Source organism: Photinus pyralis, unplaced genomic scaffold (genome assembly GCF_008802855.1).
Source record: "Photinus pyralis isolate 1611_PpyrPB1 unplaced genomic scaffold, Ppyr1.3 Ppyr1.4_LG1, whole genome shotgun sequence".
NCBI lineage: Eukaryota > Metazoa > Arthropoda > Insecta > Coleoptera > Lampyridae > Photinus > Photinus pyralis.
Window position 1 is genome coordinate 60,567,776 of NW_022170249.1, and position 66,216 is coordinate 60,633,991.

The 66,216-nt window shown below is 35.7% G+C and overlaps 4 protein-coding genes and 1 long non-coding RNA gene across 6 annotated transcripts; 4 read left to right on the forward strand and 1 right to left on the reverse strand.

The window, feature by feature from the left end:
- LOC116160274 lies at positions 1-586 on the forward strand (the record flags this gene model as incomplete). The annotated part of the gene is given in 1 exon segment (XM_031473448.1): positions 1-586. A coding segment is annotated over 1 exon segment (216 nt), but the record flags the coding sequence as incomplete, so codon positions are not given.
- Positions 587-5,475: 4,889 nt separating this feature from the next.
- On the reverse strand, positions 5,476-7,569 carry LOC116164686 (DNA polymerase-like). The gene has a single exon (XM_031478889.1). The coding sequence runs from the start codon at positions 7,567-7,569 to the stop codon at positions 5,476-5,478; it is 2,094 nt and encodes a 697-aa protein (XP_031334749.1).
- Positions 7,570-20,979: 13,410 nt separating this feature from the next.
- Positions 20,980-21,980, forward strand: LOC116164695. The gene is made up of 2 exons (XM_031478901.1): positions 20,980-21,079; positions 21,142-21,980. Exons 1-2 carry the CDS (start codon positions 20,980-20,982, stop codon positions 21,978-21,980), a joined length of 939 nt encoding a protein of 312 aa, XP_031334761.1.
- A 6,423-nt stretch (positions 21,981-28,403) lies between these two features.
- LOC116160196 lies at positions 28,404-31,836 on the forward strand. 2 transcript variants are annotated; one of them, XM_031473334.1, is made up of 3 exons: positions 28,405-28,753; positions 29,070-29,889; positions 31,704-31,836. In XM_031473334.1, the coding sequence occupies exons 1-2, from the start codon at positions 28,519-28,521 to the stop codon at positions 29,882-29,884; spliced, it is 1,050 nt and encodes a 349-aa protein (XP_031329194.1). In that variant the 5' UTR covers positions 28,405-28,518; the 3' UTR covers positions 29,885-29,889; positions 31,704-31,836. The 2 variants fall into 2 exon arrangements, with proteins under 2 accessions (XP_031329195.1, XP_031329194.1); XM_031473335.1 differs by lacking the exon at positions 31,704-31,836 and having other exon boundaries at positions 28,404-28,753; positions 29,070-30,582.
- Positions 31,837-50,419: 18,583 nt separating this feature from the next.
- LOC116159768 lies at positions 50,420-51,073 on the forward strand. The gene is made up of 3 exons (XR_004143049.1): positions 50,420-50,812; positions 50,870-50,943; positions 51,015-51,073. It is a non-coding gene; the product is annotated as an uncharacterized LOC116159768 (long non-coding RNA).
- Positions 51,074-66,216: the final 15,143 nt, after the last annotated feature.

Below are 66,216 nucleotides of genomic sequence, written 5' to 3' on the forward strand. Positions count from 1 at the left end.
ATAATTTACGAAGAGCCTCCACAAAAGATATTGTACAAGAATTTTGAAAGAACCGTAGATCATCAAGTGTTAACTGTTGAAAAAGAGAAGATATTTCGTCCTAATTTATTGAAAAGACGTTTCAGCAAGTACGATTCATATCCTTACGGGTTTAAAAAAGTTAAAAAAGGGCAGGGTGAAGAGGAAAAAACCTCAAAAATCGACATCGTCGAGTAACAACGAATCAGTCATCTCCAGGAATAATGAATGAAAACATCGTCGAATGATGATCAGATCTTGGATAATAGTTTGTACTTAGCATATACTACATTCCTAGTAAATCGATAGGTGTTAAGACTTATTATGTTACCTAAATACCGTTAATTGTATTATGTGTTATAAGAGATATAAAATAAAAGAGAATCAACACGTGAGCGTATATTTTCTTTACATCATGAACAGTTGGGAACCTCGGCGAATTGTTGGTAAGTAACAAGAGAGTTAGCATATTTCTTTTTTTTTTGCATAAAGCGGAGTTGATGTAACCTCCTACCATCACGAGAAGCTTAAAATCATCTTTAGGAAGTTACACACATGACCGCTATACGCGTGACAATAACTTAGTAGAAACAAGTCATTAAACAGTGTACAAACGCGAATGGCTAAAGCTATTTTTATACGTTTAATTCAAATGGATTCACATATGCGCAAACCCATTTTTAAGGTGTGCCCAAACGTAGCTTTTGAAATGATCTTAGGATTTACTTTTATTGTCCATATCTGTTATTAATTTTTCAAACGCGTTTATAATAAGAAATTTGAATTGCCTCTGTGCAGATACGGATGCCTTGCCATTTAAATTCTTTCTTTTTCGTCTAACCTTTACGTTAGTAACAATTAAACAAGCAAATATCAAGTGGAGTAGTTCGGGAGCCTTTGTGACTCAGACAGACATCAAGAGCACAAAAGTGCGCTTTTTATCTTTTGAAAGTGAAAAGCGCACTAAAAATCACTCTTCGTAGTGAACAAGAACTTATGTAAGCAGAATCGATACATTGAAGATCTTGATACTCGCTAGCGCAGGGTGCCCTCTACTCGGTAACATGCCACGCACCAGCATGCTGTACGATTCGTTAGCTCCTCTATATATTATAAGGAATGCAAGTTATTGATACTTTCCTCTAAAGGGGATTGTTCAGGTTCTACGCGTTCGGACATTACCACCTATTAGGCGGTAATGGTTCGGAGCTTATCGCACATTGTAACTCTACGAAGTAATACCTACACCATGTCGACACTTGGTTTGTATGCCTATATCTATTTTAACAGGTACCCGTATTCCATTGAGGATTAAAATTTCCGGTTCCGGGGGCCGTATTCTACGTTTAACACTACTACAATACATTGTCTTTTTTTTTTTTCAAGTTCAAATATAAACCTATAAACAAATGCAATTCTCTGTAATAAGTATCTCTGCTCGTCCCTGTCTCCCTTTACTGCTCTTGATGCACAGTACCCATTCAGCACAGCTTGTTAATAGAGCTCAAAAGTAGTTTCAAAAGTACTATCAGACAAAGTTTTTATAATTTTGAAGGGGACACAGGATCTCTTAAGACCGGCGAGAATACTCGCATTCGCACACTTTTTTCACGAATTAAAAGGAATCGTTAAAAACAATGCCCTCGTATCATCTCTATGCGGTGAGTTCGAATCTGACAACTTGGCAGTTTTTAGTGGTACAGAACTTACCAATGCTTCGGAGGACATGTAAAGGTGGCGGGACCCAGCAGTGTATCACGACTATCGTTAGGTCATACAGTCGAGGGAAGATCAGGAATTGTTTCATAATTTATTGAAATACTAGTCCTTAGAGTATATTTACTGTGGCTGTTGATTTTAAAGATCGTTTCCGAAGTCTCCCAGCGAATATAATCTACCCAATGCACATCAAATAACCCACTTAACGTACAGAAGGTCATTTATCTTGGACTTAAAGCCTTCTCATTCGATTGGTATGATGATAACTAACTGTAATCTACGAGTATATTGAAGGTCTCCAACGTGAAGGGGGTCGTTCGTTTACTTGACGAATGGTTCAATCACCCCTGTAATAACGTACCGCTTGTTTACCAAAAAAAAAAAAAGTTAAATCAGTCCATAACAATTCGGGTCCCATTCTCCATGCAAAACATTCACTGCCAAACCGGTCAAAATCTCCTCGCATTGACTCATTTTTACGGTTGATTGATTAACCTCTACAACGGTTGTTTGATATTCATGATTTTAAGGTGATACTAAAACTGCCGAATTTTACGACGAAGCCAGTTAAATCAGATTTGCCTAATAGGTCTACATTCGCTCGCTAGATCTACATACCCAAATAGTAAATACATTGGACATGTACCGCAACGGGAGATCCGTCTGATTTAAATAAGTGAGATGTTTCTGATTAAACTCAACTGTGCGAGGAAATAAGGTCAGTTGTCTTGGAACACTCCGAACGCGATGCCACTAACCTGAACACAAATCGTACACGAATGGACCCACAGCCCAAGCCTAATTGCGAACTCTACAAATGCGATTCGTACTCAAACTCGAACCGAATAACTTCCATACGATTTGAGATCCATCGCGTTCATGGATGCACGGATGAACGATGACGATGACCTGTGTTCTTGATTGATTATAGATTTCGAGGGACACAGAAGATCAAGCGTATACACTGGTAAACAGATAAACAGGTAAACATAAACAGATAAACAGGTAAACAGACAAACAGGTAAACAGATAAACAGGTAAACATAAACACATAAACAGAATCAGCTTTATTTTAAAAAAAAGCAGATCTTGTTTACCTGTTTATCTGTTTACCTGTTTTATCTGTTTATGTTTACCTGTTTATCTGTTTATGTTTACCTGTTCAGTTGTTTACTAGTTTACCTGTTTATCTGTTTACCTGTTTGTCTGTTTACCTGTTTATCTGTTTATGTTTACCTGTTTATCTGTTTACCAGTGTATACGCTTGATCTTCTGTGTCCCTCGAAATCTATAATCAATCAAGAACACAAGTCATCGTCATCGTTCATCCGTGCATCCATGAACGCGATGGATCTCAAATCGTATCGAAGTTATTCGGTTCGAGTTTGAGTACGAATCGCATTTGTGGAGTTCGCAATTAGGCTTGGGCTGTGGGTCCATTCGTGTACGATTTGTGTTCAGGTTAGTGGGATCGCGTTCGGAGTGTTCCAAGACAACTGACCTTATTTCCTCGCACAGTTGAGTTTAATCGGAAACATCTCACTTATTTAAATCAGACGGATCTCCCGTTGCGGTACATGCCCAATGTATTTACTATTTGGGTATGTAGATCTAGCGAGCGAATGTAGACCTATTAGGCAAATCTGATTTAACTGGCTTCGTCGTAAAATTCGGCAGTTTTAGTATCACCTTAAAATCATGAATATCAAACAACCGTTGTAGAGGTTAATCAATCAACCGTAAAAATGAGTCAATGCGAGGAGATTTTGACCGGTTTGGCAGTGAATGTTTTGCATGGAGAATGGGACCCGAATTGTTATGGACTGATTTAACTTTTTTTTTTTTTGGTAAACAAGCGGTACGTTATTACAGGGGTGATTGAACCATTCGTCAAGTAAACGAACGACCCCCTTCACGTTGGAGACCTTCAATATACTCGTAGATTACAGTTAGTTATCATCATACCAATCGAATGAGAAGGCTTTAAGTCCAAGATAAATGACCTTCTGTACGTTAAGTGGGTTATTTGATGTGCATTGGGTAGATTATATTCGCTGGGAGACTTCGGAAACGATCTTTAAAATCAACAGCCACAGTAAATATACTCTAAGGACTAGTATTTCAATAAATTATGAAACAATTCCTGATCTTCCCTCGACTGTATGACCTAACGATAGTCGTGATACACTGCTGGGTCCCGCCACCTTTACATGTCCTCCGAAGCATTGGTAAGTTCTGTACCACTAAAAACTGCCAAGTTGTCAGATTCGAACTCACCGCATAGAGATGATACGAGGGCATTGTTTTTAACGATTCCTTTTAATTCGTGAAAAAAGTGTGCGAATGCGAGTATTCTCGCCGGTCTTAAGAGATCCTGTGTCCCCTTCAAAATTATAAAAACTTTGTCTGATAGTACTTTTGAAACTACTTTTGAGCTCTATTAACAAGCTGTGCTGAATGGGTACTGTGCATCAAGAGCAGTAAAGGGAGACAGGGACGAGCAGAGATACTTATTACAGAGAATTGCATTTGTTTATAGGTTTATATTTGAACTTGAAAAAAAAAAGACAATGTATTGTAGTAGTGTTAAACGTAGAATACGGCCCCCGGAACCGGAAATTTTAATCCTCAATGGAATACGGGTACCTGTTAAAATAGATATAGGCATACAAACCAAGTGTCGACATGGTGTAGGTATTACTTCGTAGAGTTACAATGTGCGATAAGCTCCGAACCATTACCGCCTAATAGGTGGTAATGTCCGAACGCGTAGAACCTGAACAATCCCCTTTAGAGGAAAGTATCAATAACTTGCATTCCTTATAATATATAGAGGAGCTAACGAATCGTACAGCATGCTGGTGCGTGGCATGTTACCGAGTAGAGGGCACCCTGCGCTAGCGAGTATCAAGATCTTCAATGTATCGATTCTGCTTACATAAGTTCTTGTTCACTACGAAGAGTGATTTTTAGTGCGCTTTTCACTTTCAAAAGATAAAAAGCGCACTTTTGTGCTCTTGATGTCTGTCTGAGTCACAAAGGCTCCCGAACTACTCCACTTGATATTTGCTTGTTTAATTGTTACTAACGTAAAGGTTAGACGAAAAAGAAAGAATTTAAATGGCAAGGCATCCGTATCTGCACAGAGGCAATTCAAATTTCTTATTATAAACGCGTTTGAAAAATTAATAACAGATATGGACAATAAAAGTAAATCCTAAGATCATTTCAAAAGCTACGTTTGGGCACACCTTAAAAATGGGTTTGCGCATATGCGAATCCATTTGAATTAAACGTATAAAAATAGCTTTAGCCATTCGCGTTTGTACACTGTTTAATGACTTGTTTCTACTAAGTTATTGTCACGCGTATAGCGGTCATGTGTGTAACTTCCTAAAGATGATTTTAAGCTTCTCGTGATGGTAGGAGGTTACATCAACTCCGCTTTATGCAAAAAAAAAAGAAATATGCTAACTCTCTTGTTACTTACCAACAATTCGCCGAGGTTCCCAACTGTTCATGATGTAAAGAAAATATACGCTCACGTGTTGATTCTCTTTTATTTTATATCTCTTATAACACATAATACAATTAACGGTATTTAGGTAACATAATAAGTCTTAACACCTATCGATTTACTAGGAATGTAGTATATGCTAAGTACAAACTATTATCCAAGATCTGATCATCATTCGACGATGTTTTCATTCATTATTCCTGGAGATGACTGATTCGTTGTTACTCGACGATGTCGATTTTTGAGGTTTTTTCCTCTTCACCCTCCCCTTTTTTAACTTTTTTAAACCCGTAAGGATATGAATCGTACTTGCTGAAACGTCTTTTCAATAAATTAGGACGAAATATCTTCTCTTTTTCAACAGTTAACACTTGATGATCTACGGTTCTTTCAAAATTCTTGTACAATATCTTTTGTGGAGGCTCTTCGTAAATTATCATATTCTTCATTGTTTCGAAATTTACCGATTTTGATACTTCATGATTAATAGATATCCCTTTGACCTTACACGATTGAAAGTGTTTATCTTGCGTAGGAGAATAAACCGCAAAACCATAATTTTTTGGTCCGCCTGATGCAAATTCGGTGATATAACTTTCAGGACCGTAAACCTCCAGTTCGTTGGTCATATCGCCAAGATAGTTACCCGTTTCGGGTTCATATTCACCTTCTCGTGAGATGTAGATGATGCTATCCGTATCAAAATACAGTACCCGTTCCCCCAGCTTTTCCATGTATGAGTACAATTTTAAACGGGCTTGCGTAGTGACATATGCTGCAATTGAAACATTAACAGTACTTAAAGCGCTATATGACTCTTCTTTGTATTGATAATTTACTACTAAAGTTTCCTCGTTAATTGCCAAAATTCCAATAACTTCAACTGCCGGATCAAGCAATAGCGAATACAGATCAGCTGACTGTTTAATAATTTTTGTTTTTGGTTGATTTTCGCGTTGTCCAAATTTACCAAAAAATGAGTTTAAAATAAGTTTTGCCAGTGATCGTAAACCTGGGTTACTAACAATATTGTCAAAATCCAAACGTATCCCTTCTTTTTCCAAAAATTTATCGATATATGCGATTTTTTGTTCGTACGTTTTACAATTTGCGGGCCACCCACTTGCTTCTTGTTTAATTTTAATAAATGTGTTCATCATTTCTGTGAATAATCCCCCTGATTTCCCATTATATTGTTCGGTTCTATAATCCCAAACTTCGTAAATTTTTAAAATTTCATACCCCTTTTCTAAAGCTTTCACAAGTTCATCCGAAACCCAAGTGCCCACAATGGCCCTATCCTCTACATCGTGACAGCATTCCTCTTGATTGAAACTTTTGGCACACGTCAGACACAAAGGGAACATTAATTTTTTATTTAATTTTATCGGAAGTACGGGGTGAAATAGATTTTGTGGAGGTAGTACCTTACATTTAATGATAGCGTCTATTTTGGAAATATCGAGATTTAAGCAGTCGTCCCCTATGATCACTTTAGGATGTCCGATCGGGAATTTCCCATATTTACAAACCCAGGGGTACAACGAGCAGATATCAATATACTTTATTTTCTCCCCTTCTTTCACGTTGTAGTAGGACTTGATGTTTCCAGTTCGTCCACCATAAAAGCTATCTCTCACATTTAACGGGGTGAAATTGATGAGCGGGTGTTCAAATACATACTTAGCAATGTCCTGGGTTTTATCTTGCTTAAATTCACATTCCCACTTCATTATGACCTCGTACCCTAATTCATTTAAACGAGTTATCTTGGAGCGAGTATTTTCATATCTTAAATTCATTGTTTCTCCGCTGTTATTGTATACAGGTTTGTCGCGATCGTTTTTAAAACATTTCACGCAGCCATGGTAGAAACACCCCATCATTTCAAATACCTGATTTGTTTCAGCACAAAACCCATCGACCGGTAAACCATCTAATACGATTTCTTTCCCTTTGGCGGCGTGCAAGATGTTAATTTCTCTGACTTTTTCCTCCCATATTAACCACTCAATTGCTATTTTTGATTGATTATCCCGATAACGATAGCCATTTCTCGGAATTAGACCAATGGTATCAGCTTTCAAAAAATTTCGGCGAAACAATTTATTACATGAACTGGCAATCGTGCAGGCTTCCGAAAATGGACAGATATTACCGGCTTGAATTAATAAATCTCTGAATTTTAAACAAGCCGTTGTTAGAATATTCACGTCTGATACGCAGTACGATACAATTTCTTTTTGCATATCAAAGACTTTGTCTTTGTTTTCATTATACCAAAGAATGAATTTTTCTCTATCTTCCGGCATCATTGTGTCCGGCCCATAGTACTGAATATCGGGATAAGGTCCTGTATAATACTGATTTTCAAGGGTATTAAAGTGATAAGGGAAATAACCCTTTCGAAAATTATCATTCAAACCAAATGCTTTAGGTAATTTCGATAGAGCCATTGGAAAATAGTTCAAGGAATCCAAAAATGTTACATTATCGATATACATAGAAATAATTTTAGACCCACGCATAATCAATTCGGGTTTCAATTCAGTTTTTGTTAAAATATAATTTAAAATAAATTGATGATCATATGCTTGCCCATTATGAGCCAAAACAATTACATGTTTGAATCTTTTCCTAATCTCTAAAATATAATAAACGAGCCTCTCAATAACATCGGAAAATTTTAAGATCTGCTGTCTTACGGCACAGTTGGTACAAATAATTTTTTCAAGCGGTTCATTTAAGCAAATCTCACACCTTTGATTAAAAACACATAAATTTGGTTCGTGTAAAGTTTGAAAGTCGCTAAATCTTTTATTTTGAGTGCATTCAAGGTCGTAGAAAATAAATAAAAAATCTCTTAAATTTGGGGTGATACTGTCAACAGGCATATAACAAAGATGATCATCTGGTCGGTTTTTCTTGCAGGTTTTACAGTAATACGAGTTACAAGTGTGTTCCATTCCTTCTCGGATTGTTTTATAACAAGTTTTACACTTAAACAATTTTTCACATACCGTTTTAAGTTCTTTAGGGGCTAGTTCTTTGTGTTTATTGAAACAAGTTTTAGAAACAAAATATCTACTGCAGTTGGGGCATTTTATGTGTTGTTCGCGATCACAGGGTGGAGCATGTTTGCAAGAGGAACAAACACCAATGCAACTGTGACCGAATTTATTGTTATATCCCACGTGACACTTATCACAAAAATAGCGACACACAAAAGCAGATGTGAGTGAGGCTATTACATTGTAATGATTATTACAATACAGTAAATTAATTTTTAGGGATGCGTCAGAATCACCTTCAAAAAGTATATCGCGCCACTTCGTCCCGTAATTGTAAACTACAATTTTAAAATTACTCAGATGCGATTGAAATTTTTGTAATTCAAGTAAACCTGCCCCATTTGCTCCTATTTCAACTTCAGCTTCTTGCATTAACAGTTTTGCTTTTTGGTATTGAATTTGCGCTCTGTCCTTGCGTATATTATGGTAGTCAGGATCACCGGTTGCTTTAGCTATAGCAACAACAAGAGCTCTCGGTAAACATAAATTATCTACATTTTTAATACAAACAATCCCTTGTCTCGCAGCGCATTCCTCCTCGAAACTGCTATATTTATTATTAGCCATTCTTCCTCTACCTAATGGAGGACGAACAATGGTCACTTCCAAACAAAACGTATCTGTACTCAACCCCACGGAATTTGATTGGTAGATAGAGGAAATTAGTTCCCATATATCATCAAAATGCACTGAATCGGCACGTTGAAACTTCAAATATCCCTCTCCGCGCGAAAATTTTTTGGAACAAAAGGTAAACCCTATCATATCTTCAGCAGAAATCTTATCGCAGGCGTACCTAACTATCTCCCGAATCGCGCCCTTAATCCATAATAGACTGTTTTCGTTAGGAGGTATTTGTTTTAATCTAAATTGAATAGATCGCCCTCTTAAACCAAATCGTTTAACGTTCTTTACAAACTCCCTTTCAATTATAAACTTAGCCATAGTTGTATTTTCTGTATAGGTACCTATAGTAAAGGTATGTGCCTAATAAAGTGAGTTTGCTAAAAGGATGCAAAACGGATAAACCCGGTTAGGTATTACTCTTAGACAAAGGAAATAAGAAAATGGACCGATTGATTTCTTTTCTTCTCCCCACCTGATCTGTTATAACAAAATTATTCGTGCTTCAATCGCCCTTTTCCTATGGCCAAGACGCTAAGAAATAATAATGAAATGGAACACCTTAATATTCTTTTGGAACAAAATTTAACAACAATGCGGATTATTACGTCCTTCACACTCGGCGTTCAACGCGTTACTGACAGAAGTCGTTGAAAATTTTCTTTTTATGATGAGAGAAAACGGATGACCACCTGTGTTTTATTAACAGCGCTGAAATAGCATTGTTTCCGTAGATATAATTGAGAGGTAATACGACGTTATAGAAGAGTTCTTAATTTTTGAAAAATTCAACTTATATTATTTGCACCGGCCACATTTGAAGGTATAGTTGCTACTTTCCAAACAAACCAATCGCAATTTTAATTATACCCACAATGAGAACACTCTGGATGCATACTGATGAAATGGAATGTTGGGAATGCACTTTTATGTAATACTAGTGATCACGTGGTATAATAAAAGATGATGCAATACTTATCTCAATTGTGTCGATTTTCGTAATAAGGGTACTTGTACTAGGGTTTTAAAGATTTGAACAATTAGTAGCAATAAGAATCATCAAATGTGCCTAATATAAATCAGTAGGTAACTTCGATGCGATGCTTAGGTAAGTGTAAAATAAATGCAAATGCACTTGCATTACATACATCTGTCACTTACGGCGCACAAGATGCAACTAAAAGGAATTATTGCAAAAGTCTATTTTTACAGTTAATGGGAGAAAGAAGGTAGCGAGTTTGCGACGTACACCTGATTTTTCTAAACATCGTATCGCAAATGATTGTGAGATTCAAGTGCTTTTTTTTTTTCTTCCAGCCAAATTAATGGAGAATTCGGGTAAAGTAACGGCCGTATTCAACACATCAAAAACTAACGTAAGCTTCTTCCTACGCTGGATCCGACCTTCGAAAGCTGGATCCAGAAAAATAGGCCACCCAAATTTCGGTGTGCCTAAAAGCCATCAAAATTCCCTACAGCCAAATTGCGCGAGGTTAGATGTCCAAAATAGCGATACCAAATCTCACCAACTAAAAGCTAAAAATAGCTATTATACGTCTCGTACACGTGCGCGCAAACCTCACTTTCGCCTGGCGCGACATGTGACTGTCTGGCTCAGGTGGCCCTTTAACTACTATCAAAGTACATACATAAATAATTAATCGAATCTGTTTGACAGGTCCGAAGGTTTGAACCGTTTTAGTCTCCTAATTTCGTCGCGATTGTCTATAAGCTGAGTGGCTAGGACGTTAGGATGCTCTTTTTATATAGTATACCATCCACATTTATTGATTTTGTTTCGGATATATCATTAATAAAATTATTAGTTTGTAAGAGTAATTTAACTTGCTTAGTTAAAGAACAATCTTCAATTTTGTCAAGTGTGTTACTTTTTCCAATAGTAAACTTTGTTTCAAATCCTTTATCTAACAAAAACCTATTGCATACTCTTAATTGGTGTTTAATAGACAACAATAAAGATATATTAACGCGCGTTTTAGATTTAGATTTATTTATAATTCCTTTTGACAATTATCGATATTGTATAGGAAGCGTCAAGTATAGGTATATGACAAACAATTAATGAGACAATAAACTATGACAAACAATAGATACATAAAATAGACAATTCAACATACTACTTTTCGTTGATATAGTATTAGCAAATGATGAAGTTGTTTGTGCTTTGATTCGTAACGCATTGATCACAGGTGTACTGGTGGTCGCCGTTTGAAGTATTATGTGGGAATAGTGAAGCATTAAATGATGCTTAGGTTTAAGAGACATTTGTGGAAATAGTTGCAGAAATAACTTATTATTTTATTATTTGTCGTAAGCTTAACTACAATTGCCAATAATTGTTATTCATTGGTATTAAATCGCCTATCATACCTCCTAAGTATCGATAAAAGCATAGCATTTCTGATGCTGACATTTTAACTTTTTGTAAATTTAATTGTTCAAATTTAATTAAAGGAGGCTTATTCTTAAGACTGAAAACCAAAAGCAAAAAATTGAATTTTTGAATTTAACACATCCAAACTAAAAAATTTATCCACGATTATCAACTGGTATAAAATAAATGATATTTCGTATTTGCACTCCTTCCAATAAATCGTGCATTATATCTATTGAATAATTTCCCGTAACATGGTATGATGGAATTTTATTAAATATGCTGTCTTCTTTAATTCCACTTAGAGAAAAATTAGAATTTACAAGGTCTGTACGATAGCTTTCTCTAGTTCGTAACAAAGACGTGTCCAAATTTGTTTGCCTTAATGACGTTTTTTTATTTGTTTTGCAAAAACGACAAAAGTAGTTAGAACTAAAACTTTGTGAAAATCCAAGAATAGTATTTAGACCGAGATTGTCTCCTTGAATTAATAGTAACTTAAAAAATATATTGATTTCCACACCGTTTATGGGAATTGTTATTCCGTTATTCTCTAAAAAAATTATTTCTTCAACAAGCTTAGAAAATATTACTTTTGATCCAAATTTACTTAAATACATTAGTTAACTCTGATTGGTGTTTGAATGGAACTATTGGAATACTATAGTATACAGACAGCCCCTAATTTATGGATACCTGAATGAGAACCAAGTGCGTTTCCAACTTCAAATTCATCAAAATATACTAACAAAGGAAGAATAATTTTATTATTATTCAATGTTTTTGATTTTCTCCTTGCACCACGTTAGATAAAACGGCGTGAGAAGAACAAAAGCTGTTAAAATTATTTAAACACGAATTATAAACACCACTCAATTAAAAAAAAAATTTTAACATACTACGCATTGAGACAAACTGATATGTTAAGTTTTTTGATTGCATAATTTCTTGTGAATTTAGTTGCATATGTTGACCGACTACGACTTCTTGTAGTTTTATAAATTTTCCAGTTTCTTCTAAAAATTTAAAACGCATATGTTCTGAGTTTAAATTTTCAAACATTTTTTCTAAAGGAGTACACATGTTAATAACAGTGTCCTTTTGAAAGTTAGATTCAAGTTCATGTCGTATTATGGACACAGGAAGCAAGAAGAAATCGCGGAAATCATCTATCATATATTGTGTTTCGTTACGCGGTAAAGAACCTCGACTATATATTTCGGAAATAAATTTTCCAGCTTGAGTCTTAATTAGTTCGTTGAACTAATGAACTTATCAACGGTATCAATATGTTCTGTAGTTTTGGTATGGTGCTGAGATTCAAAAATACTATCCGATTGTGTAGGTTCTGCTATGTTGGCAGTATCAGTTGCAGTATCTTGGCAATATGTTACTGTTGGTGTGATAGAAGTGGTTAGGTAACTAGAACTTTTATGAATATTTACATGTTTTCTAAATGAATTAAGTGATGAAAACTTTCTAACATACTCATTTTCATAACAAACATAATGACTGGCATTAGTAAACTTATGTATTAATTTATAATGACTTATCAGCAATTTAAAATTATTTAAACAGAGGTAACAAGTTGGTATGATTTCAACAATTTGTGAAAATAAAAAAAAACACAAATCTGAAAATGGAAATGTTCTTATGTTTTCATACACGCTTGAATGTCTGCGTTCACAGCTTCTACGCTACTTATAATTGTATCGTCTGAGATATCATATATATAGTTTTGTATGTATAACCATACATGGGAGCTTTCTGCTGGATATTTTAGATTTAACGCATAAAAAGTTTTAAAAACACAATCTAAAGCTTTAATAGCCGACTCAAGTTGTATTAATAAATTATTAATCCTCACGTAAAACGCTGTGGGGTTATGAAACGGGCCAGAAAACACTAAAAAAGGCTGCAAAGTTTGGCCACGTGAAAGTAACCTGTTTCTTATTAATTCGAGTTTAGCTTCAATTTCTGCAGGTACCTGTAGCAATTCATCCACTTAATTTTTTTTTAAATATATTATAATCATACCGTTACTTGAAGAAGTATATATTTTGAGGTTCAAAATGAAATCGGTCCATCACAGAAGCCAGGTTATCAAAAAATTTACCTTGTTGAAATTCATAGCTCTGTTTAGGCTGGTAGCTTGTGGTGTACGCAGTGTGAGACTCGAATTTCTTCTCATAAATGCGATAAGCCAATCTTCACTAGCGAGCTCCGATTCTTTCCATTTTTCAGGAAACTTCAGATTATTCATAGTGGCAAACTGAAAAGCCAGCTTCCTTAAATCTTTGGTGGTTAAATCAAAATATAAGTCAACAGAAGTTTTGCAATATTATACAAGCTGCTTCTCCCGTTCTTCATCAAACACACGGTTATGAGGATTATAGCCAACCCGGCGTTTTTCATTTTGTCGCAAGGACCTTACATAACCAGTTAAAGGGACGTGGTTCTATTGAACAATTGATTGTTCAACCACATACCATAATTTTTTGCCACGCTCCTGATTGAGCGGTTCTCATCGATCAGCTCTTTTGCAGCCTCATCATATATAGTTTGCGGAATAATCCCTCTCTCCGTTTTCCTAGGTCTGGGTTTGACCATGATGTGAACGTTTGATTACTGAAAGACGTAACCAAAATAACTATACTGACGAAAATTTTAATCAAAGCAGGTAAGAAAGAGCATAAAAAATGTAGGTGTCAGTTGTAACATGTTACAATCAACACCGTTTGTTGTGTTACAATCGACACCAACACGAGTTGAAGAGGTTATAATTCACCCACGGCATGTGCGGTTCTTGTTTCACAAAACTAACCTATTGATCCTTTAACTGAATGAACATGTAATGATGGGATTTGGTAACATATTTTAAAAGTGCACATATATGCGTTTTTATCCCCCCCCCCTACTTGCTCACAAACCGATTGCCACAATCCATGCAATTTTTCAAAGATGGCGGTATAATCGGCGCTGTTACTTTTGCATCCTGTTACTATTGACACCAGTCTCCCCTACATTACATGTACATAATGTGAAACTTTTTACCTTTGCTTAGGTCTGATCTACGGAACAGTAAGGCATCATGAATTTATCCAGCTTCCCCTGCATAACAATCTGTGAATACCTCCCAACTAACAAAGTTGTTCTATAATTCTAAAATAAAATAACTATTTTGTTTTATTAACATTGTATTGTGGCTCCCGAAGAGCAATTTTGTTTTGTAATGGCGGATAAAGTTTCTATTTTGCTGTTCGGAGCAACATTGTTTTTTTACTTGTTATAAGAACGTTCTTAGAACAATATTATACAACGTTCTAGGGAGTTAGTATTTCGTGGTTCTGTAAACGTTTACGCAGCAATCTTATACATTTTGGTGTATAGAACAAATTGATTCTATAAAAGCTTTTTTATTATACCTGAATCACAATCCCCGTTTTAAACACTCAAATGCGTGCGAAAAAAGGCCTTTTTCTACAATCGATATCCAAAGTAGGCATTTGCGCTCGTATTTGACAACGCAAACGTCATAATTTTCGAGGAATGTCACTTTGTCGCTTATAAGCGACAAAATAGAAAAAACGCTCGCTCTCCCAATTATTAACTATAAATCAAATATGCATGGCTCAGAGTATCCAATGACAACGAGTAAATGACATCTTTCATTTGGGCATAAGATTAAAATGATTTGAGTGAAAAATTTAAATTTCTGGAAATATGTGAACTGCTCGATTGTAGAAAAAACCTTGTGTGTAATTCGAGCGCAAATTGATTGTCGATTTCAAGAGATTGCCGCGCTCCTTCGTCGCGCGTCAACTGTCTCTTTCAATCGACAATATATCATTTTGCGCTCTTAATACACAAATAGCTATTAAAACACACGTGCTTTAAAGTTGCTAAGTAACGATACTTCAAGTATGACTTTTGAAACTGTCATCTGGGTGAAATAAAAAATCTTCCTAAGTCGCTTTCTGTAAATGCAAACATTTCTTTGGCTTGTACCTATCCTTTGGTTGAAGCTTTTACAAACGCGCGTAATTTAGGGTATGCTTCCAAATCTGTTCCACTTTTTAGTCCCAGCAATAGGTGAAGTTTTGAATGAATGCACCAAAAGATAGAAGATTTAAATACCTTTGACATTTCCTTCATACAGGGTGATTCCTATAGTACCTGCCACCGTTTGGGAGCGTGTAGGTGGTGCGTAGGGGAGTATTTTGATATAGGACACTTGGGGTCGGAAATCTAAAATAAGGGTGCCAGAGCCAAATTTACCTTCTGGAATTTCGCGCCTGTAGGTAGGCAACCCAACGGCCGGCGGTGCACACGGAGCGATCTCAGGCGGCGATGTGTGGCTGACACTTGATCAGAATTTTGTTTAAACCCACGAAATCCCGTCTGCAACGACGCGTATCAAGTGAATAAACACTATGGCAATAGTATAATAATAGTTGGCTAGATGTAGGAAGTGCATTGAGAACAACGGTGGCCACGTTGAACACTTGTAAACGTTATTGCTTTTGACTGTCGTTTTCCCTCCTTCCCTCCCATGTCGCTTCCTCGCGCTAACTCGCTCTGCATCGCTCCGCGCGAAACGTCGGTCGGTTGGGTTGCCTACATACAGGCGTGAAATTCCAGAAGATAAATTTGGTTCTGGCGCCCTTATTTTAGATTTCCGTCCCCAAGTGTCCTATATCAAAATACTCCCCTAGGCACCCCCTATACGCTCCCAAACGGTGGCAGGTACTATAGGAATCACCCTGTATATGCCAGCATTATGGATGCATTTAAGACTTTATTCGTAAGTAACTTCCTATTCATCCATGGAAACAACTTTTCATATGCTTGATAATAGACTTTACTGGATTGAGATTTTACACCTACCAACGTTTGTTTAGATTTTACAACAAGCGATTTAATGGACGGTGTATTATCTTTTTCAACGGAAATCGTTTTATTCACAAAGACGACAATTTTTATAAGCAAACGTCAAGTGACATTTCCATGGCAATCGTGAAATTACGAACACCCAGCCCACTTAATTAGACATGTATTCGAGTATAACGTCAATATGACTTCATTGAATTTCCTATTTTTAAATTATACTGCAGGTATAATAAAAAATACTATAAGATACACGTGTATAATTGGTCTTTAAAACACTTGCAACGTTAAAGGCACTCCGCTTTGCGTCGTGCCCTTAAACTCGTTGCGCGTGCTTTAAAGACTTGATTATACACTTGTATCTTAATATACTATTTCGTAGCCACTTTTAAAACTTATTTGTCATAACTGATACACTTATAAAACATTTTTTTAGCTATTCGTGAGAGCAAGTATAAAACTGTTTTATTATTGTTTTCAATGAAATTAAATTGTTGCAGATATCTTATTTTGCTTGAGCGCAGCTGCTATAAAATTATTTTATACTTGAAAGGAAGATAGTAATAGGACATTTATAAAATAGTTATAGTGCTAATCTGTTCTATGACGCAAAATTGTGTTTTGTGACACTCTTATAAAACATTTTAGTTGGCGAGTATCGTGTATAGGGTACGGTGGGCTAAGAGTACGCGTCGGTTAAGAGTACGAATCAAAATTTAATAACCTATAATTAGTTTATATTACCGGCTAGTACAACCAATATTTGCTTTGTGATAACGTCTATCCCGGGTAAAAATATTAGTTTTATATTGTGAAAACGGTAGCTGCTGTGGTAAGTTTATTATTCCTTAGTGTTTTGATGTAATTTTTGTTACTTTTTATTTGAAAGAAATTGATATTTACAGTAAAATAACAGTTTCTTCCATTTCTTAGGTTATGTTGCTATTTCAATAGGTATACATGTTGTGGCCAATCATAGCGCGTTGATTAACGCGGGAGTTTCAAATAATTAAATTATTTTTGCATGCCATGTCGGCTAAGTGGGCGGCCATAACGAAGCACCGCACATCGCACCGCACTTAGCATTGTACCTTAGCATCCGTGTGCTAAGCAAATTTAACTATTGAATTCAATGCGTGCGGCCATACCGGCGCACCGCCCCTCGCTTCGCATCGCCCTTGTACATAGGTGCATCGCACAGTAAATTGAGCTTAGTATTTTTCGGAGCCTCGCACATGGTCGTTTGTTTTGTTTTAAAAATTATTAGCGGGATGGATAAGGATAAATTAATTACCAGTGTGTTTACCAGGGAGGCGATCTGGAGCAAAAATAGTAGAAATCATCATAATTCGATATTATTATCGAAGTTGTGGAAAGAGGTGGCTGAGGAATGCAATACAACAGGTAAATATAAGTTTATTTATTTATAAAAAGGATGGTACATATTAAGTTTTACGGATTATTACATAAATAAGCTTTAAAATTATCTCGTACTACTTTTGCTTCATTATTAAGTCTTCCTGCGGGTGCTTGTCTATTTTCGTTTTGAAAGACAAATTGAGTTTCTTTCAAATTATGTTCTATTCCTTCTTTATCAATAATTACATTATGTAAAATGCAAATTGCCTTAATAATGTTATCTGCATGTCCAGGATGGGTCAATATAGGTTTATCTAAAATTTGCCATTTTGATCTCAGAATTCCAAAGGCACATTCCACAGTTCGTCTCGCACGGGACAAACGTTTATTAAAATATTCCTTATCTGCATTTAATTCTTGTTTTCTATATGGTTTAAGTAAATGCTTCATTAGTGGGTATGCTTCGTCGGCTATTATTACATGTGGCATAATTAAATCGGAATTTGGAAAAGCTGTATCTCCAGGCAAATTAAGGGTTTGTGTGGTCAATTTTTTATATAAAGCAGAAGCTTGAAATGTACCACCATCGCTCTGTTTGCCATAACCGCCAACGTCAATATTGATAAACTTGTAGTTTGCATCAACAAGTGCTTGAAGTACAATGGAAAAGAAACCTTTATAATTAAAATACATTGATCCAGAATTATTTGGGCAATGCATACGGATGTGTTTACCGTCTAGCGCTCCAACACAGTTGGGAAAGTTCCAAATTTCGTAGAAGTCTATTGCTATTTTTCTAAAATCTTCTTGAGATGGAACAGGCATATGAATTTCATATAAAGAGATCCAAATGTGTTCTGAAATTTCCGAAACAATATTATTTGCTACTGTAGTTTTACCCATTCGAAATGAGAAAGCTAAGCTTCTAAATGAAATACCAGTGGAGAAATATCTGAAAGAAAAAAAAATATATATATGTACAGGGTGTTTTTATTTTATGTGATATAAAAGCTTGTCGTGAGAATATGTTTTTCTTTACAAGTAATTGTAAGTAGAAATGTATCTATTTTTACAAGATTTTTTATAAAAGAAATTTTAACAGAACAACTGAAGGTTAATACTAATAACATATTTTTTTTTCTCTTTTCAGTTACGCTTGCAAAATCACACTGGAAACGTCTCAGGGAAACTTTTAAAAAGAAACTGCTAGAAATGCCATCGAAGCGTTCAGGGGATGGAGTTGAAGACGATGACAGTGAACATTCGGATTGGCCATATTTTCAGTCACTCCTTTTTTTAAAAGATCAATGTTTACCTAGGCAATCTACAGGAAATTTTGATACAATTGAAACTGAGACTTTTGAAGAAACTGAGGTGGACCACGTAGCAAACAGCACAGACGAATTTACCAGCGAGGTAGAATCACAGCCTACCACACCCCATTCGGCACAAATTTCTCGCTCATCGACTCCACTTTCACCTTCGGCTACTGCATTACCCAAAAAGATGAAAACCCAAAAAGTAGGAAAAATAACTGATACAATCGGGGAAGGTTTATTAAAGGCAGAACAAGAAAAAATTGCTTACTTAAAAAAAAGGGAGGAAAATCGGTTCAAAAAGGAAATGGATGAAGACGAATCATTTTTTAACAGTTTACTTCCGTATGTAAGAGTATTCAACCCTAGGCAAAAAATAAAGTTTCGCATAGCAGTTATGAAATTACTGGAGGAAGAAATTCCTGGACCATCCAATAGGCCACATTCTTCGCAAAGTTTCACTCCTGTTCAGCATCATGTTTATGAAAATTCTCAACGGAGCATTCAGTTATTAAGCAATGAGGTTCCTCCTGGACCCTCATTTACGTCACATACTTTGCCACGATCTAATCCTGTTCGTCGTGTTCAGGAAAAGTCTCAACAGAAGATTCAGTTATTAAACATTGATGTTTCTTCTGTACCATCACCTACGACACCTACTTTATTGACACTGCAACCTCGGTATTTACATGAAAACTCTGAACAGAACATGCAGTTATCGAACAACGAAATTTCTGGACATACTTGGCATACCTCTACTTCTACTCAGTCCTATCATGATAGTTCCGAACGAAACATCATTCCCGATAATCATCACCAACGTGACATCTCGTCCCAGCAACCCTTTTCTACCAATAACGCAAATTGGGATCAATAGAAATACAAAGGTGGAAAGGAAAAATGTATAAATAATATGAAGTTAAATATAATGTTTAAAGTTTTTGCTAATAGCAATGTTATTACTAATAAAACATTTTATAAAACTTACCGCAGTGTTAGCATTAACCTTTCTTCAACTGCTATTGGTTGAGCGCATGACAGTTCTTCCAAGATAGGTTTACTTTATTCTCTATTTTACTTAATACATAATCAAATGTCTTAATATTCATTCGCATGTACTCGAAAAAACGTCGACCATCTTTTCTTAAATCCTTGTAAAGGTGATGGAATTCTCCAAAGTAACTTCGTTTTTTATTTAGAGGGTGTACTGACATCCTTGGTTTATTTTTAATTAAATACCACTTTGTTAAGTTAGAATCTAATAAAATATCATCCTCATCTGACGATGATGAGGCCATGTTTAAAAGTAAAAACAAATTACTACGGAAAACGTACTGTGCGCTGTGCGCCAACGTGGACACTTGTCGGCAATGCTCTGTGCGAGGCAGAGGCGATACTATGGTATAGGCTTAGTGCGGTGCGCTGTGCGGTGCGCCGTTGTGGCCGCACCCTTAGAGTCCGCACCAGTGCGCATCCAAAGAGTGCGCAGTTTGAGAATGCGTACTCTTGGACGACTAGTAATTTATACGTATTTCTTTCTAGTTTTAAATGGGTAAATACAAAAGGAAAAGTGAAAGAAAACTAGTTTTCACCGAAAATATTCTACAATCTATTAGAGAGAGGATTGCCAACGGAGAAAGTAAGCGGCATATCGCAGAGACCTTGGGAATACCGGAGTCAACTCTCCGAAAACGACTAAAATGTGGGACAGTTCCTAAATCCCTTGGCAGATTTACTGCAGTATTTAGCGCAGAACAGGAAAAAGAACTGGCTAACCACATCCGCAAATTAGATTCTATGTTTTATGGCATTTCACAAAAACAATTACAATTTGCTGCATATGTGTATGCTGAAAGAAAACAACTTCATCACCGTTTTAACAAAAGTAAAAAAATTGCAGGAAAAGACTGGATTATAGCCTTCAAGAAGCGTCACGGACTTACACTTAGGCAACCTGAAAAAACTAGTCTTGCCAGGGCGGCGGGTTTTAACAAAGTGCAAGTCGGGAGATTTTTTGACAATCTTAAAAGTTTAATTACAACCCATAAATTTGAACGAGCTCAAATTTATAACATGGATGAAACCGGGCTTCTCACGGTTCCGAATAAAATGCCCAAAGTACTAACTAGCAAAGGGAAGAAATCTGTTGGAAAAATTGTTTCCGCGGAAAGAGGTGGGTGAACTATTTCTTTTAAAGTCAATAATATTACCATTAAAAACTTTTTTTTATTGCAGGTACTTTAGTTACAGCTGTGTGCTGTGTCAGTGCAGCAGGTCATTATATACCTCCCGCATTAATCTTTCCAAGAAAAAGAGAGAAACAAGAACTGCTTGATGGCGCTCCTGCAGGATCGATATTGATGGTATCAGATTCCGGCTTTATTAATACCGATTTATTCCTAAAGTGGCTTAAGCACTTCAAATCATCTGCCAAAGCTTCACTAGAATCAAATCATGTTTTGCTAACTCTCGATAATCATAGTTCACATATAAGCTTGGAAGCAATTTTGTTCTGCAGAGAAAACGGGATACATCTACTGAGCCTTCCGCCGCATAGCAGCCATAAGCTGCAGCCTTTGGATGTTTGCTTTTTTCAGCCACTGAAAACTAGCTACAGTGTTGAAGTTGACAAATGGCATGTCAATCATCCAGGAAGACCCATTACGATTTACCAGGTGTCGTCATTATTTGGCGCTGCATATAATCGAATTGCCAACTTAGAAAAAGCACATAAAGCATTTTCATGTACTGGCATTTACCCCTTCAACCCTGAGGTATTTTCTGAAGAGGACTTCATGGGAGCAACAGTAACCGAACGTCCAATCAATGAGACCTTGAATGAAGTAGTGGATCCTAATGATGCAGTGTCACCTGCAGTTTCATCAGCAATATCACCAGATAAACAGATAAATATTATTGAAAATGTTTCCATATCATTTGAAGATTCAGAAATAAGAAATATGTTGCTTAGTGCAAAACCAAATTATCCTGTTGTTTTAGCATCTGCTAACAATCCGGATATTGCTATTTCCTGTCAAGAAAATACTGAACTTAATACAAATGGTGAAATATAACCTGACAGTGTAGTTCATGCAGAAGATGGAAACGAAAACAAAGGTGGTAATGATGAAAATAGTTGTAGAGCAATAGAGATTGAAAAAGCAGTTGAGGAAGATCAGATAGAAAAAATTATTCCAATCCCAAAATGCAATAGAGAAAAGAAAGCAAGTAAAGGAAAAAAATCAGAGATATTAACTAGCACACCATATAAAGAAGAGGTCGAAAACTGCAACGAAAAACGAGTTACCAGAAAGATTCCCAAAACAACAAAAAGGAAAATTTTGTGCGAAGAAACTGAAAATAAGAACAAGCCGAAAAACACAACGACTGCAAAGAATAATAAAGAAAACCCAAAAAGTAACTCATCAAAAAGCAAAAGTCAAAAAAAGAACAATGAGAATTCCACAAACAAAAACCAAGTTGAGGAAGATGCTGGAATTTGTCCAGGCTGTGGCGATACCTATTCTGACCCACCTGAATTAGATCTGATTCAGTGTACCCTTTGTTTAGAATGGTGGCACGAAGTTTGTACAGCGTATACAACTGGTGAATTTCAGTGCGATGTGTGTTTATAAGCATGCGTACTCTTAACAGGCTGGTGTGCGCACTCTTTGACCAACAAGTGGTCTAAGAGTGCGCATTTGCATCATTTTTTAAAATTATTTCTTGATAAGAATTTATAGATTTTAGTTGACTTTTCCTTTGTTTATTTGTAAGCCAAAACTGTAAATAATATTTTTACAAAATTTTTTTGACTTTTTATACCCTACTAATTAATTTATAATTATTTGAGCAAAAAATGCGCACTCTTACCCCCTGTTACCCTACGCCATTTTCATTTAGTTGCAAATGAAGTTTGTACACAAAGGAGTGGAGTGCAGTTATGTCACAGTTAAAAGGAATTAATAAATGGAAAAGTGTGAAAAGAAGTGGTGCTTTTCGAAGGAAAGTATATCAGTGTTATAAAAATATAATCAGTACCAAAGGTGAATACTCTAATTGTGTTTTACCTAATGACAGTGATATACGTGATTCAGATACTAGTGAAAGTGCAAACAATGCCATTGTAAATAATAGTACGCATCACTCAAATTATACGGGCAGTTAAAAGATGTCGACCTATTTGACAAACAAAATACATCAGCAGAGGAGATTGTTGATCATGACTGGCTAGGAGATTTAGAACCAGATGAAGAAATGTATTCTAACACGCTGGAATTGGAAAAAAATTCTCAATTTAGAAGCGCCATAAAATCTTGGGCAGTGTCTTTTAATGTGCCTCATATGACTCTCAGATCATTATTTAAAAACATCAACGATCGATTTCCAAACATGCTCCCTCAAGATCCAAGAACACTTTTGAAAACTCAACAAACGGTAGTTGTAGCAAAAGTTGGCGAAGGTAACTACTGGCATCACGGCTTTGAAATAAGTCTAAGTTCTAAGATGAAGTACGTGGTACGTCCCTAAATCAATTTCTTGTAATGTTAATATGGATGGCTTACCAATATTTAAAAGCAGTAGAAATGAGTGTTGGCCTATTCTTTTTAACATTCACGAATTTCCTGATTTAAAACCTATGGTAATTGGCATTTACTGTGGAAAAGGGAAACCATCGGATTTGGCGGCTTATCTTCAACCTTTTGTAGAAGAAGCAAAAGTTCTACTTGCTGAAGGAATCATTATTAATAATGTAACAATATCCCTGAAAGTGCGAAGCTTCATTTGTGACTCACCTGCAAGAGCTTTTATTAAAGGTATGTTTAGTATCGCGTTTTTTATTATATGGCATAGTATCATTTGTTTAGGTATTAACAACTTCAATGGTAAGCACGGGTGTCCTAAATGTACCACTGTAGGGGAATACTCCTATATATCTCACACGGTCTACTTCCCAAGAACAGGGTGTGAGAAACGTACAGACGCAGGCTTCCGAGCAAAAATATATGGAAGTCACCACAAGCAAGACACACCATTGACATCATTGCCCATAGATATGATAGAAACCTTCCCTGTTGGAGATTCTTTAAATTTGATCGACTTGGGCATTACGAAGAGATGTCTGTTGGGGTGGAGAATTGTAAAATGCCTTCAGAAATTCATAGATCTGTACGAGGTCTTGATGTTTTGTGCTACTGGAAAGGTACCGAATATCGCGCGTTTTTATATTATTTAGGAGTTGTTATATTAGTAGATATGCTACCCTCAGATGTATACGGTCATTTTCTAAAATTTTTTTGTGCAGTAACTATATGTTCATCAAATGTGTATTCCAAATTTTTTGATCTGGCTAACGTTCTACTGAGCTCATATGTGGAATATTTCCGTGATTTCTATGGTGAAGATTATATGAGTAGTAACGTTCATAATTTAACACATTTGGTGGATGAAGTTAAGAGATTTGGTGTTTTGTCAAGTTTCAATTCTTATCCTTATGAAAATCGACTATATCAAATCAAAAAACCTGCTAAGGAATGGTAACTTTCCTCTGGCTCAAGTAGCAAAAAGAATGAGTGAAATTATACAATGTGAAACGAGTTCGTTAGATTACAACGGCATAACGAACTTTCCAACTTTAAAGTGCAGAAATGGTGACGACTTTTTCCATAAAATAGAATTTACTCATTTCGTTTTAGTTGCGGATAAATGCAATAAATGGTTTTTAACTAAAGATAATCAGGTGGTTGCTATGAAATATGTAGTTTTAAATGAGGGAACACCATACATTGCTGGAAATGCGATTAAATCTTTGCGTAACGTTTTCGACATACCTATACTTCATATTTAAATATTTTTAAGAGCAACGAACATATGAATACTGAATTGGTAAGCTTATATTCAATAGCAAATATTAAATGTAAGTTAGTTGCTGTCGAATACAATAATGATATACAGGGTGACAATTTGAAAACTTACCACCCCCCATATCTTAGTAAATAAACGAGATATTTAAAAAAATCAAAATCCGTTTCGGTAATTCGGAGGGGGAATCACAATGACATAGTTGGCGACGCACCCCCTCACACCCCCTGCGCCCTAGCCACCCCAACTTTTAAATCTTAAATAGTGACTCCCCATGTGTGATACGTCATTGGAAAGCTCTGAAAAAATGCTTTCCAACCATACCAAATAGCATTACATTTAGGTTAGTAATTATCGTGCAAATCAAAAAATAAACATGGAAAATCGTATTTAACTTGAACTTCCAAAGCCGACTCGACAGCAACTCATTTTTGATCGCCAGTTATAATCTATTCTCAAACTCTTGTCGAACCTTTTCAAATGTTGGTTTTGCAATATTTCGACATTCTTGAATTATTCTCTGTCTTAGTTCGTCTATGTTCGCCGGTTGCGTTTTAAATACGACAGATTTCAAATGTATCATATTAGTTTATTTTTTGATTTGCACGATAATTACTAACCTAAATGTAATGCTATTTGGTATGGTTGGAAAGCATTTTTTCAGAGCTTTCCAACGACGTATCACAAATGGGGGGTCACTATTTAAGATTTAAAAGTTGGGGTGGCTGGGGCGCCGGGGGTTGGAGGGGGTGCGTCGCCAACTATGTCATTGTGATTCCCCCTCGGAATTACCGAAACGGATTTTGATTTTTTTAAATATCTCGTTTATTTACTAAGATATGGGGGGTGGTAAGTTTTCAAATTGTCACCCTGTATATTTTTTCCCTTTACTTCACACGCTATGTTAGTTAAATAAAATAACTAAAACTACATACGTACTTATAGAAAGCTACATTTTAATACTCTGTTATTATAACATTAACCTGCGCATTAAAACCATATGTTTATGTAACAACTTGATATCTTTTTGGTGATTATCCTTTGTTAACTTTTGTACCTATAGGTTTGCTTAGGCGTGGTCAAATTATATTTAACCCAAAAATTACATTTAAACCTACCAATGTAGGAGTATCTTAATATGCGTAATGTAGAGTACCAGTTTAAAAAATAAATACGATTCTAATTGAAGTTTATAATATTTGTCAATATCAAACACCGCAACACATTAAAGCTGTATGTTTCCAACAAAGAAACATATTTCAAGAGACATATGACTATGACTAACTCATAACAACTTAACAAAAAAATTAAAGTTTCATGTACACAAACCGCATTCTTAAAACTTATTCTTAAATCATAACAAAACAAACTATGTAATAGAACTTATAAAGAAGAAACGTTACAACTACCACTTTATACATCGTCACATTCATTATCCGCTTCATTATCACTCTCGTGTTGGTTGCTTTTACGAGGGTCGTTTGATATCTACCCTGTTTCGTAATGTTCAAATGATCAGAGCGCCATCTAGTGGCGCCAGTTTAAAGGTACATCTTTGTGAAGTACTTATGTAAAATATCAAGCATGTGGAATCATTTGTTTTGTTTTGGCAGTCGTTTGAATGACAGCGTTTCGACCTTTATTTAAAAATGAATAAAATTGGAATTCGGAGTGTGATATATTTCTTCTATTTGGAGACGATGTCGGCGAAGGAGATTCACGAAAGGACATCAGTTACGTTGGGTGATTCTACCCCTTCGTACGAAACAGTTCGCAAGTGGGTGAGCGAGTTCAAAATGGGCAGAACGAGCTTAGCCGACGCGCCGCGGCCTGGAGCTCCAATTTCCGCTGTTACTCCAGAAATCATCGTCAAACTCCACGATTTGGTAATGAGAGACCGGCGTATAAAGGTGCGTGAGTTAGCTGATAGTGTGGGCATTTCGACGGAGAGGGTGCATCATGTATTGCATCACGAATTTCACATGAAAAAGCTTTGTGCGCGATGGGTGCCGCGCTTGCTGACGCCGGATCAAAAACGTGTTCGGGCGCTCAAGTCCGAGGACGGTTTGAGCCTGTTGCGGAAGAATCGAGTGGACTTTATGCGTCGTTTTGTTACTATGGACGAAACCTGGATTCACCACTACACTCCCGAAACAAAGCAACAGTCAAAGCAGTGGCCTAAGAGAGGCGAACCGGCTCCGAAGAAGGCGAAGACGGTTGCGTCGGTCGGGAAGGTGATGGCGTCAGTTTTCTGGGATGCAAAGGGCATTCTGCTAGTCGATTACCTACGTAAAAAGACCTTTACGCGACAGTTAAAGAAAACATTGGTTTAGTTGGGGATTGTTATGCTCTATCCGACACGTTATAGAACATACATCTTCGTTAAAAGCTTTATAGGCGCTCTACCGTATTACCAAAAAAATAAATTTGTTATGTAGATGCCTTCGAAATACCATTTATATGACAACTACATTCTACTAACACTCAGCATATGCGATTGATATAATCCAGGACTGCAATCAGCCATCATTGAAAAATTTGTTTAGTAAATGACGACGGTATTGTTTTATCGCATTGGAAACTTCGAATGCACTCTTAAACGGATGTACCTTTTTGACAATTTAATCGTTTAATGTATATCTAAGACGTACGAAAACTATTAACTAATACGTCCCTGTTTATGTTGCATGTTTTAACATTTACAGAACAGCAGTTACAAAATAGTTTTATAAACGTTTATACGTATGCGCCTGTACGCATCGTACGTACAACAGTCGTTTAAAATGCACAATTGTTGTATAACTGTTGCAATAATGACAAAAAAGTCCTATAACAAGGAGGCCATTCTTCTAGACATGTTTCTCCGTTCTTTTGGAATCCATCTTGGATCTAAAATGTATTTTTATAAATAAACGCGGAAATATGTTTAAACTGGCATATTTAGGGATGTATTATAATTCAAAATATCTTATTGTGAAATATAGAACAAAATTAATAAAGAAAAACTCACTTTTTTGTTTATCGATTATTTTTCAAAAACTTCAAATATTCATTATTCATACGGCCCTTAAAAATTTCTTCGTATATAGTGCACAGTTTGCACAGAAAATTTTTTTTCGCAGTTAAAATTTGTTTGGTTTTTGGTTACAAACTGAGTTATAAATTTATTTTCATATCACAGGACAAAACTGCAATTATTAAATCTTATAAATTGCCACGAGCCATCAACATTTAGTTTCTATGTCTACCTTTATATAATTCCTAAAAAACTCTTTTGTGGGTAAAATATTTCCAAGAACAACAACAAACGAACAAATAACTCGTATTATTGTTGCTACACACAACAAAATAGTCACTTGACTGACTAATACAATCATTATAAAAGTGTTTTGTAGACGCTTCTTATGGTGGCACCATGTTAACGGTGTTTTATTGTTGTGTAAGTGCTTCTTATAAAACTAATTTATAAGTGTTGCATATTAGTTTTCTAAGAGTTCTATAAACGTTTATAAAACTATTTTGTAACTGCTGTAAGTCTCAACAAAACAAATTATAAGTTGCTCTCGTTTCATAAATAAAAGTGTAGTACCCCCTTTTCTACGCCACTGAACCACAACGTTTATAGAAAGAAAACCAACGCCACCATCCTGCGCCGGCGCTCTGTCGTTAAGTGTCATTCTTCTTTTTTGTGCTTACATTCCACACGTGTTTTCTTTTTATATTATTTTTTTTGCTTTGGAAGTTGCTGTGATGGGCAAACGACGGAGAAAAAGCCCTGTTAGTAGAATAGACGTGAAAAGGAGAAGATTGTTACGGAAATTGGATAAATTAGATCGCGCTTCGGGTTTACACAAAGAGAGCAGTTGCAGCAGCGATACAGCTGACACGAGATCCGAACGCGGAAGTACACCAATGGAGTCTAATAGCGATTATGGACACTTCGAGGACCTTATTCACGAGGATTCTATTGCTTTTTCTGAACAAGGTAAATTGCCTTAAATTGGCATTTTCTAGAGGAATATTCCTCTGTTTTTTAGTCAGTGATATCATTGACCTTGCGACTCTTACGATACTTTTATATAAAGGTACAGTCGCTGTAAGCTGTATTGGTAATATTACCAACTTGTTGCAATGGACATCTTTTCAACACATTTTTGTATATAGAAAAAGTAGAATTTTCTATTTTTGTTCTTTGATATCAAAGAACTGTATTTTCAGTTTTTTGGTGTGTGGCGAGTGCCATGTGCTTTTATAGATTGGCAAACTTTTCTAAAATTTGTTTTGTTTGTTTCGGTTTATAGATGAAAATCGAGATCCTAACGAGTCTGTGGAGGAGATTCCCTTATCCAGTGACATTTTGAAAATTATCGGTTGCGATGGAAGTACTAAGGAAACTGGATCGCAGATAATTAGAAAAGAATTAGTTTCTAGTTGGTCTGATGTTATTAAACGAAGACTAAGTGAAGAAGTTCGTGCAGATTGTGTGCTTCGCTATCCGCCTCCAAAAAATTGTTTGTTTTTGGAAGCTCCTAAGCTAAATTTAGAAGTAGTTGCAGCAGTTAATGATGTGGCTAAAAACCGAGATAATCGACTGATTATTTTTCAAAAGCAGTTGGGTTGCAGTATATCGGCGATTGGAAAAGCTTTATCTGCAATTTTAGAAAAAGAGGAAGAAAAGGACCTTCAGGTTGTGCAAGCACTGAGTGATGCTGGCAAGCTGTTAGTAGATTTGTTCTCTTCCTATTCTTCTACAAGAAAAGAACTTCTTTCTTTGGGTCTAAAAAAGGAGTTCCGAGAAACTTTAAATAGTGCCGAAGTGGATGGATGGCTATTTGGCGTTAATTTAGATGAGAGAGTAAAGGCTTCAAAAAATCTGGAGAGAGTTAGTCGTGACCTTAGACAGATTAAAGCTAAAGCACCGGTTACCAACAAGGAGACAAAAAACTTCACAAGTCGGTCTCATTACCATCGAGTTCGGTGGGACCGCCAACATTTAAATCAACGGACTCAACCCTTTCCAAAATCCCAGAGTCAATATCAAGAAGGAAGATTTCAACGGAGTCAACACACGTCTCAGAGAAGACCTCCCATGAAACGACCCTTCAAACACAATTGAACATTGTAAGTGGATCAGCTGGCAGGTTGGCTAATTTTTATAATATTTGGAGTATAGTTACAAATAACAAGATGGTATTGTCTTGGATTAAGGGAATATATATTCCTTTTACTCGTACTCCATCCCAATCTTTTGTAAAGAAAGAACCGAACTGGTCCCAGTCAGAATTTTTAAACATAAAAGATTCAATAGCCAATCTTTTAAATATGAGAGCTATTAGTCAGGTAGCTGACTGTCCTGGTCAGTTTGTTTCAAATATTTTTTTAGTACCAAAACCTGATGGTAGTTTTCGTTTAATATTAAATTTGAAAGAGCTTAATAAATTTGTTGCTTACCATCATTTTAAATTGGAAGATGTTAAAACCGCTAAGACTCTTATTGCTAAGAATTGTTATCTAGCAAAATTAGATTTGAAAGATGCATATTTTCTTTTGTCTATCGACAGGAGACACCGAAAATTTTTAAGATTTTTGTTTAATGGGAACTTATATGAGTTCAATTGTTTACCGTTTGGGTTAAGTTGTGCCCCATTTATTTTTACGAAGATTATGAAGCCGGTCATTTCTTTGCTTAGAAGAAGGGGTTTGTTTTCCATAGTTTATTTAGATGATTTCCTTTTATTAGGACAATCTTATAATGATTGTTTGTACAACATAACCCAGACGATTATTCTCTTGGAATCCTTAGGTTTTATTATAAACAGGAAAAAGAGTTGCCTTGTTCCAAGTCAAGTTTGTGAATTTCTGGGATTCACTTTTAATACAAAAGAGATGTCTATTGCTATTCCTGCTAAAAAAAAAAAAAGAGAGAAACTTTTTCAAAAAATAAAAGATTTCTCTCTACTGAAGGTTTGCAAGATCAGAGATTTTGCTGTGTTTTTAGGAAATTTAGTTTCTGTGAATCCAGCAATGAAATATGGTTGGCTTCACACTAGAAATTTTGAGAGAGTAAAATTTTTAGCATTAAGACTTCATGAAGACAATTATGATGCGAACATGCAAATACCTGTTACTCTAAAAGACGATTTTGAGTGGTGGTTAAGGAATATTTCAATTTCAAAAAATAGTCTAGAGAAATTAAATTTTCAGTTAGAAATATTCACAGATGCTTCAAAGACGGGATGGGGAGCATGTTGTAATGGGGTGAAAACACATGGGCATTGGTCCAGCTCAGAACAGTCTTTACACATAAATATTCTAGAATTGAAAGCTGCTTTTTTTGGTATAAAATGCTTTGCTAATAATATTAATAACACAAATATTATTTGTCGCATAGACAACACTACTGCTATAGCCTGTATTAATAAGATGGGCAGTGTGCAGTTTCCGCAGCTTAATTTTTGGGCTCAGGAGATATGGTTTTGGTGTGAGACTAGAAATATTGTAATCTTTGCAGCTTATATAAGATCCCGTGATAATGTAGAGGCGGATAGAGAATCCCGAAAAACCCTTTCAATAGAAACGGAATGGGAGTTGGCAAATTACGCATATGATAAAGTTTGCAATGCTTTTGGGTTTGCTACTGTAGATTTATTTGCCTCTAGGCTGAACAAAAAATGTAATAATTTTGTATCTTGGTTTAGAGATCCTGAAGCAAGTGAAGTAGATGCCTTTACTATAAGGTCTGATCTAAAATTCTATGCCTTTCCGCCTTTTTCGTTAATATTAAAGGTGTTGAATAAAATTAAGACTGATAAAGCAATAGGTATTGTAGTAGTTCCTGTTTGGACAACTCAACCTTGGTTTCCCTTGTTTACATCCTTGTTAGTCAAGAAACCATTAATATTTGAACCTAACATAAAACTTCTTTCTGTTAATAGGGAACCTCACCCCTTATGGAGAAGAATTTCCCTGGTGGCAGGTCTCTTATCCGGGAGGCGTTAAAAAGGAAAGAAGTTCCTTTAGCCGCAGTGGAAATTTGTTTATCTTCTATTTCTCTGAGTACATTAAGACAATATAATAGTGGTCTAAAACGTTGGTGGGATTTTTGTTCAAGACAGAAACTTGATGTTTTTATTAGTTCTCCCAAGGATGTTTTAGTTTTTCTTTCTTTAGAGTTTGATAAAGGGGCCTCTTTTCAGTGGCGTGCCGTCGGGGGGGGTTTTGGGGTTCAAACCTCCCCCAGATACAAAATCAACATTGCAAAATGTATGCGTTTCCTAATAAAACCGCCTCGATTGCAAGCGGTGCGAATACGGGAAATAAGCACAGCTGGCGCCTCCAGAAAGGACGAGTTCTATCCTATTAGATCATGCAAGGTCAACAGTCAACTAATGAGTCTGCGTGGGCGCCTATCAATCTTAGCTACCTAGTGGTGTAGGAGTACATATTCGTTGTTTTGTTCAGTCAGCTGTCAGTTCAGTGACTTGATTCCTCCTTGCTTGTTGCAATTTATTTATAAATACGTGAACGTCACGTCATACTGTTAGTCTGTTACTGAGTCATCTCATGAGTGAGGTAAGTACATTTCTAATCAAAATACGACAATGCGTAGTTTGCGTACATTTCCCGGTGCACCCATTTCCCTATACCTTAAACTTTTAAATGTAAGCCGATATCTTACAGGCATCGGCATGTTATTAAGTATCTATAGGTATACCCGATTTGCTTACTTTGTGATTTTTCGTTAAAACTGCATGCAGTATTTCAGGAATCCCGAATCTATGCTAATTTTTTGGCTTTTGTGAAACAACAAACCCCATTTTAAATTAAACAGTTGACTGGTCAGAACTAGTATTGTAAAATGTAAGGTCGTGATGTCATAAATCAGTCTTCCTAACATAAATAGAAATAGATAACTACCTAGAAAACGGGAATATAGGTTATCGATTGTTTAGCCAAATCCAAAAGGAGACTGGATTTTATTCTTTAAATTTTTGCCTTGTAAATGACTTTTATCCATGTAATACTGTAATCTTTAGAATAAAGGAGTATTTTTTAAGTAATACTACAGGCCTTTGTTTTGTCAGTAAAATACCAATTTAATCATGTACAGCCGTCGTAATCCCCCTCCAGAATTTTTTTCACGGCACGCCACTGCCTCTTTTGGCACGTTAAATTCGATTCGTGCAGCGTTAGGCCATGTTTTAATTTTTGATTTAGGCACTAATAACCTTATCAAAAGATTTTTTAAAGGGGTGATTAATGTTAGGCCCAATTTACCAAAGTATAGCCACATCTGGGATCCAGAGATAGTTTTAAAATTTCTTTCAAATTGGGATAATAGTTCCGTCACAATAGAATTATTGGGTAAAAAGCTAGCAGTTCTACTAGCTTTAGCTACAGGACACAGAGTGCAGACACTCTCCAACATATTGGTAGAAGATATCGTTTGTTTGGATGAAAAAATTGAAATAAAGATACCCAATAAAATCAAAACTACGGCAAAAAATCGTTATCAACCCACGTTGTTCATACCGTTTTTTAAAGAGAGGCCTACTATTTGTGTCGCTTCTGCTATAATCGTGTATCTTGATAAGACGAAGCATCTGAGGTCTAACTATGGTCAGAAATTGTTTTTAACCCACAAAAAACCTTTTCATGATGCTTCCTAGCCAGACGATAAGCAGGTGGATTAAGGATATACTAAGGTCTAGTGGTATCGATACAAATATCTTTTCTGCACACAGCACTCGTCATGCTTCGACATCAATTGCTGCTAAGAGAGGTGTTAGTATCGATACGATAAGAACAACCGCAAATTGGTCAGAAAAATCACAAACTTTTGCACGATTTTATCAAAGACCTATTAAAGTTTTAGAGAATTTTGCTGGGGCAGTACTAAACCCTAATTCAATATGAATAACTATTGTTGATATCAGGTTTAGTACTATTTTGGTACATATATATTATATACTTATATATATTTTTAAGTCTTTTAGTAATAGCATTGATTTATACTCATTATCTCTTACTAAGCTAATCGTCCAAAATGGAAATTGTATTATTTAGGTATTATTAAATGTTGTTGCATCTTTAAACATCTACACTTTTATTTATGAAACGAGAGCAACTTATAATTATTGGATCAAAGGAACTTACCTATGTGAAGTTCGATCCAAATTATTAGTTGCTCTCGTTGAAATAAATAAGTCCCACCCATCCCTAACCCTTTCAGCAACAACATTACCTTTAAAGGAATGACACTTAACGACAGAGCGCCGGCGCAGGATGGTGGCGTTGGTTTTCTTTCTATAAACGTTGTGGTTCAGTGGCGTAGAAAAGGGGGTACTACACTTTTATTTATTTCAACGAGAGCAACTAATAATTTGGATCGAACTTCACATAGGTAAGTTCCTTTGATCCAATAATTATTGGATTGAATGGTTTTATAACCTGCGCCCATTTCACACTTATAAGTGTTGTATAGACGTGATAAAAACGATTATAGCTACAGTGATGTTTTATAAAAGATGTTGTATAAACGTTCTCTCAACATCAATAAAACACAAAATTGTTAGTTGGGCTAATAATAGTTCATGATCACAAACTGCCTGTAAATGTAATAACAATGAATGGAACCCTTTTCTGTTGATATAGGATGTAGCATATTGCTTTGGTGCTTTTATTGGTATATGTGATCCATCAATACGGCGTATTGCTCCTACAAATAAGTTTCACAACCAGTTAGATAGTCTGCCAAAGGTTGAAGTGTTAATGGTCGCCGCCTTTTTCTCGAAAAGTGAGTTTTTCCATGCCACTCGTTTGAGTGGAGTCAAAGCCCAGAAGCAAATCTGTTATGGTTCATAGGAAGTATAACATCAAGTTTTGTGTGTATAGTGCAAGGTATAGTGTAGGTACCTAATAAAGTATGCACCTTACGGATTTCAACGAGAAAATTAGGGTGTTGGATATGTGGAAGTGAAAATAGAGAAAAATGTGTGCGCTCAGCGCTGTAAGGGCACAGGTATGCCCAGAACAGAGTTCGAAGTAAATCATATTCTGAATTACAATTACAATATTACATATCGATGGATTTTCGTCGATAACTGACTGAAAGTAAATCGACATTATGTACTTTAATTAATTAGAATCGTCTTCACAACAATACAAATGGAATGTCAAACTCGCGGTATCACGTCGAACATTTTTCGTATATTTCCTGTTGGGACGTTTATATACAATTTATTAGGTTCGCGATGACTTCTGCTATCACACTCAGGTACAAATGCAATAATTATTCGACGCTTTTTTCTGTCAAAACGACGTTTTCTTTCTCTGAATCGATTGTAAGCAATGCTACGGCTGAGCACCAACGCGCGTAGTGACGTCACAGCAACGTGGCGGTCATTCGAAACTTTTCAAACGGCGTTCATTTTAAAATCGTGTTTGCTAATGACAACGATTTCTCTTGACAAAAAAATGAGTACCACTAATTTTTTTAATGTGCTTGGAGTTCATTTTCAAGGTTTTTGAAAAAACGCGGAAAACCCAATAACGGTCATTTAAAAAAAAATTATAAATTACATTCAGAGCTGCCCATTGGGTCATTTGTGTGTTTATATAAAACCACCAATCCTCAAGCTATGATTTAAAGGCTAGTATTCTATTTTACTGCTCTAAATAAGTTGACAATGATTTTTTAAATCTGTAAAACGTCTAACAGTGTCAACTACCGGCTCACTTACCTTACTATTCCGCACCTTCACCAGCGGCATACAATAATAACGTAATAGTAGAACGTATTTCTCAAAATCCAACAAATCATGGATAATACAAATACGAGTAATATTCAAAGATTTTTTCAGACATTTAACTAAAAAATTATAAGTATTAATAAATATTTACCTTAAAGTTATTGTGAGTTTTTCTCTAGGTCCAATACATTCCCGAAAGTTAAAATATTTTTGAATCCTGAGTTTAATTCTATTTAGGATATAATTAAACGTGGACGAAGACATTCTAAAATATTCTCCCCCGCTGTTATATAAACTATTTACTCAATATTTTCTTTTTTTCATTATGAAATATTTTAAAGAACTGTTATCAGGCAAAATCAAAGTAGTTACGTCCATTTTGCAACAATAAAATATAAAAAACAATTAAGACCGTAAACGCACGCATCAAAAGTAACCACTCGCGGACGTCCGGTAATATTCCGTGCGAGCTCGTACGAGTAAAAAAACGCACGGACCCGCATCCAATGTAACCACGGCCATATTCATTAAATAATCCATTAGCAGTATTTCGTTTATGCATTTACTTCTCTAATCGGTTGTCGTGGTTTTGTACAGAAGTTTGCGGAATTAGGTATTGTGCTGAGGTAAAATGGAAAATTTTTTACGTAGCAGAGGTATTCCAGAGGAAAAAATATCTAGAATGTTAGAAGAAAAGGTAGGATTATCGGTTGATAGTAATCATTTATTATTTTAATGAAAAATTGTATATAGATTACTCCGGATGTGGTATTATTAATTAACGATACCCAATTAGCAGAATTCATACCAAAATATGGTGACCGTATTGCATTAATGCAGTATTGCAAAGCACAATTGGATTCGACCCGTTTAATGACTGATAAAAAAGAAAGTCTGAGTTTAAGACAAAAGCTGAAGGGAGGCGGTAATAGCAGTCCAAAGAGGTTTAAAGGTCATCCCCAAGACGTTAAGCAAATTGAGGTAGGATGGTTATGCCATATGAATCTGGATAGCAAATATAAGTAGGTACGGGAGAATGGAGGTGGCGATACAAGAAAAATGAAGGTGCCTCAGGAAGCAAACAAGGACTTTATCTTAACGAAGGCTCTAGATTTGTTTTTCCCGAACGGGCATTCTTCAAAAGGCATTTAAGTAAATTTGATATAAATTCATTTGATTTCCAAAATCACGAAGTTGATAAAGATCCAACGGTAACTGAATTATTGGAAAAGACTGGTTTGTCTAAACTAAGATTTTATCTTGCAACTAGAGAAACTGTAGTAGAAACCGTTGAAGATGTTGAGATTTTAGAGGTAGGCCATAGAATAAAAACATTAACCAATCAACACATCTAGACACAGCACAATGTTGATTTCTTAATATATATACTATTATTATTTACAGCCTGATCATCCCACCATAAATGAGTCTTGAGGATACCAATAAGGGTACGCTTGGCACTATAGTCGAGTATACATTACAGCAGTTTCAAGATGAAAACCATAGTAACGTAAGAAAATAACTAAACGTTTTATTGAACAAATCTTTATATTATGGCAGTATAACGGCTCCCAAGTAGCATTTGTTCCAAGATTTAGCTGTGGCAGAGAATAATTAGCTGCAGTAATACTGCGGCAGATTCAATAAACTACTATAACGCTGAGGTAGCTAAATAACTGTTATTTTAGCTGTAATGTTACTGGAACAGTAAGTATATGTAACAGTGCTGCATACTTCATTCTACCTTACTTCAGAATAGCAATATTCCTTACCCTTCTCTCACACCACATAGGTTGGTAGGAGTTTGTTGGTCGAATTGCTGGCGTGGCGTCTGGCGTCTACAGCACAACACATCTGCTACATAACCTATACGTAAAATATACAAATAAATAACATTATCTATGCGTATTTTTTTGTGTTCAAAATGGATGTTTTTAGATTAAAATATAGTAATAAGCATTATAATTTGATGATGTCCGGCAACAGGATGTTTGCGATTTAATAATTTTCTTTGCTCGTTGAGGTTTTCGTCTTCGATGTCGCTATATTGTGACATTTGTTTTTCAATTTGAAGAGCATTTACCAAGTTGTTAATGTTTTTTTTTTAGTTGAATGAACCGGAACTGTAATCGCAATTTCATCTAAAACAGGAATAACTTCGGAAAGATTTGAATATGTGCGAGAAGATGATGGGCCATCGGTCGATAATGTAGAACTCGGAGCCACAGATGCTTTAGTTTTTTTTTATATTTTATTAGCAATGAGGTATTGAATTCTGTTTCAGGGAAAATGTTGGAGTTCACTGGAAAGATGCCGGTTGATTCAAATCCTTTTTTAATGTTGTTTGGTGTTGGTGCTCAAAAAGGGTAAATAGGGGAAAGTTTTGGTGGAGTTTTCAAATTTCGTTTCTGTAGGTATGTTTTTTAGGGTGCTGAACACGAATTTAAGTTTTGCCACCTCAAATTTTAACCGGAAACTCCTTTTTTTAGTCAAAAAATAAAAAAAATGATGTTTTTCTCGAATTTTCTAAAATATCTCTAAAACTATTAACTTTTCGTAGATATTGTTTATGTATGAAAAGAGCATAAAATTTTCTAAATTTTTCATTATTAAGGTTTAGCTGTCAGATTGATTCTCAATCGCCGATTCTGCGTGGGCGCGTTGTCAGCGCTCTCAATAGTCAAAATTGAATAAAGCTCGTTAAAATTCAACACAGTTTTGTCCTATTGACCGGTAAAAATCACTTACTAGTCTTGATACTACTAAATACGAGCACCTATACGAGAGGTACTTACTATTCTCTCTTTGCCGTCAATAATTATTAGAGAGCGCGAGATTACTGCCTAGTCAACAAACTTGCTCGTTGCTATTAAAACTCACCAAAAGTAATTGTTGTAATATGTAGGTACCTAGTAAATTTGTAATGATTTTGTTATACTCCTGAAGGCTTAGACGGGGGTACAAAATGTCTAAGCGTATGAACAGGTCAAGAAAACTGGCTTCAGCTGATATACTATTTAATGAGACAATGGTGCCAACGAATTCAAAAGATACCCTGAAAAAAAATCCTGATCTTACTGATAATATCAAAGTATTCAAAGACTCCAATGCTACTCAGGATATGGTTGCTGACGCTGGTGAACGTTTCTTGGTTTCACTCTACGGATACGCTGGTAAAACCGTACCGTCACTCAATCACTTGAAATATCTTGTTTACATTAAATCCGCTTTCAAGCACAAGGCAAACATTGCATCTTTACCCCTATCTGCTGCTTAATTGCTCTACCTTGTGCTTGAACTGCGAAAATAAGGCAGCCATGGCTCCGTTAACTTAGCACCACCATTTCAAATTTTTGACTAAAGACAGATTGCGCTAGAATCTCTATGGCTAGCGCCACTTTGAGTTCAGCTAGCGCCATTATAGATTTTGCAGAAAAGCCCTTGATTTTCGGGGGGTGCTATGTTAACGCTAGCACCACCATTGCGTCCGATCATTTCCAAAAGCAAGCGCTGTGTTCGTCAGAGCTAGCGCCACAAATTTTAGAGCTAGCGCCACCCCCCAATAGTGGGGGGCATTTTTTCCTAGCACCACCATTTTGTTTTTTTGGGTAAAATTTTGACGTTTTGTGTTCTGCTGACCTAGCGCCACAAATTTTAGAGCTGCCATCACCCTCCAATAGTGTGGGGGGAGGGGGCACCACCATTTTGTCTTTTCGGGTAAAAATTTGATGTTTTCTGTTCTGTAGACCTAGCGCTCAAGTTAACCTAGCGCAATTATAAATCCTAGCGAGTATAATTTTGCGGTGTCTGTCCGTTAGCACGATATCTTGATAACAATAACGAATTGACCGTTTACGATGAAATTCTGTAGATGGATTCTTTATCAAATTTGCAGATCGGAGTTCGTGAATTGGCAATGTAGACCAAAAAATAAAGTAGGCACTTTTGACATCTCTGTGAGTTATGAACCGAATTGTATGAAATTCAATATGTGTATAGCTTTAGCCATATAAAACGCAATTCCAAAAGTCGAGCCTAATCGATCAACATTCACAGTGCTCTTTTCGCATCTCGACCATTTACAAACCGGTTTGAAAACTTTCTTATTTATGGAAGCATTTAAAAGAAATTTGATACATAGCCACTTGGAATAAAAGCAAATTTAACGCCAGTTTCAAAATTTGGTTTTGTGCATGATGTGTAGTGCCAATTTTCTTATTTATGGAAACAATTAAATGAAATTTCATACATATACACTTTAAATAAAAGCAAAACTAACACCAAGTTCAAAATTTGGATTTGCACATGCTGTAGCCTTACCCAGGAGCTCGTTTTCTATAAGTATTTATTTACACGTCGATGCGAAAAGGGCACTGTGAATGTTGATAGATTAGGCTCAATTTTTGGAATTGCGTGTTATATAGCTTAAGCTATACGAATATTGAATTTTATGCAATTCGGTTCAAAACTCACGCAGATGTCAAAAGGGCCTTACTTATTTTTTGGGATACATTACCAATTCACGAACTTCGATCTACAAATTTGATAAAGAATCCATCTACAACATTTCATCGTAATCGGTCCATTCGTTATCGAACTATTGTGCTAACGGACAGACACCGCATCTGGGATGGTCAAACTCTTTACCTTTTTTAAACCCCAATGTGCAAATCTGTCCCTCTTAGGGTCGGAAATAATAAGCAAATTATTTCAATTTGAAATCCTTTACTTTTTGGATTGATCGTTCTGTTTAAAGTAAAAAGTTCCAATAAAAATACTAAAATTTGTATATAAAGTAGCAAGATTGTAACCCTTCATTTCGAAGTAAACTGACGGTGAGGTATGCAGGTACAAACTTACTTAAATCCTTTATGAATGCGCAAAAGTTGTAAATTATTTGTCACATCAAGGGTTTACAGGCGCGTCAATTGTGTGAATCTTGGTAAATCTGCATTGTTAAAAAAACACCTTTAGATAGTAGTCGACGTGACGTACATAGGTATATAATTTATCGAGAGTAAATACACAAGAGCTTGATTTTTAATCGCATAATTTTATTTTTACACGAAAGTTTTGTTGCAACGGAAAAAACTCGAAACCAAAAGTGTGATAAAATCGCGACAGTTTTAGCTGGAGCGATTTTATTAATATTATGCTTTTGATCGAGAGTTTTCTCCAGGAGGCAACAAAATTTGAGTGAATTAAAAATAAAATTATCCTGACCAAGGTCGAGTGTATTTTAGGGAGATTAATAAAAGACAGTAAATTTTACAACCACTACAAATTTTACGTATTCCTACACGCATTTTTATCGCTGTAAAAAGCTACCTAGCATTTAATCAGATAAAAAATCATCTGATTGGTTAGAATTTGAAACAATCACCTAGCTGATTGGTCGTATATTAATGGAGTGTATTAATCATATAAAATACATATGCCTTATTTGCGCCATAATAGTATATTAAGATACAAGTGTATAATCAAGTCTTTAAAGCACGCGCAACGAGTTTAAGGGCACGACGCAAAGCGGAGTGCCTTTAACGTTGCAAGTGCTTTAAAGACCAATTATACACGTGTATCTTATAGTATTTTTTATTATACCTGCAGTATCATTTAAAAATAGGAAATACAATGAAATCATATTGACGTTATACTCGAATACATGTCTAATTAAGTGGGCTGGGTGTTCGTAATTTCACGATTGCCATGGAAATGTCACTTGACGTTTGCTTATAAAAAACATCGTCTTTGTGAATAAACGATTTGCGTTGAAAAAGATAGTACACCGCCCATTAAATCGCTTGTAGTAAAATCTAAACAAACGTTGGTAGGTGTAAAATCCCAATCCAGTAAAGCCTATTATCAAGCATATGAAAAGTTGTTTCCATGGATGAATAGGAAGTTACTTACGAATAAAGTCTTAAATGCATCGATAATGCTGGCATATATGAAGAAAATATCAAAGGTATTTAAATCTTCTATCTTTTGGTGCATTCATTCAAACTTCAAACAATGCTGCGATTAAAAACAGGAACAGATTTGGAAGCATACCCTAAATTACGCGCGTTTGTGGAAGCTTCAACCAAAGGATAGGTATACAAGCCAAAGCAATGTTCTGCATTTACAGAAAGCGATCTAAGAGGATTGTTTATTTCAACCCCAGATGACAGTTTCAAAAGTCATACTTGAAGTATCATTACCTAGCAACTTTAAAGCACGTGTGTTTTAAAGGCCTTTTTTCGCACGCATTTGAGTGTTTTAAACGGAGATTGTGATTCAGGTATAATAAAAAAATTAGTTAGCTACGGAAATTACACATAAGTATATAAGAACTGCTTCTTTGTTTTTTAGCAGAATTAACAAATATGCTGATTGATTTAAGGACTTTATATAGGTTATGAGTAGGTACGTTCGTTGAAATTTTCAAACTGTAGAATAAACAGGCTTTGTGTAACTCTCGCCTATCCTTCATAGTCAGCCATTTAATTTCTTTAATTTGATCTCCACAGCTATTAAATTTTTTCATACCAAATATGAGACGCGCGCAGGAGTTTTGCAATGTTTGTATTCTCTTACTATCCTTTATAGTAATACAAGCATCATAAAGTGTATCGCAGTAGTTTAAATGGGATAATACTAGAGATTCACATAGTAAGGTTTTTGATCTTCTTATTCAGTACGTGGCGATTCATAAATATCATTTTTAAGTTACAATATGCATTTTGTAAGACCTTTGAAATATGGTAGTTAAACCTTAAACCTTCATCCATGAGCAATCCTAAATTCCTAACGCAGGTAGATAACGGGATACGCGTGCCGTTAATATCTATGAATATTAAAGGTTTTACCCTTTCACATGCATATCTAGGACCAAATAAGATTGCACAAGATTTGTTAGGATTAACAAACAAAGAGTGCTTCTGAGAAAAACTAAATACATTATTAAGGTCTTCTTTAATCTTGTCACAAGCTGTAAGAACCTCTTTCTCATCAAACGTTAAATAAATCTGCAGATCATCTGCGTATTGATGATAATTACAGAACTTTAAACAAGAGAAAAGTCACGAGGAATATATAAGAAATAGCAGAGGGCCTAAATTCGACCCCTGCGGTACACCTCTCCCGGAAACAAACCTTTTGTTTGACAATTTGTTATGCAATTGCACAACCTTCTACCTCTTCTCAAAATTGTCCCGATAATATCAATTCAATCTGGTTTAAATATAAAAATACGTTAAGTATGGCAGTATCGAAATTAATATCAATATTTTATGATAAATTGGGTATTCACAAAGGTGTAATTCAAGATATAATTGAACAAACCTCAAATTTGCTTCAATCTGGTATAATAGACCTGCTTGTAGAAATGTTAGATCTACTCTTAAACGAATGTAATATTGAAAATTCAGTAAGACAAATATTTTTACAAATGCTTAACTTGTTAAAAAGTTCATTTGATTCTGTTCATACAGAACACAAAAGGCAAAAGTATTTTGAATCTTGGAATTACCTTGTGAAACCTATCGAATACCAACTCGGTTCTTCGGAAGAAGTTGTGCATAAAAACGATGCTGTTTCTTTAAGTTTAAAAAATCGATTCAGTTGCTACATCCCACTAGATGTGACTACAGAAATTCCTTGTCTTAAATAAAATCATGAATTACCAAAATTTACTTCGTAAATCGTAATCATCAATCTTCAACAGAGTGCATGTTTCATTTGCTTCAGGGTTCATTATTTAATAGCTATTTAATGTCTTGTTTATTATTACAATTTTAGTAAGTAAATACGGTAATTATGTAGATGCAGTTCTATCATCTACTGAAACTACCCGAAAGCATGTAGAAAATGCCTTGAAAAGCTGGTTAAAACATGCAGTCGCTGTGGTGACTACGTAAGGTAACAGATAAGTGAACTGGTTTTTGTTTTTACATTGAACCGTTTTGCATGTACATTAATTATATCTTCCTTATTCATATTGCCAAAACTAAGTAGATATTAGTTGATTTTTATTTGTTAATAATAGGATGTATAAAAAAAACATTCAAAAGATTCATTTGGCAGAAGACAGTTGCGTAGGCGTATATAGCAGCAATGTAAAGACACAATTTCAAAATCCAATGAGTGTTCACAACTGCAAGAAAAGAATTACTTGGCACTTGTTTGTGAAGGCAATAATGCCCCGTGTGCTAATAGTTTGATCAGTAATGTTGACACGTACACCAAAGTTCTAATCGATACCAGTCACACAACAAGTTTAGTTAATAATATTGTACTTGATTCATCTATCGATAGTTATAACGATGTGGAGAAAATAGTTATTTACATATAGAGGGCCGGAGGTATAAGATTACGCCCGCGGCCAAAGTTTGAGGCCCGACGAAGGAGGGCCTTTATGAGGCCAACGTCGTAATCTTCCTCCGGTCCGAGGCATGTACAACGTTTTACGCACAACTGCAGAAAACCTACAAAATTTAATTAAAAATGGTTAAAAATGATGAAAAAATACGACAGTGATTTAAATTCACTGCTCGTCACCTATTAGTAGGTTACTTGTTTCTAAGGACAACATTGTAAAACAAAAATTTTCATAATTTCGGAATGGAAGTAAACACTGAGCAAATTCCCTCCGAAATATTAGTGGAAGCTGATGAAGCTGATTGGGTTTGATCACAAGCAAGATAAAGATAATGTTATTAATCAAGAAAAAGTAGATATTAGCAAATATTGTAAGCTGGTGTCATTCTTGAAAAGTAAATCCATTGGTCATGAGTTCAAAAAAGCTAAGGTAAAGGTATTATCTAAAGAAAACGTGATCAAGTTTATGACGGAAGCTCCAGATGATACGTATTTATTAACAAAGGTAACATACTTATTATTCTCGACATTTTTGATATTGATAATTGTACATTTTATATCACTAAATTGACACAATAATGTTCTAATACAAGAAATGTAGTTATTTTCATAATAAAGATGATAGATCTGGATGCGGGCTTTTGAATGCTTTTACAGGCCCACGGGCCGGTAAAATTTTGACGGGTGTAATGTCAAATTTTCGATCGTGGTAACTAAGATGTAAAGGAATAATAATGATGCAGTTGTGCGTAAATATTACTGAAAAAGAGGATAATAATATTTCTGAAAAAAATGCTGTTGTTAATAAAATATTGCAAAAGATTTACAACTTTGGGCTCTTACAAACCCTAAAGTACCTCATTCTTCTGTTACTTCTCTTCTACATATAGGTATTAATTTTCCAAGTCTTCCAAGAGATTGCCGAACTCTCTTATAGACACCACAAAAAAGTGTAAATATTTCATGTACTACTATTAGCGTTAGTATAAATATTGATGGTTTACCTTTATTTCGTAGTTCTAATACAAATTTTTGGCCTAATCTTGGTCTTATCAGAAATTAAAATATTGTTAGAAAACCATTTCCAGTTGGAATTTTTTGTGGTACATCAAAACCCAACCCACTAAAAACATTAAAAAAAAATTTTTTTTATGAAATGAAACATGACACACCCTCTATGAAGTTTTTATTGAAAAAAATGACCCAACTAAAAATACCAATCGACGTGTCCGAGCGTTTTCTTTTAAGCGCCCCCAATTATGTATTATCGAATTGATTCCATTTGGCTGTTCCACACTGTATAATCAAACTGACAAGATCGTATCGAAGGGAACCCACTATTTAGACTGCAGCACAAACAAATAAATTCTTCGATAGTCAAACATGATCTTCAAACAATATATTATCATGTTTTATTTTAGATGCCGATTCAGCACTTGAAAATTGGAGAGGAAAAGCAACTGTCAAAACTAGGTCAATCAGGGTTATTCTGGAGCCTCTTGAAAAGTTTTCAATTATTGAAACTTGCTTGCATGTTGGTATTCAGGTGCCACTTGGTCACCAAAAAAAGATCAACGTGATTTGTGCATCCAACACGAGCATGGAAATGTTGAAGAAGAGAAATGGAAGAAGCACATTGAAAATAAAGAGAAAATGAGGTCAGCTAAAGCAGATGATATTGAAAGAGCAAAAAGAGATGAAATTATCCTATTGACTATGGATCTTCAAGCCGTTAAAGTGGCACCATATTTAAATGCAACTGCCATTTACTTTAAAACTAAACTGTGCTGCCATAATTTCACGGTGTATAACATTACAACTCGCCATACAACGTGCTATTGGTTTACGGAAATAGACTCGGACTTATGCGCTTCTACGTTTGTAAACTGCTTGATTGACTACCTTTCAAGACATTGTCTGCCCAGACATCTTCCAGTCGTAATTTATAGCGACGGCTGCACCTTTCAGAACCGTAATGCAGTAATGGCAAACGCACTTCTTAATTTTTCAATGCTTCATGGAATTACAATAATTCAGAAGTATTTGGAACGCGGTCATACTCAAATGGAGGTAGACTCGGTACATAGCTGTATCGAAAGAAAATTAAAAAATAGAAAAATTCACTTACCTAGTGATTACTTGCGAGCAACAGAAGAAGCACGACAAAAACCCGAACCCTACGAAACCATCAAATTAGAATACGATTTCTTCTTTGATTTTTCCAAAATTGAACATCATCGCTATGTCCATTAGACCTGGCAAGAAAACAGATGACCCAACTGTAACCGACATAAAGGCAATAAGATACCTCCCCAGTGGAGAATTAAAGGTAAAAACTGACATTACTGAAGAATGGCTTGAGCTTCCAGTTCGAGCTAGAGTTATACCACCAATTACTACTTACCCTAAGTTACATGAAGAACCTCTCAAGATCACGAAAAAAAAATGGTGCCATTTACAAGAACTCAAAGGCGTGATTCCCAAGGACTGCCGTGCTTACTATGATACTGTACCTTACAATGAAAATTAATAATATTAATTCTTTTAGGAAAATGTCTTCATTTTGCACTAAATACATCATTGTTTAAAAGTATTATGATTGAAATTCCTACTACCTAGCAAATATCTGAAAGCAATATCTTCCGACTACAATTAATATTAGAAAGCAATATCACCTATCTACCAAATATTTGAGCGCAATATCTCCTATGCGTACTGATTTAATTATTAATATGACTAATTTGATCTAAACGAATTTTAATAATGTATTTTGCCTTATTGAAGTTACCAGATCATAACTACAACATTAATATTACACATTTCTCCTACAAAAAGGTTTTTTGTTCACCCTGTAAAATTTCAGAATTTCGAGATAAGAGGTATTGTCATATCACCGACGATATATTGAATTGATTCTTCAATGTAAAGTCTACCGGCGTAAAATAATTTATAAGTAATATTAACCCTTATAAGAGTAAATTTATAGGCTCAGATTCAAAAATCCAACAACAGAATTTGCATTTTAAGTGGGTAAATGAATTTATAAAAGTAAGATTATGTGATGATGAAATACTATAAAAAAGGTGTTTTCGTATCTCGAAGGTGAAAATATCTTGTGGAAAAAAATTTACCATAAGATAATAGGACAATGTCTGGCTTGTAGTTACAAAAACGCGTGAGATTGGGAATATATTATGATATTTATGGTAACATCAACTTAATGTAGTAAAACTACTGCTTATTGGAAGAAGTACCTTTACCTTAGGGGCAAATGCACATCTTTTTAAGGGTAAATTCACTTTCATTTTTTAGAGATACAAGTTTAAGCTCAATGACCTACTCATTTTTTGCTCTTCTACTTCCTTACGAGTTGAAGTTGATGCAGAAATAGGTTCATCCCTTGTTTGCAATTCGTCGGGTGGAGTACATGCTACTTCATGTCCAACATTTACAAGATCACTCTGCAAAATATGGCTTGAAAAATTTCGATAAAAAGTAAAATAACTAACGTAGTCATATCTACAATGACATTTGGGAGTTCATCGATGACATTCTGAACTTCATTGCTCCCTAGTTCTGCTACAGTTACCATTCCAGCAACAGCAACTTTACCGGTAGCTTCTAATAAACGATTTTCTAAATCATTTACTGGTTTACCTTCTCTGGCTTTCTTTCGCACCTGGCTTTTCCATTCTGTGAATACCTATATATAGGACAAAATTTCGTGTTACGCATTTTCAGTTATTGCTAATCATAAATGTACTACCTTTTTCCAACCCTCCACTTCACGAGTAGGACCATCACCGCAAGCATTTAATTTGTCCGCCACTTTCTGCCACAACACTTCAACATCCTTTGGGGTCATGGACGGTGTAAGTTTACCAGTTCGTAACACCACATTCTCCTCCAGGGCGTTCACGTAGCATGCAAACTGATTTTTGCTAGTGCGTGGTTTTTTCTTTGCACCAGACATTACTATTAGTGCTGCTACGAGAAAATGACTTATTTTAAGTGTTATGGTTTTATACGTGCTTACCTTATATAAAGTGATCAACCTCTAAAATAAGAATAATGATTACCTAATCAATCTCTATACAGGGTGACAATTTGAAAACTTACCACCCCCCATATCTTAGTAAATAAACGAGATATTTAAAAAAATCAAAATTCGTTTCGGTAATTCGGAGGGGGAATCACAATGACATAGTTGGCGACGCACCCCCTCACACCCCCTGCGCCCTAGCCACCCCAACTTTTAAATCTTAAATAGTGACCCCCCATGTGTGATACGTCGTTGGAAAGCTCTGAAAAAATGCTTTCCAACCATACCAAATAGCATTACATTTAGGTTAGTAATTATCGTGCAAATCAAAAAATAAACATGGAAAATCGTATTTAACTTGAACTTCCAAAGCCGACTCGACAGCAACTCATTTTTGATCGCCAGTTATAATCTATTCTAAAACTCTTGTCGAACCTTTTCAAATGTTGGTTTTGCAATATTTCGACATTCTTGAATTATTCTCTGTCTTAGTTCGTCTAATGTTCGCCGGTTGCGTTTTAAATACGACAGATTTCAAATGTATCATATTAGTTTATTTTTTGATTTGCACGATAATTACTAACCTAAATGTAATGCTATTTGATATGGTTGGAAAGCATTTTTTCAGAGCTTTCCAACGACGTATCACACATGGGGGGTCACTATTTAAGATTTAAAAGTTGGGGTGGCTGGGGCGCAGGGGGTTGGAGGGGGTGCGTCGCCAACTATGTCATTGTGATTCCCCCTCCGAATTACCGAAACGGATTTTGATTTTTTTAAATATCTCGTTTATTTACTAAGATATGGGGGGTGGTAAGTTTTCAAATTGTCACCCTGTATATAAAAATGGACCCCTGTTTTTTCTGGTCACGCAATAACTTTAGAACGACTTTACCGATTTCATTAATCTTTCTTTTTAAAAGTTTTCTAATACTGTGTAGAAGGTTCTTACGGCAAGAAAAACTAAGAAAATTGGAGAAAATTTACCGACTATTTAAACATCGCGCGTTTGACGGTGCGGCAGCAATTGTTTTAACAGCTACATCGATCGGCATATATCCGTCAAAAAATTAATTTGTGTGCTGTCAATTCGATCGGAAAGTTTATCCAGATTTCAGTGAGTTTTTTGAGAAATGTCGATGTTAATTCACCGCAATCACGCCTTTTATATTAAAAGTTTGATATACCTAATATCCATTTTTGGTAAGTGTTGATAGATTAAACACGTGGTATACATAGTTATACAGAAACACTAGGGAGTTAATTTCTATTTTCAGTTGAATTTTAGTTTTTCCAAGATGCTACTAATTAGACGTACTAACATGGTACCAACTTAGGTCGCAGAATTCGTAATCCTACAAGTCAAACATACCGGGTGGTGCACTGTAAGTAGGAATAGGGATTTAACATGGGAAATTAGTTTTATGCAATGTCCTACCCTCCTGTACATTTTACAGAAAAAAACTGTAGAGTTTAAAGTTGTTCAGAATTAAAAGGTGCATACAAAACTGTTTTTACATGTTTTATTAAGCTTTTGGTATACCCGCAAATTTAAAAATAAATTTCAACATTTCTGTTATTAGTAGCAATAGCCATGACTTTTGTTGTTTTATGAATTTTGTCTGTAAAATGTATAGGAGGGCAGGATATTGCATAAAACTAATTCCCCATGTTAAATCCCTATGTTCCTACTTACCGTGCACCAACCGGTATATACGAGTAACTCAAACTGACGAGCAAAGCGAAGCGTGAAACCAAGTTAACGGAATCGATATGAACAACGCAGTCCGCAGAAATGTCCTCTTTAATCCAGAAATACAACAATTGCTTTCAAATTACGGCATTTGGCGCAGTAAAAAAAAGGTACGTTGCTAGCTCTGAATGGGCAAAAGCAACGTAGAAGTGAGTGCGTTTATTTTTTATTATTTTGGGGAGAGATGGGGACATTTTGGGACAAGTGTGTCAAAATCTCTTTTCCAGCTAAACGGTTGAACCGATTGGAACCAAATTTGGTACACATATTCTTAGACATAAAAGGGCAGAATCGCGCATGCGCGGGTGGGGCGAGTGGTACCTGCGCTAGGCACAGCGAATTTCTTGAAATAATTTTTTGTTATTATTTATTCCAGTTCAAATTGATTAGGTATGCATTGCTAGGAAAGAGGACAACGTCCGTCGGGTCAGCTAGTAATTATACAGGGTGTTTACGGTCTTCTATTTATCCTTTTAAGGGGGGGGGGGGGAGTACAGCTCAAAAGGAGTCGAAAAAACCCAAAACACCTTAGTAAAAGTTTTTTAATAAGCGAGATAATAAATGTTTTATTTTTTATTATTAAACGATTAAACTGTGTGCACATCTAGCAATCTACTACTTAATCAGCATTGTCCAATTGTTTTTAAGTTTGTTTGAGAGGTATAAGTTGATAACAATTATTAACCTATTCTCTGAAAAGTGAAAATCGCGATGGTCCATCGATATTCTAATATCACTTAACACCTAACTTCAGTTTAAAGTGAACACAAAACATAAATATACATAACCTCAAAATTTGCAGTAAACAAACAAAAGTACAAGAGTAACAAGAATTCAATATTTCAAATATAAATTTCTACAAAATAGAATAGCAAAATAATATTCAGTGTAGCTTTATAAAATTAACATAGAATCGTGCCCCACTTTGGACGTCAAATGTGCTACCGGGTAAGTGAAAACGGTTTTGTTGTCTTAATGTAATGGCGGATACATTTGAACCGATACTCTGTTGCGCTCGGCTGATGGTAGAGCATGAATGATATAAGGGCGCCAGGGCTATGCGCGGAAGGTACTCTCAGGGTCGTGACGTTAACTAGCCCGTTCTGGTAATTTGACCATTAAATTATGAACAACGTGAGGGTAAGTTTAATTTTATTCAAAATTATCAAATGTTAATATCTCAATATTTGATTTTAGTTGTCCGACTGATCGTGTGAGATGGAGGTGTGACCTGTCGCGGAGATCTCTTACAGAATTCGGATACCTTATTGGTAAGTACAATTTTATGGTGTTATGTTTGTATATGATTGTAAGTGTACGATACAGTCTGACCTTTTTCTAGACGGTTTACTTCGGAAGACGGTTGAAGACCTTGACGACTGGAGCTGCTGGAGTTGACGAGTTGGAATAGGATAGATTTATTTTGACTGCTACGTTAGATGTTGATTTGCTTACGAGTGCCAATTCTAGGGCAACTCTAATATTTCGATAGAAATTATATAATTACTTAAAAGAACCCTGAAACATTAAAAATTAGCTCCAAGCAGCTACAGATTAATTTAATGCATTACCAGGATGAACTGGGTTCCAAATATATAGAATAAGATTAAATAATTAATTTAGGGTAGCCATGAGGCGCCTATCATATAGATCTGAAAATTATAATTAAATATGAATACGTCATTACAGAAAGAAAATACTCACGTATTATTACAAATTGTTTAATTAACTTTATTATTTTGCTCTTCTTTAGAATTATTTAATTAACAATCTTAAGATGCATTCAGCTGAATAACTTGACCATTCAAAAATCTAATGGCAAATGGCTGGTCACCTTTTGCTATCAGAGATGACTGCTACCTTGACTTTGTTTATCCTTTTGGTAATAAATTTGAATTAAAGCGGCAAAAATATTTAAATTTTACATAAAATTAAGTGAAACCGTTACAGTTGACATGATGCTGATTTATGGGGAAGTGCATCGTAACACGGCTGCTGCAAGTCGGCTTTATGCTGAACGATTTCCAGGTAGACCAAGACCCAGCCCTCAAAAATTCAGCAATCTAATCATACGTGCTCGGGAAACTGGTAATTTACAAACTCGTCAAGGGCGTGATGGGGGACCTGGTCGGAACCGACGAATTTTAGATGCCGAGGAACACGTTTTGAATCTGACTGATGAAAACCCTTCAACCAGCACGCGGCGAATTGCTCGTCAAGTTGGCGTTTCAAATCGTGTCGTTTGGCGAATTTTACGCGAGAATCAACTGTACCCATTCCATGTGTAACGGGTACAAGCTTTGCAACTGCAGGATCGTCCTCTGCGCGTAGATTTCTGCAGATGGTTTTTGCGACAACATCATGAAATTCCCAGTTTTGTCTCAAATGTGTTGGCGACTGACGAGGCAACGTTTACACGTGACGACATAAACAACTTTCACAATAATCACCTTTGGAATGTTGAAAATCCGCATGCGGTTCGTCGTGGTCATTTCCAGCAGAGATTTTCTTTGAACGTATGGGCCGGATTAGTAAACGGGCAACTTATTGGCCCATTTGTATTGCCAGATCGATTAACTGGAATTGCTTATTTACATTTTTTGGAAAACAATTTGCCTGAACTTTTAGAAGATGTTCCCTTAAATGTCCGTCGCAACATGTGGTTTCTGCACGACGGTGCCCCAGCACATTTCAGTCATTTAGTTCGTCAACATTTAAACAACATAGTGATAGGTCGAGGTGGTCCTGTCCCTTGGCCACCACGATCACCGGACCTAACACCATTGGACTTTTATTTGTGGGGTCTTATGAAGGCCATGGTATACAACAACCTCGAGGATCTCCGCAACCGGGTGCAAGCAGCAGCGGCGGAAATTCGTCAACAAGGTTTGGGCCTTGCAGAGTGTGTGGGGTCCTGGGTACGCCGAGCCAGACTTTGCATACAACAAGAAGGTGATAACTTCGAACAACTTTTGTAAAGATACCTACTAAAAAATAATTGAAGAATGAAGAATAGAGAATGCTAAATAAGTAGCAGATTGCTAGATGTGCACACAGTTTAATCGTTTAATAATAAAAAATAAAACATTTATTATCTCGCTTATTAAAAAACTTTTACTAAGGTGTTTTGGGTTTTTTCGACTCCTTTTGAGCTGTACTACCCCCCTTAAAAGGATAAATAGAAGACCGTAAACACCCTGTATACAAATGCTATCTTTAATGAAATAGCTAGACAATACTAAACGAATATAAAACAATTATGAAATAATAATACAACCGAAAAGGCTGCAAATACTTTCACACCTTCACGGTCGTAGGTTAGAAGTGTTAAATAAATGATTTTTACCACAAAATTTAAGAGCTGATCCAATTTTGCTCCACTTTTTTTGTAAGACTAATACCAAAAAACGCCAACTTTATGCTACTAGTTTTCAATATACAAACTTTCAAGGTTCTTGAAAACCACGTTTACAAGGGATCGCCCTGAATAGCAAAACGTTTCAATATTGAAATGTGTTCAATTATCACTTATAATTGCACAAGAGGTTTGTATTTTACCGAGTAAATTTGGGTTGTTTAGGTAATGAAAATCTGTTGCCTAGCAATTAGACGAGAAAAACTGTCAACTAATAAAAATGCGACACCGCAGGTGGAGCATTTTTAGGTTGACAGTTTTTCGAGTTCAATTGCTAAAAGGAAACAGATTTGAATTGCAACAACCCAAATTTACTCGGTTTAAATACAAACCTCGAGTGTAATTCGGCAGGACAATTTAACGAACAAGAAATTCACCAAACTAATCAATTATTGACAGACGTCAAACTAGTCATATGGGTAAGGATAATGCGATTATTGGTTCGAAAATGAATAAGTGAAAAAACCACTAGTGCATTTGTCGCTGGAAAAGTTGCAGGTAACTTTTGCCGCTGTCAAAGTGACAATTCCACTGCGGCTTATGAGATTTTTTAGACATGAGTTGAATTGTCAAATTGAAAATGATTTCAATATTGCAAAGTTTTCAAGCGCCTCCAGAATAACCCCGAATTTATGGAGCGCCATACCCGGAGATTTTGTATACCATGGACCTGCGAAAAAACAAAATTTTTCTGTTAAAAAATGGTACCTTGAGCACAACACAAACTGTTAAAAAAAAGAAAATCATTTTGAACAATACTTGCCCAATCGATAGTGTTTGTCAGGGGTCGCTGCAGCTGTTTGTGACAGCAAAGAAGTTAAAACATTTTTGGAGCCACTTAGCTTGGAAAATGATCTGATTGTCATCTTTTATTTAGTGTATGGAAATACACGTATTGTTAATAAGGCACGCGCAGAGTTGCTGGTAAATGCGATGGATTCAATATTTAACAAAAGTATATTGGTAGACAACACTGAAAAAATAGATAGTCAGTGCAATGTTTCGTACGTTGTCGAATATTTCTTAAAAGATTGTTCTAGCGCAGTCGATGTAGAATTGTGCGAAAATTGTGGAAATGTGGCAACTAAAAATATACCATTCTTACCTATAAATATAGATGTACTGGATACAAATTTCAAAAATCTTGAAAAGGCCATTGACAATGGATACTTGAAGTGCAGTAAATGCATTTGCCATGGAATGATTACACATACCTTATCCGTATCTAAATTTGTATTTATTGACGCAAACGAATGTGGAAACACTGTGCTAGATGATATACCATTCGCCATTACCGGATTTAGGAAAAGATTGATATTACGATCTGTTGTGGCATTCATTGCCTCAAACGATCCGACAACATGCAACATAGGGTCATTATGTTTGTTTCTGTAGAAGAATAGATGCAGTGTGGGAACGGTATGATGACTTGCAAAGACATACTTGTTGCAAGGAAGAATACCACACTTACTCCGCATTTATTGCTATATGCAATTTAATATGGAATAGAATAAGTTTTTTCAAAAGTTGCCTAAAATATTAAATGTCCTAATGTTAAATCTTAAATACGAAGTTATGCATAAATCGACCTAAAACCGAAAAAAAATATTCTAATAATTTTTATTGCATGAGAAGGTGCCTATATTTTGGAAATGGCTTTGCGCGCTGATGCACGATCGACACCAGTCCGGTCGTTAGTGCTTCCAGTGACGGTGCTAACTTCCCGGACCTATGGGGTTAGGTTTTTTGCCTACGAATTCTCCAAATATAGCGCACTCGCCTCTGCGATTTTCTTTATTATTTATTGGCTGATCAGATATTTGGCAATATTTTCTACTGCAGTGCTTGCAGATTTTAACAATCTGCTCTCCTGCTCTTCAGTGTCTACAGCAATTCGTTTTCTTTTTTGCCAGGTTTAGCTAAAAATGTGCCCTCTGCTCTGCTTGCGCTGCTACTCTAGTAGATGGAGACTGAACGTCTACATAAATTTCATTCCCGGTGTCATCCACTAAAACGGAACCATCTGACGTTTCTTGTACAAAAAACGTCTCAGTCTGTAAATAAATAATATATTTATAAAATAATTTTTTTAACACTTATTTGTGATACAGGTGCAGTCTGGTCACTCACACGAGTACTCGATAATCGTTCATGAGATTAATACATAAGACATAGGTATATTTACCTCTTGTGATTCTGTTTCCTCATAGTGATCAGTAAATTCTGTCCCATCCATACTGTCGATGGAAGATCTTGGTTCATGGCCATTCTTTAATATAAACTGCATATTTTTAAAATACCATAATATGGGTTTATACAGTGTGTAAAGCGATGGGGTATACAAGAGGGAATATTTTTTAAATATTGATTTATGAAAAAAATTTATTCTTCATAATATTTTTTGCTTGCTTTGAAAGTACCAATAACGTTTCGATTGTTTGTGGTTTGATAGCAATACTCGCTTAATTATAATGTAGAAAAACTTTCAATAAAAAAAATCAATTTTATTATTTTTCCAGATTTCTATAAATAAATTTTAGATTATCGAAACGTTATTGGTACTTTCAAAGCAAGCAAAACATATCATAAAGAATAAATTTTTTTCATAAATCAATATTTAAAAAAAAATTCCCTCTTGTATACCCCATCGCTTTACACACTGTATACCTACAATGTTAACACATTTTAATTTAAACGTAAACCGACATTATTAATATTCCTTACATCTTCTTCTACAGAGCCACTTTTCATCGACGATGGCACCTTTTTGTACTCCGACATAACATTTGTTCTTATACCGTTCCACTTTTTATGTCTGCTATTGTGTTGTCCTTTTTTAGTTCCTTTAATGCGTTCAACACATCCAATAACGCAGCATGTCTAGCATGTCGGTTTTTGTAGTCTTTCGACTTCACATTGTACAGACATGGATGTTTTTCGTATTGTTCGATTAAAATTAACACTCGTTCATGTGTCCAAGACATTTCTTTAAGATTCAGAGGAATTTAACACACAATAAGATATGTACAACTGTAAAAACGTAAGGAAAAAGAGGTTATTGCTATGACGTTTTAAAATCACATGGAACTGCATGGAACTAAATTCGCGTTGACTGCGCACATTTACGCGCAGATTCATTTTAAAAAATAGACCAAGTCCTAAAAATCTTGTACAATATTTACATCCTAATTATTTTCAAGTGTGACACTTTCATAAATTTACATCCTAAATTTAGTACAAGTTTTAGTACTAAATTTAGCAAAGTGTAAAACGGCTCTAACTGATAAACCACAGAATATATGGAACCTAGACGAGAGTGGATTTTGCAGCGATTCTTCCAAAACTAGGGTAGTCGGCGCAAAAGGAGTACCGTACCGTCCACTCGCATTAGTGCTGGAACAGGCCGAGAAAACACTACAGTGCTCTTCGCATGCAGTGCAACTGGCAAAAAGGCACCATCGCTCTTTATTTTTAAGGGCAAGAACGTTTGGACTCTGTGGATTCCATCGGAGGATGTTGGATTTCCTGAAAGTACCTACACAGCAACCGGTAATGGTTGGAAGGAGACAGAAGTTTTTTATAACTATTTTGAAAAAAGTTTTATTCCAGAAGCTAAACCAACTCCAGAAAATCCTAGACTACTAATATACGATGGACATCTGACCCATTAGTTTGAAAGTAGTGGAACTGGCTAAAGTGAACAATGTTACGATATTGTTATTAGTTATTACCCCCTCATTCATCCCATCTCTTACAGTCATTAAGTCTATCAGTTTTCAAGTCGATCAAAACTTCATGGGATCAATTTTTAAGCAAGTGGAAGAGGAATCATCAAGCTAGCAAGCTTGCTAAGAAACTTCTAGCTGAGAACATTGGTAGATTGTGGGTTCAACTCAATCCCGAAATAATACAAAGTGGATTTCGTAAAGGAGGAATCGTTCCCTATAATTCAGAAATAATCTAGCAGGACGAATTCGATCCCCTTGGCTGGAAAAGATGGACCGAAAGTAAAAAAGCAAGTACACTCACACAAGTCGGCACGTCCACTCAAGCCAGTACAGCTACGCAAGACAATCCATCCACACAGGCCAGTACATCCACTCAAGGCGGTACATCCACTCAAGACAATCCATTCGCACAAGCCAGTACATCCACCACTCCATCCAGTACAACCACGGAAGACAGTGCTAAACGACTATCAATTGCAGAAATGTTTTTCAAGACAATGAGAAATGTCCCTGCACCAATAAGAAATCCAAGAAAAAAAAGTACATTACCAAATCCCTTGTTAAGTAATTGCAGTTGTTGGTAGGTGCCATTAAGTCGAAGGAACCACAGGCAACGGACAAAGCGATTGAAGATTGTATCAAAATATGGTTGAAACATGCGCCGCAAAGACTGAAGATTTTAGAGAGTAAGACACCAACTTAATAATTTATTGTTAGAACTTTATTTATCCTTCAGTTCATTGTCAATTTAGTTTTAGATCATCTTTTCAAATAAACAAGAAATTAAAATTGGTTAGCAAACGACAAGTTTATAGGAGAGCTGCAAAGGCTTCTGCCAATTATAATATTCCAGCATTAAATAATAGTTTAGATTTAGACCATACAGCAAGAAATGATGATGGTTCAAACAATGATAATAAAGTCAGTTTTCCATCAAATAGTGATATTTATAATACGGAGGTTAGTTCGGAATTGGAATTTCCTGATTTGTTCAGTCCTTTACCATACGAATCGAATAGTAACTTCAACAGTCTACAGAATTCAGTATGTCTCAATATTAACTCCACTACAAAAATTAATACTGAAGAGCAGAGGAATACAAAGTCAGATTTACTTACTGATGTACGATCTTCTTAGGTATTAAATTTTAATGTTACACACGCAGCAGCAACGGGAATGTTGTCTTTTTTTGGTCCACTACATTCTGAATTGCCTTTTGATTGTAGCACGTTATTGCAAACACCTATTAAAAATATTATAACTATGAACTTAAACAATGTGCAATATGTTCATATTGGTTTACACTCTTCTTCTCAAACAGTTTTTATCAAAAAATCACAAAATTATTATTAGTTTTAATATTGACGGTCTGCCAATTTTTCATAGTAGCAATTTGTAATTTTGGCCAATACTAGGGCTAATAATAAACATTCAGAATGGCCCCTTCGTTATTGACATTTTTTGTGGTACGTCAAAACCAATGCATTGAAGCATATTTAACTGATTTTGTAAATGAACTGCAGATGCTTATAAAAAATGGATTTCAATATTCCGGTAAGCTCTATTTTTTTGGAGATCCATAGTTTTGTGTGTGATGCGCCCGCTCGGGCCTATTTAAAAGCCCTTAAAACGCATGGTGACTATTCTTCTTGTGATCGATGTACTGAAGAGGGTGATTAGATAAATGGACGAGTAATTTAAAAAAACCGTGGTGCCCAAAAAAGAACTGATATGTCATTTGTATTACAAGATGATAAAGACGTACCACCATCTTGGAAAATCTCCATTATTGAAATAGGATTAATATCAAAATTTCCCCTTGATTACATGCACTGCGTGTACCTAGGTGTAACCCGAAAATTATTAAATTCGTGGCTAAGCGGTAAGCCATCATTGTTACTTAAGGGGTATCTGAAGTGACTGCAGACGGTGCACTGATTTTTGCCAACTTTCTTATAATTTTCTACGCCTATTATTAAAGCCAAAGAAGTTCTCAATAGCACATATTATTTCTATTATATAGTAGAATGCTTGTGCGTAAAATATTATTTGATACTTATTACAGTTTTTGAGTTTTTTAATTCATTGTCGAAAGTTTCTTATAGAATATCAACGTTATTATTTGGATTACAGAATATATATTTATGTCGATGCATGCTTCTTAAAAAAATCTATGCTTGTACATAAAGCGATTTTCTTCAAATATAACCATAATATCACATTTTATAAAAAAAGTTTTATGGGCTCATAAAAGTTAACCAAAAATATAGTAAGGTTAGGCAACTCAAGTGACATGAGTTGTAACAACTGTTGTCCTTGCAATTCTAAACTACCTGCTAATTGTTTGGGTCATAATGAGGTATCACCTAATTAGTCCGATAAGCATCTACTATGCTCATCCATATTTTTCCTCATTGTCTGTTGCAAATATGTTCTATTTATATAAATAATGTTTAGTAGTTAGTTATGCAATAAATACGATTCAAAATTGTTGTGATTTCTTTTAATTAATATTTGACTATTTTTTGTCAACGTGTTTATTTAAAAATAGTTATAGTTGCTTGAACGTAGCTCAAATACGTACATTAATTAAATACCAAATACATAATACGTGCTTAGACGTTGATGTGGATGTAACCTTACTCCAACTTAGTATATGGATCGAACTAAAAACATTTAAAGTGGCTATTGAATTTACCTTTTACCTTTTTTTTCCATTTCGATATGTACGTTTATTAAAATTGTAATAATCATACGAAGATATATATTACATACATTTTCTTACATTATATTAATTTATACAATAAATTTTGATTTCGGGTTCTTCTAGGGTCTATTAACTCAAGCAAGAACGAATTTGTAAAAAATTCATATAATTTGTCCATCATGTAATATAATTTTCATAATTCAAAATATTATCCTTTATTACCTTTGTGCGATATTTTTTTCAATTGTTCAAGAAAAAACGAAATATTTATTATGCGGCGGCCACTTATGGTCACATTTTGGTCGGATGGAGATGGTTTAACACCATAGTACCCGCGCTCATTTAATAACAAATGTACCCGCGCGGCGGGGATTCCCTCAATACCGTATCACTATCTTGTTCATCGTTGTATGTTTCTAAATTTTATTAGCATTGTTGCAACATTTTATTTTATTTATAGAATGTGTCACAATTTTTTTTACAAACTACTTTTGCAGTTGTAGACTTTCTTACATAAGATCAATATAAATAAAAAAAAATAAGGTAAAAATTCATACTCTAAATAAATAAACGCATTCTATAATAGATACTAAAGATAAATGGTATACAAATACCTATGCAAGAGAATAAAACAAATTGTGAATAAAGCAACCTTTACTTAGTCTATTTATTCTGAATCATGTTCATGTCCAGTTTCTACAGCCGAACACTCTTTGCATTTTACGGTAGTATGTTCTTTGCAAATGTGCCTTTTACATACTGAACACAACGTTTTAGATTTTCGATTCTTCTTTGATGGACAGAAAGCACATCTCGCTTCTGTTACATCCTGCTGTTTAGGTACACTTACTGTATTCTTTTCTATCTTCAGCAATTCACAGAGTCTCAGTTTCATGGACTGTGGAATGTTTGTTTCATAAACTCGTCGTTTTCCTTGTTCATAGACTAGGGAAAGACAAAGTGATGCCAAAAAGTCTTGTCTCCTAATCTTTTTCACAGTGTTTTCCTTGTATATTACATAATAGTCCAGGCGTCAGAGGTTTTTTAGTGGAAAAAATTCTAAATGAGCTAATTTTCTTTTTAAACTGTTCCTTAGGGTCTACTTAATAAGTAGTTAAAAAATAAATCAGCAACTCTGACCGGAACAATTGTTTAAACAAATGAAAAGTGAAAATTTATGTTTTTTTATGGTTTTTTGCAATTATCTCCGGAAATATAACTCCAATCGTAAAAATTGTTCTTAACACTATTGTTTATTATGAAATTTACAACAAAAAAGCCCCCTACACTTTTTCTCCTCCGACCCATAATTTAAGAGATATAGCCCTTGAATCTAAATGTCACATCTCGCGAGTGGTCAAAATGAGTCAATCTCAACTTATTCATACAAATTTGCGGTTTTAATTTATTGAAACAGGGAAGAAATGATTGAAAAGAAGGCAGAATATCATTTTATACGTTTTTTAATTATTAATTAACAAAAAATTTTTTTTTTCAATTGTTTTCGATTTGCTGGTTTCTGGATCACTCGAAATGATCTCAGCTAGTTCTGGCGTGATAGATGTAGGCTCTGTTTCTTCATCTGCTTGTTCTCCCAATTCGATAGCAAGAAAATTCTCCATATCGATATCGACAAGTTCATCGACGTCTTCCTCCAGGTCAATTGTCGTCTCAACATTTTTGCAAGTACGTCCGTGGCAACCAGTGCAGATAGATGTACAATATAGGCCAACCTTGCGACAACTGCAATTTCCTGTACAGCCTTTGGTGCATTTGCAGCATATAAGTTTCAACAACGTCTCAGGTGCTGGTAACTGGGTTGTTGTAATAGGGAGTAAACCATTCTTGCTGTTTGTCCAGCCCCAATCAGTTGGTGGCAATTGATTCCCCAACCAACTCTGAATTTGGTGGTAAACTCTAAAAGAGTGTTGCCGAGCAGCTTTGCGTGTAGGAGGTAATGAAGCTAGATTCAATGATGTTTTCTGTGCTGCTTTCTCAAAACACTGAAATCTAAACTCATCCAAGTAAATGTCTTGTTTTTTTCCGCCATACAATAAGACGATGAATTTTTGTGTGGCCAAATCTAAATGATCGGGCGGAGCATCTGGTTGTAGAAATGGCGACAAAATTATTCTCAAGTCGTCATAATTGTTCTCCAAGGTCTTCACGAATTTCATTTTTCCCCTGTTGAAAAATGCTGACGTTGTATCACATCCACTAAAAGAATGTAAGAACAGCAGGTATTCTCGAAGGTGAGGGTGTTTGAAAGAGTCTGCAGCGTATAACTTCTGTTCAATCTTCCCTTTTCCTGGCTTCAGAAAATAAATATTCGAGTCAGCTTGGGAGTGAGCTGTCATTAAGACCAACAGATCGATGTCTTCTCCAACTATCACCACAGAGTCATAATCACGCGATATTTCAGAGGCTGTCGTTACGATCAAGGTATCAGCGTCTTCATAGGCCTGTTTGCATATAAAACCTGCAGCAAAAAGTCTCGTAGTCAGGAGTTCAATGATTCTGTTCTTATTGTGCTCATTGCTGAGAAATTTCTCCTGTGAAACTGTAGGCTGCATGGTCTCGTTGAAGATCATATCAGCACAGGTTTGTTTTTGCTGTCTTCGAAGTCTTTCAGCAGACTTCGTGCTCTTCATCGCTGCTTGTTCAGGATAACCATCAAAAACTATCACGCTGTGAGGTCGGAAATATTTCTGAACATAGCCAACGTACTTGTCCATGATGTTGTCAAATGTCTCTTGCTGTTGCCAAATTACGCGATGAAGAAGGTAGCCTCCATCCACAACATGGATAAAATTAGAGGACAATTCGATATTCGTGGGCTGGAAAGCTTCATACAGGGTTGACTTTGTTGTTTTTCTCATTCCAGTGTCATTAAATAATGATAATGGATACGGTGCTAATTCATAATCAAAGTAACATCGTAATTCTTCATCCGATTTCTTAAGTAATGAAATTCGCTGGAATAACAAAAGAGGCTCAATTGACATTGTTTGATTGTCTATCTTTATTGATGCATTAATCTTTGAAATGGGTTGTACTCGTGCCTTCCTAGACATTTTGATAGTTCCAAAATGTTGGCCAATCATATCATCCATTAGTAACTGTCCCACGTCTAAAGCATTGTGGCAATTAATGTGATCATCACCTTTCAACCCTGTACTTATCGACATGATGTCTGTTGACTCTGGAAATGGTGAGTGACTTAAAAACCAATCCAAAAATTTTTTTACGTCCTCATCGTCGCGTTCGATGCGTGAAAGTCTGCCGTCTGTATGTTGTTCTGATGTACCAAATTCAACGTGACAGAATTGACTCATCTTGTCTGTAACTTCACTGATCGTAGGCATGGCGAGTACCCATTTTGCCAAGACACTATCCGTAATTCCTCGGCCATGAGTAATTCCTCCAATTGATTTTGAATCTTTCATTTCTGTCTGTTCAATGGTCATGTCTGTCCAAATGCCTGCCCAGAACTTTTCAGAACGCCTGATTGTGAAGAAGCCTTGGTTTACAAACTTATCATAATCGGTTGGAGATAACTGCCCCCCAAGTTGAAACATGTCCTGCAAATATAAGTGACATGATTTCGCGTATAATAAATGTCCTGTGGCGTGAAAAAATGGTATCATTTTTTGGATGGTCTCCAAATGCAATGACCAATTGCCCATTCTTTCTGCGTTAGTGAATTGTTTCACAAGTGTCACCATCTTGAAGTATTGAACCCACAACTTTGATGTCGCACCGCTCTTCTCCAACTGGTTCAATGTATCCATGAATTTCTGTAGAATGGGCTGAAGTGCTTCGTCTTTCGATTTTTCAAAAATGTCAGAAGAGGCAGAAAGAAGGATATTGTTCATCGTTTGCTCTTCTTCGTTGCTGAAAGTGGTACGATCCAAAATGATTTGAGCCAAGGTTGAATGAACTAAAAGATGAGCTCTGATTGCCCTTGCATAAGCATGCCCGTTTAGCATTTTATCAATAGACGATGCTGCATAAACCAAACTGAATAATTCTTTTATTCCACTACCATCCATGATGAATCCAATGGATCCCAAAAATGACATCAACAAGTGGAAGCCACCAAGTCTGATGATCACACGGCACTGCTCGGTGTTGAGGTCAGAGCTAGCCACTATATCCCGAGCTTTCCAATATAGAGGCTGGTCAAATGTAACAAAGCAGACTTTTTGCTCCTATTTGATACATTTTTCTACTGCTTCAACCAGAGCTGTGTAAATAGTATCGTGATTACTTGGCGGAGCATTGATGAACGGCAGGAAGACGATTCTGGAAGCTGAATAGGACAAGTGGGCAGTTGTTTTTTCCATGAAGGCATGCCAACCAGGAACATTCGAGCACTCATCTTTCCATTTCCCATATAGCCAAACGAAATCAGTGGACTCTAGTGTAATTTGATAATCAACCGGATTGAATTCACGAAGGTCGACTATTTTTACCGTCTGCAGTCCTTTTTGAGGTTTCTTGTCAAATGGTCGTACTGGAATAGTACCATAACTTCCAAGATATTGCGCATTGGGAATCTTTGTCAGCCTAGGGATCACTCCCTCGGTTGTTATTGATGAATGTGGAGTAACACATTGAATTCCCCCAATTGAATGGAAAGTGTGTCGACCATCGAGAGTATTAGTATTGTGATCTGCGTTATCGAAAACGAATTGTATAAAGGCATCAGACATAACGTGGGTTTGGGGATGCATAATCGCTGAAGTCTCAAATAAGACAGCTTCCTCATATGTAGCGCAAAATCCCAACGATGACAGAAGGTTTAGCAGCACCCTGGATCCATATTTTCGATTTAAAACTGCTGCTAAGCCTACTTGCAATGAGGAAATGAAGGATTTTGGGCGAGCTGCAGAGATTATTGCATGGGCAATGGACAGTATGGTTGAAGACCAGTCTTTTAAAACACCTTTTTTGTGTTTTAAGATGATTTTCTCAAGAAAAAGCATCAGTGTGTCAGGTACGTCATCTTCAACAGACTTTAAAAATTCATGGGCCGATGGATAACTATTCTTCTCGTATACTTGACTTCTGATGTCTTCAAGTACAATCTCGGCTGCTTCACTCACAATCCTCTGACGTTCTTCTTGAATATTCTTGCATCGATTGATATAAAATGCGTCAGAAATCAACCGATGACCTGTGTCTTTGAAGCAGATAATCGGCTCTTTTTTGTGGTTTGACGTGATTATGATATCATCTCCATACTTTTCTAATAATTTTTTTTTAATTGTTTTTTCACTAGGGAGATCACCTTCATATTTTACCGCTATTTCACGCAAACTAAATTGACATTCCTCTCTGTTGCTCTCAATATATGTAGATATAAGATTGATCACTTGAACAACACTTGGATCCTCTGGGCGCCCTACTGATTTTCCAGTATTTCTCTTCAATAAGAAATTACTAAAGCATGTCTGATGATATCTGCCTTCAGCTGCGACCAAGTCAATTTCACTTAAAATTCTCTGTTTCACTGTTTCTCCCCATGCATCGTCTCTTTCCTTCGCAGTGGATAAAATTGTCTCTTTCACAGAAAGGGTAGAAATGATTCGGACTACATTCCGTTTATTTTGTGTTTTTTCGCTTCTTTTTTCACAAAAGTTACTGACGCATCACTCCCACAAAATAAACAATTATTTTTAAAATCAAATTCATGGCGTTTTTGTCGGCTTGTGTTGGGACTTTGAGAAGATTGTGCTGCAATAATTCTTTTCTCCTGATTGTATGACTTTCGACATACATCATGTACTGTTATTAACGAAATATTCTCCAGCAGTTTATGTTTATTGTCTTTCCGTTTAATACTGGACGCAATACAAGTTTCAATCCCCTTTTTCTTAACTGTTGTTGTTATCCTCGCAGATAATAACTCCCCACAAACAAAACAATGCGTAGAAATATCCATTTTTTCACAAATAAAATGCACCTTTTCGCTTCTAGAGCTCAATGGATACTAGTTGAAACCTGTCCGTTAGACCCCTCTGCGCTCTCCCCTCCCCCTTTCTTTCTTTCCTTTACACTGGGCCCCTGTTGAAGCGCAATGGTACTCATCCCAGCAGGTATAAAACGGTTCACAACCTAGAGAAATTTCAAATTCATACATTCTCAACAAATTTTAATTGATTGTAATTTCTTACAATATTCATTATAATATCATTTGTTTATATTATATGATATGTGGCAAATATAACAATGAATATTGAAAATTAATATCATCCCCTCCGTCTCATATAATTAAAAACAAATAAAATGTATTATTTTTAACGTCTACGCACCGAAAGTTGGAATGAGAACCCGTTGGCCTACTACTGCATAGCGCGCTGCATCATTTCGGTTTCGACGATATATATCATAAACTATAGTCCGGAGAGAAAAAAGTATAAAGCCTTTTTTTGTTCTAAATTTAATAACCAACAGTTATGCTAATAACTATTTTTATCATTCTAACGTTATTTTCGGAGATAATCGCAAAAAACTAAAAAAAAACGCAAACATTGCACTTTTTATTTGTTTAAACAATTGTTCCGGTCCGATTTCGTGATTTATTTTTCTACCACTTATTAATGGGGTTGTAACAAACACGTTAAAAAAAAATTAGCTCATTTAGAATATTTCCACTAAATGCATTTTTTAGGTCTCTGACGCCTGGACT

Excerpts from the sequence above, each read along its gene's own strand:
- LOC116164686 (XM_031478889.1), bottom strand. The coding sequence starts at position 7,569 with ATGATGCCGGAAGATAGAGAAAAATTCATTCTTTGGTATAATGAAAAC.
- LOC116164695 (XM_031478901.1), top strand. The coding sequence starts at position 20,980 with ATGGATGAAACCGGGCTTCTCACGGTTCCGAATAAAATGCCCAAAGTA. Across the intron at positions 21,080-21,141 it reads AATTGTTTCCGCGGAAAGAG|GTACTTTAGTTACAGCTGTG; the intron begins GTGGGTGAACTA and ends TTTTTATTGCAG.
- LOC116160196 (XM_031473335.1), top strand. The coding sequence starts at position 28,519 with ATGGGCAAACGACGGAGAAAAAGCCCTGTTAGTAGAATAGACGTGAAA. Across the intron at positions 28,754-29,069 it reads TATTGCTTTTTCTGAACAAG|ATGAAAATCGAGATCCTAAC; the intron begins GTAAATTGCCTT and ends TTCGGTTTATAG.